The sequence below is a fragment of the Haemaphysalis longicornis genome, unplaced genomic scaffold (genome assembly GCF_048455015.1).
Source record: "Haemaphysalis longicornis isolate Haplotype H1 unplaced genomic scaffold, Haemaphysalis longicornis Haplotype H1 scaffold_10, whole genome shotgun sequence".
Lineage (NCBI taxonomy): Eukaryota > Metazoa > Arthropoda > Arachnida > Ixodida > Ixodidae > Haemaphysalis > Haemaphysalis longicornis.
This window is the reverse complement of record NW_027526204.1, coordinates 126184317-126253542: the sequence shown is the minus strand read 5'-3', so window position 1 is coordinate 126253542 and position 69226 is coordinate 126184317. Positions and strand designations below refer to the sequence as shown.

At 46.7% G+C, this 69226-nt stretch overlaps 2 protein-coding genes across 2 annotated transcripts; both read left to right on the top strand.

Moving 5' to 3' along the window:
• Window positions 1–9083: 9083 nt before the first annotated feature.
• On the top strand, window positions 9084–36632 carry LOC144159265 (solute carrier family 22 member 2-like). Its single transcript, XM_077690643.1, has 9 exons — window positions 9084–9317; window positions 18959–19390; window positions 20936–21039; window positions 25930–26084; window positions 27846–28014; window positions 28164–28394; window positions 29752–29966; window positions 33660–33841; window positions 35184–36632. Exons 2-9 carry the CDS (start codon window positions 19010–19012, stop codon window positions 35358–35360), a joined length of 1614 nt encoding a protein of 537 aa, XP_077546769.1. The 5' UTR covers window positions 9084–9317; window positions 18959–19009; the 3' UTR covers window positions 35361–36632.
• Window positions 36633–49880: 13248 nt separating this feature from the next.
• On the top strand, window positions 49881–65563 carry LOC144159264 (solute carrier family 22 member 4-like). Its single transcript, XM_077690642.1, has 8 exons — window positions 49881–50261; window positions 51478–51581; window positions 56057–56211; window positions 58483–58651; window positions 58801–59031; window positions 60291–60505; window positions 61998–62179; window positions 63484–65563. Exons 1-8 carry the CDS (start codon window positions 49881–49883, stop codon window positions 63637–63639), a joined length of 1593 nt encoding a protein of 530 aa, XP_077546768.1. The 3' UTR covers window positions 63640–65563.
• Window positions 65564–69226: the final 3663 nt, after the last annotated feature.

Below are 69226 nucleotides of genomic sequence, written 5' to 3'. Positions count from 1 at the left end.
CGACCCTAATAAAAAAAGTACATCTGAACGCCTGATCAATTCTGGAAACTGTCGATTTTGTAGCGTGAGCTACACTGGCCGAGGTTGAGCAGTTTCGCGTGGCTCCTGGAGAGCCGTGCTGCGCATGCGCGAGGAGCAGTGACTTCACACGGCGCATAGAACGTTGCTCGCTACCCGGCGTCTCTCGCACGCCCCACGCGCCCAGAGTCTTCGCCGACCTCCGTTCCGCATGAGGCGGCCTCGTCCACTAGATCATCATGCGAGGGGTGTCCTGGTGTGGAACCGATGGCTCGTGCATTGCAGCAACGGCGGCGTGCGCCTGTGGAACCAGCTTAGCTCTGTGGCGATTGGGGACACTGCGCCAGAGCCGCTTGATAAATATACATGTGTCACCTAATGCGTATACCGTGTGTGTGTGTGATTGAAGCAGCAGTAAGCATGATAATCAAGATAATCCTAGACAACCAGGAAAGCTAAGAGTAACCAGCGGAACCTTAGCTCACGCTACGTATATCCTGGCATAGCCGAGCTAAGCCACTGCTAAATTTTTTACATGTCGTTGTTAGTAACGTTCCGCTAAATTAAGAATGCTGTGATGGTTGTTCGCACATTGGAATTTGGCAAAAACAATGCCGATGGGCAGGGGAAGAATGGGTACACAAATGTGGATGCGTTAGGGGTTGCGTTTCCAAGCGTCAAACAACCATTCTCAGAAAAACAAGTTCGTTTGAATCCCAATAAAACGAGCGATGGCAAAACGTTGGCTTTGACAACAGTCTTTAAGTGTGCATTACTTCTGTCCTATTACACGACTACAATATGGCTCATACTTACTGGCAAGACAGATACTCTCAAAGTCCTCTGATACATGTTAAATTCGTCTGCGATAGGATCCCGGCGGAACAGACGATCCTGTAAAGGAATCTGTTGGTGGACTATTCTCGCGGAACCTTATCAAACATCCTCATTTACGCCATACACATAGAGGAGATAGTACCACGTCTGCAAATCTCCCCCGGGGATTCCTGCTCAAGTACTGGAGCTTAGTGTGACGTAAACATTCTGCGGGACATTTGCCCTCCCCGAAAGTGCGTCTGGCGAACCAGGACGAAGAGACTAATCACGTGACTTATGCGCATTTAGCGCGACGTTACTTGAAAGTGGTCCTGACTGCCCTCCACGAAAGGCTGCCGCTGGCGAACCGCAAAGCTGAGATTGATCACGTGACGCATGCATCTCTCCCTTCTTCGCGCGGCATATTCAAATCGACCACTTGGAGGGGAGCCACGTTGCATCAATGCGGTTAATTCTGAGCGGCGCTTGTCTCAATGTTGCATAGAAAACGAGCCCAAGTGATTCCAGGCTTAACCGAATGAAAACCTCGTATGCCTCGGCCTTCAGTCCTGCGCGGCATGGCCTTCGCCGCAATGATGCAGGTAATTAGATCCCGTTCCCTTTCCGTGCACGATTGCACTGGTTCAGTAACGCAGTCGACGCTCAAAAAGGACCCCAAAAGGATGTATGAATTTTTAACGAGTTGTCCGTTGGAAGTGATTACATGGCCCGGAGCGGCAGTGTTTCGACGTAGGCCGATCAGTAAATGCTTTTGTAGACGATAGAGGCAATTAGCTTGACGTGGGGGACTGTTTGTCTAGATGTCACTGCAACGTGAGAACAAAAGCGTTCATGCTCGTTCCAATCATTTCTTGGGACCACTGCGGTAACAAAATGCCCGAAAGAAAGCAGAAAACTGAGCTGTTCCGCGCCTCTTAACATTTGTCGCAATGTCAGTACCTGTTGTCTCTTGCTTTTCTTTTAGTTCATTCGGGTCCTTTACTACTTCTACCAAAGCATTCGTGGCTGCACCCGCCGATGGCGAATCCATATACCTTAATAATTGTGTCCCAATGGCAAATATTGAATTGATCAAGTAGCAAAGAGAACCCCCAATGCGCTAGAAATGGTTTTGTGTTTATTGGCTCCATGACGTATTTTCCAACGAGCCATTCATTCGCGACAAGCAATGGTGACAAAAGTAGAAAAATGAAGGACAAATTTATAGCAGGCGCAAGCAAGGTATTCATGACTGGGGTTGAATCATTTGTGGAACGCAGTTTACGGTTCGAGTAGCCTTTCGGTGGCGGCAATTACTCAAGAAGCTTGGAGGGATTTCTGCAACGGGATATTAGTGGTCTAGACAATACGGCCTGTCTGATCGATTGTCTAATGGACTGTGTAATCGACCGTAAGGACTGGGCGCAAAGCGTGATTTATCGGCGTGGCAACAGGGTTTCTGATCTCAGTAGAGAAAAAGGATCACCTCAGTAGTCACATCTAACGGTTCAGTAACAAAAAATCAGTGTGGAAGCACCATAAATGTATAACAGTTGTGCGTGCTGTATAGGAATTTAAATACGGTAATCACTACAAACATTCGTTGCTAGGTTGCAAAACAGTCACTATAGCTGAGCAATTTAAAGGGGCTCGGGCTGTCCGCGTTTCCTGTCACCGTCGTCGTCGTTTCATGTAGTCACGGTACTAAAAAAATTAGCAGTGGCTTAGCTCGGCTATGCCAGGATATACGTAGCGTGAGCTAAGGTTCAGCTTGTTATTCTTAGCTTTCCTGGTTGTCCAGGATTAGCTTGATTATCATGCTTACTGCTGCTTCAGTGACACACACAGGGTATACGCATTATGTGACACGTATATTTATCAAGCGGCTCTGGCGCAGCGTCCCCGATCGCCCCAGAGCTAAGCTGGTTCCACAGGCGCACGCCGGTGTTGCTGCGACGCACGAGCCATCGGTTGCACACCGGGCCACCCCGCGCATGATCATCAAATGGACCGGGCCGCTACGAGCTGAACGGAGGTCGGCGAAGACGCCGGGCGCGTGGGGTGTGTGAGAGACGCCGGGCAGCGAGCAACGTTCTGTGCGCCGTGTGACGTCACTGTTACTCGCGCTTGCGCAGCACGGCTCCCCAGGAGCCACGCGAAACTGCTCAACCTCGGCCAGTGTAGCTCACGCTACAAAACACCGGGACACTCGCTTTCCAACGCCTAGCGCTAGAACGGCTCGTGCTTCAAAGACAGGATACTTTTACAGAAAAGCTGTATACCTCTACTCCGAACGGTTTCATCTCCATGGGCAAAAACGCCAAGGCGCTCCTCCTCAGGTTTCACGTTAATGGAGATGACCCGGGATTTTTTAAAAGAGCTTGCCTAATGGTGACGTCTTCAATAAACGATATACGAATTCATTAAAAAATTTAAAATTTTGCGTAGCTGAAGTTGCGGGGCAGTGCCCGGTTCAAGGAGTTCCCAGTCTGACTTCGTGACAAAGTTGTACTGAACATCATAATTTATTCAAGTTTGTACGAGAGCTCGAACAAGCACGCAGATAATTTTGAATGCCATACCGCCGTTTTTTTTTTTTTTTTTTTTTTTTGAAATGCGGCAGAACATTTGCAGTGGTTGGGATGCGTTGTGTTTTTCAAAGCTAAGCCATGCGGGCGTAGGACCCGAGGCCGCAAAATCCAAGGTTTGCAGGATGCAGACTGTTAAGTTCGGGTACCACAATAGATTAAAATTGCCCAGCTGCGAGATATCGTTGTTAAGTATAGCGTGTTTACCTTTGTTTTGCTTGTTTTCCCGCCGGCCGAGCTGACTTGGGCGTGAGGAACGTAAGGAGAAACCGTGGAGGATTCCTTGTTATTCCCCACGCTTTTGTGTTCACCCAAGGAGCGGGCTCGGAGAGGACTTATACAAACGTGTCGGTCACCCCACAATAGTTAAGAGCTACATAAGCTTTTGAGGGAGGATTAGTTCGTTTGGGAAACCGGCGGAGGAGGACCGTTGATATTTTACCCCTTTGAGGGTCGAATTTTCCCGCCAAATGCGTCCCCCCAGGGTCGATTTTTTTTATTGCTGATTTAAATTCTATATCGAAAGAATCTATATCGAAAAACATAATCAAGAAGTTTTTTGGGTGACTGTAAAGTGACAAAAATCATTTGTGTTGTTACATACATGTGGTGTATTATGGCGTTACACAAGAAAAAATCTAAATAAAGATGAGGAAGTAACAAGCCGGCATTTTTTGAGTGAATTAAAATCAGATAGACATCAGTTTCGCGGGCGCAAAAAGCGGGAAGCGACCGGAGGACGACAACAAAACCAGCTGCTGCGCGCCCGCCGGCGCGCGCGGGCGCGCGCGGCCGGATGCGGAAGGGATAGACGGCGCACCGCTCATTAAATACAAAAAAAAAAAAACGAGAAAAGTGCCTCATCAGTTTCGTAGGCGACCTTGGTATCTGGCAGGCGCAAGAAGTGAGAGGCGCCCGGGTACTCGGTGGGCGTAGAGTTCCTGTATATCGCGTAGCGGAAGAGTTGCGCGTCTGATTGCTACATGCCGCCGGTTCCAGTTTGACAGAAAAGCCCGCTTTCAGTGCAGCGCACAAGACCCCGTATTCCGTACGTTCTGCTCAACTGAACATCGGCGGTTGTGGAAGCGGCGGCGGCTTCCGGATGCGGGAGCGATAGACGGCGCACCGCTCATTAAAAAAAAAAAAAAAAGTTTCGTAGGCGACCTTGGTATCTGGCAGGCGCAAGAAGTGAGAGGCGCCCGGGTACTCGGTGGGCGTAGAGTTCCTGTATATCGCGTAGCGGAAGAGTTGCGCGTCTGATTGCCACATGCCGCCGGTTCCAGTTCGACAGAAAAAAGGGCCCATCTCCCCGCGAGGGGGACTCGAGTAAATGCGTCGCATGGGGGGTGGGTGTATTGCGTTAACGTTTAGTGTTTGGGGAGTTGGTGGTAGTGAGTGCGTTGTATCAGCAGCTTCTTGACGTAGTTTGAATGAGTCAAGGATATAAGGTGCGATCGTAGCCTTTCATTCTGTGTCGGTTTTGTGGCGCAGTGGGAAGAGCACCATGTACCTCGCGTTCCGCCCATAGGTAGTGAATGCGTTGTGTCAGCAGCTTCTAGACGTAGTTTGAATGAGTCAGGGATATAAGGCGCGTTCGTAGCCTTCCATTCTGTGTCGGCTTTGTGGCGCAGTAGGTAGAGTACCATGTACCTTTCGTTCCGCCCGCAGGGTCGTGGGATCGAAACCAGGCGCCGGTAAGTATTATTTTTTTATATAGTGTAGGGGGAGGGGTGCGGACTGTTGTTGAGAGCGAGGAGGGTAGCGTGATGCGGTAAAGGAAGAGTGGGGGAGAGGGCGCACCTGGAACGGCTGTTGCGGACGCCGAGGCACGCCGACAACGCCGGGTGACATCGTGAGTTAAAGAAATGCTCTGCATTTAAAAGCCCGCTTTCAGCGCAGCGCACAAGACCCCGTATTCCGTAAGTTCTGCTCAACTGAGCATCGGCGGTTGTGGAAGCGGCGGCGGCTCAGATAAGCAGCCGAGAATCGTGCGCCAGTTTCTGTCCGGCCGCTCCTCGCCACTCCTCCTCACCGCTGCCGCTGGCGCGGCTGCCTACATGCGAGAAGGGTGGCTTTTCCTCACGACCTGGAACTCAAGATGGCGGATGGACGCTCAACTCTGCTCCCCTAGGGGAGCTCTACGTGGGCGATACGCAGTGCGCCCCCTCGATAGCAGATGCGCAAGCGATAGCCGGCGCGCCGCTGAAGTAAATCATAAAAAAAAGAAGAGCCATCGGCGCAAGAAAAAAATTTGACGTTTTTCCGAAGTGTGGCAGCACATGCCAAGCAGGAGAAGAGAAGTTGGCGAAAAAGGTGCGCTTTTTAAAGGAGTACTGACACTAAATTTATCGCTTTCAGGTTTTATGCTGCAAAGAACACCTATTGGCCCAGTAATTGCAAAAATCGAACCGAAAGCCGTCAGCCGCCAACGCAGAATTAATTATAGTACGTTTATTGCAACCAGTTTCAAATTCGGTCGCCGCGCGGGAAAATGGCCGTTCGAAGGCCAGCCTGCAAGCGGGCTAGTCTGACGTCATGGTCTCACCCGTGACGTCAGGGACGTTCGCCGCATCGTCTGCTACGATTGCACATGGTTCGCACTCGCCCGAGCAGTCGACATGTCGTCTGAATCGTCAGACTCGGATGAGTCACTGCCACCCGACAGACAGAGCAACTTTATTTGGACAGGCGATTAGGCCGGCGATGTCTTCGCCGTCGTCCGTTTTTTAATATCACTGCGGCTCGAACCGGCGCAGACCGTGATAGCAACAGCTTGTCGCCCCTCTTATAATCAATCTGATCGCTAAAAAGAAGCTCCACATGAGAGAAAGTAGATGTTAGTGTGGTGAAAAATTGTGCTAGGTGTTGTTATCAGCGCTGAATTTAAAAGCGGCGTTCGGATATTTGCCGCGATGGTAAGCCTACGCTGACCGGTAGCGGAGGTTCGGCGCTCCGACCCAGCACTCCGCGGTGCGGCGAGCGGCCGAAAGATGGCGCCACCTGCACGCTAGAATAAACAGGCCACGGCAGATGTCTTGGTCACCGATCGCTGAAACGGCAATTATCGCCAAAATAAAGCTCAGTATGCGAAAAAGGGGATGATAGTGAGGTGAAAAGTTGTGTAAGGAATGGTCATTCGCAGTTGTACAGATACTGGCGATCAAATATTCGCCACGATACTAAGCCTGAAGTTCCAAACACCCAAGCTGACCCGAGCAACGCCGAGTCCGCTGGCTTGGGCGACAGTTCTTGCGGCCGCCGCCGCGCACGAACTCCGTCCACGTTTAGCGCTGCATGTCGTCGCGTGGAAAATAATGCATCTTGACGTCGTCGTCGATTTGCTCGGACAGGCTTCCTCGAGGAGTATTTCGCATTCCGCGAGCTTGCCATAGCACAACTTGGGCGAGCTCGGTGACGCGCACCACCGCGTCGGCGCGGTGCGCGTCGGCGCGGTGCCGGCACCGCGCAGTTTTCGGCACCAGTGCAAGGGAACACCATGCGCCGGCCACGAACTGAAGAGCAAAGACGTCGAACACGCAAAGTGCGCAAAGTTTACAAACATTGCTCACACAGCTACACCCGTACGTCTCCTGCCCAAACGAATACCACCGACAACAGCAGCGCAGGGTAACGTTTCCGGTTCCGAAAGCAACTATATGACGTCACCCTGAACCGGCCAGACACGCCGGCCGATGTTTCGTCACGCCGAAAGCGATTTCGCTAGTGCTGCCGATTTGTGGAAGCTCGCGGCCGGGACAATCAAAATCGATTTTAGATGTAATTCCGGCCTCGGATCGCTGCAAAAACTTCTGTGAGGCATCTGTACAAACTAATGAAGCCAATTATATCATTTTTTAGGCGTCGAAATTTGGTGTCAGTACTCCTTTAAAGATACAAGCGATGCCGTACATGTACGTCATTGACCATTTTGAAATTGTTTACCGATGCCGTACATGTACGGCCGTGACCCTCAAAGGGTTAACGTCCGCGATTACCGCCGCGAGGATTCCCGAAGCGGACGGAAGCTGGAGGTCAGTCAACGGGTCAAATATAGGAAGATGGCGCCAGACGTTCTGTCTACGACAATTGTACTGCTCAAAGCTGCTTGGCGAAGGTTCCGTTCCTAGCTTGGAGTAGCTCATCGTTTGCCACGTGCCGTCGACCACGAGCCGTCGTGTCATCGGATCATCGCTTCGACCACCGATCATCGGGCAACCGATCCACCGAAACTTAATTCAGACTGTAAGGATAGGCGGACCGTAAAAAAATAAAGGTTTCTGTGGGACGCTTCCGTGCACCGAAGGCCTCATCATTGGCCATAGTAAGATATGCTGTTTTTCTACGGGGAAGCAGAGAAAGGCCGAGGTACGTGCAGCAACAATCTGTGTCTTAAACTGCCTATTGCAGGCTGGCAGCATGGAGGTTAAGGTCTACGTTTTAAACGTGGAGTAAAAAGGAAAGACGGGCGGGTTGGTAACAGGGCATGATGGATCAAAGTACTACAGAAATATACGGTATATATACGGTTCGCTACAGCTCGTGTGAGAATTCTATTCAGCTTACGGCAGGAGAGGACAAGGCATCCATTGTGCGATGTCATGATCACTTCGTCAATTTCTGAACAGGCCACAAAAGACAATGAAACTTTACGCTAAGATGAACACATATTTTATTTTCCTACTGAGTATAACTGCAATGCGTCGCCGCCGCGGCATATGTCGGAACGAAACCAGGCCTGCACGGAATAAATAATGCCGCAAAACATTGAATATTAAGAATGAATGTAGAAATAATACGCATAAAACACAAAAAATAAGAAGTCTAAAAATTGTTAAGACGCAAGCAAAAAACAGAAACTATCTTTGGGCTCCTTGACACATTTTATTCCCTGCACTGCAACCGCAACACCTCTCCGTCTTTACTTCTAATTTCACCCAGCCGAATCCGGTACAGACATGCTTCAGGGCGCCAGAACTTGTTTATGCGCGTGGAAGGAACGCCGGCACGATAAAGGCCTAACCACATGCAGCGTATGTTCGGCTTCGCGCGAGCGTCAGCGTCGTTCGGCGTCTACGCGCGGGCCCGCAGTAGAGGGCGAGTAACCACATGGGACCGGTGAAATCACGCGCCGGCGTGCGCGCTCGACGCTTCTTTTGGCGTCCAGCACGAGATTGAACAGTCGCCGGTATTTGCCGCGCAGGGACTTCCATTTTTTTCTGCACGGTTTCTGCGGCACAAACACATGAAAACAATGACGACTTGTTACAGTAACTATGCGCACAGGCTGCAGCGCAGGTGACAAGTGCCTTACCTCCGCCCGCAACACCAGGCGCCACGGCTGCTGCCACTTCATCCCACAACGTCTGTTTGCGGGGTTTGTTCTTGTTATCTTTGTGTTTAGCCTGCCATAGAGCGGGGCGGGCTGCGACTGCAGTTATTAATGCCTCAGCGTCGATGTTCGGCATGCCGGACACCATTAAAACAGCGAGACGGACTAGCGCAACCGGAAACTGGCACCAGCGCCGCTTCCGCCGCTCACGCCGATATCTGGCGAGCGTAGATATCGGCGTCGCCCGAGCGTAAGCCCGCGTCGTTATGCATTTCGGCGCGCGCGCTGACGCTCGTCGACGCCGAACGACGCTGACGCTCGCGCGACTCCGGAAATACGCTGCATGTGGTTGGGCCTCGAGGCCCAACCACATGAGCGTATTGGAGGCCCAACCACATGCAGTCCGCTTGCGCCATCGGTCACAGCGCCCAGGTGACGTCAGCAACTTAGCCAATGTGGTATTTCCTGTTCCGACCGCTTTTTATTCTCTACCCGTGAAAGAGCATCTCAGTTGCGGTCAGGGACGCTGGAACAAGCCAAATGGAATATACTCTTCACCCCTGACGGTATGTTGATACATCTTCCGCAACACTGGGCATTACGGAAACCGATTCCCGCTGTCTTGCTTTTCGTTTGTAAGCGTCAAAGCGGTCTCTACGGGTCGTTGAGTTTGCATATTAGAAAAAAAATGTGGAGGTTCTCGTACTCGTACCAATAAAGAATATCGCGATTACATCTATGCATGCGCGGACCATTGGCATTATGAACGGGTCTTGAGAATGAGAAAGATTACAATCTGTCGTGGCGTACATGCGAAAAAATTCTGGTTGTGCCGGGCATTCTGCGAGGAGGAGGAGGAGGAAAAACTTTAAAAAGAGTTAAAGGGAGGGAGAGGCGGTTAAGCCTCTCTAGCGTGGGTGGTATTCCTCAGTCCGGGATCCCATTGGTCGAGGCCGCCGCCCGTGCCCGCTAGACGAGAGCCTGCTGAGACTCCAGGTTCGAGCAGCCGGACAGGGCCGCCTCCCAACTCTCCCTCGTCGGCTTCACTTTGGCTTTTAACCCTGGATTACATTGGCAGGCCCGTACCATATGATACGTATCTGCCCACTGACCGCATAAGTTACACGAACCCGAGAAGGACGGGTTGATGTGTTTGAGCTTTGCGGGGCTGTAGAATGAGCCCGTCTGCAGCCGGCGAGGATGGCGCTCCTCAGCTCTATTCAGGTCTTTGGCGGGCACCGGGAACGCCTGCCTACCGAGGCGCAAGTGTGTTGTGACCTCAGAGAATGTGGTTAGCGGGTAAGGTGCGGGCGTACGGTCAGAGCCTGGGAAGTCAGAGGTACTCCAGGGGAGAGACGCTCGGGCGGCTGTGTGCGCAGCCTCGTTCCACTCCACTCCCTGGTGGCCAAGTACCTATACAAGTTGTTTTATGGTGTCGGATATTTCTGGATTAGTTTTCGTTAGAATTGTTCTAGCTAGGGGTGCTGCCCGACCCCTGATGAAATTTCGGCAAGCCTGTTGTGAGTCACACATTATGTGCGTTGCATCAGAGTGAGTGGCGGCGAGTGCTATAGCCGTCTCTTCAGCAAACTCAATTTTAGTCGTTTTCACCGATAGTCCATCTACCTGCGTTCCATCGTGCAGGACCGCAACCGTACAGATGCCCTCCGGTGCGGGTCCCGCTGCGTCTACATAATACACGCCTTCACGGGTGCCATATTGTTTTGTTATGGCTGTTTCTCGGGCTTGCCTTCTTCCTGAGTTTCGGTCAGGATGCATATTACGGGGCAGAGGTTTAACGATTAGTTTGCGGCGCCAAGCGGGAGGAATGTACGCTCTGTCTTCAGTGGTAGTGGGTAGAGCGATGCGGAGATCCTCAAGGAGCTGCCTGCCAGTATTTGTCACTGACAGTCGCATGATTTGGCTCATCTACTGAGCCTCTATGAGCTCAGTGATCGTATTGTGCACCCCGAGCTGTGTTAAACATTCGGTGGACGTTTTAGAAGGGAGTCCAAGGGCTCTCTTAACAAATGTCCTGATCATAATGTCAAGTTTCTTTAGATCACATGGTCGTAGCTTGAGATAGGGCCCCGCATATGTTATGCGGCTGATGACGAATGCCTGTACTAGGCGGAGTGTCTCGCATTCCTGGACACCCCCGTGTTTGCCTGATACTGGACCGATAATGTCGCTGATTTGTTCACACGTGGATTTAAGTTTATTAGGGGTAACGGCGTTATTGCCTTTTTTATTAATTTACAGGCCCAGCACGCGGATGGTCTCCACTTCGGATATCTGAGTGCCGCCCAAAGTAATGTGAAGTTTAGGTACTTCTACTTTGTCACGGTTTATGTGAAGCAGCTCGGATTTCGCCGGCGCACACTTGAGGCCGGATTCTTCAGCGTACGTGTGCACTAAGCTAGCTACTGCCTGGAGGGTTTCCTTGATTTCTCCGACGCTTCCGCTTGTGGTCCACAAAGTAATATCGTCCGCGTATATAGCGTGGCGGACCCCGTCTACCATTTTGAGCCCTAGTCCGGGAATCCATGCGTTGCCCTCGCCGTCGTGGCCTGTTTCACCAAGACAGTCGGGTCCTCCGGTTGACAGCTGGTCAACTGAGTCTCTCAGGAAGTTTCATCATGACCACGTTGAACAGAAGGGAGGAAAGCAGCGCACCTTGAGGTGTGCCACTAGTTCCAATCTGTACGGGCCTATGATTTTTGTGTGATCGATTTTTATGTATGCCTTCCTTCCCTGAAGAAAATCCTTAATATAACGAAATGTTTTGTGCCCGCAATTCGTGGAGTTTAGGTTACTAAGAATTTTGCTGTGCTTTACGTAGTCGAATGCACCTTTCAAGTATAGTGTTAGGACGGCCCTGTCCCCATGTTCTCCGTGAGGGGGGTCGATTACCTCCCGTTTAAGCTGGAGGACAACATCTTGGGTTGACAGGTGTGCACGAAAACCAAACATGGTTGGGGAGAAGAGACCCTGTTCTTAAATGTAAGCAGAGAGACGCGTGCAGACCATCTTTTCCACGAGTTTTCCAACACACGAAGTTAGAGAAATAGGCCGTAAGTTGTTCGTTTGGGAATGAAGTGCACGATTGTTATTTTCCACTCGTCCGAAATTGGGGCGCCATCCCAGATTGCGTTAATGAAGTCTGTAAGCTCCTGAATATATTTTTTGCTGAGGTTTGCTAGCATAGCGACCATGATGCGGTCTCCGCCCGGAGCCGCATCCCTCCTCAAAAGTGTAAGGAGCATCGAGAGCCTTATTAACCGTCCCTTCGTAAGTAAGAGATACCACGTCTTGATCGATGGCAGTGCAAAAAATATCTGTTTTTAGCGCCTGCGCTAGTTCTTGGTTAGTACCTTGAAAGAAATGAAAGGCGCGTCTGAGGTTTCGTGCACTTTCACCCCGTGTGCGGCCGGCGGCTCGATAAGGTATCGTAATATGCGCCAGGTTTTCCTCAAGCTGAGAGCTTCAGTGAGTAAGTTGCACTTAGCGATCCAATTATTTTGAGCAAGCACCGTGGCGTATTCTTCGGCTTGCTGTGTGAGTCGTGCTATTCTTAGCTTAAGTTTCCTGTTAAGCTTTTGCCGGCTCCAGCGTTTTGTGAGGGACCTACGGGATTCCCAAATATGCATGAGATGTGCGTCGATGATCGGTGTTTCCTGAGTCGTCTGTATAGTGGTGGTATGTTTATCTCTACTTTCTATGAGAGCAGCAGCCCACGCATGGTAGCCCGTTGCCTGATCAAGCGCCGGATGGTCTGATTCCCTAAATTTGGTCCAGGGGATAAGTTTCGTCTGCCGTATCGTGTGCCTAAATGTTTGCGCCTCTACGGTTACCATGAGGATGCTCGACGCCGCCGAAAAGTCCATGCCCCAGGCCTCCAGTGCGTCCCGCAACCCAAGGAGGCCCTGGTGGAACGAGGACTGTAGGCGGGCGCGAGAGGCCCAGAACAAGGCGTGGGGCGTCCTTCGCCGGTACCCCATGCCAGATAATCTCATTTCCTTTAAACGGGCAAAGGCTCTTGGGAAGCGTGTGCGTCGTGAGGCGAAAAGGGAGAGTTGGCGCACCTTCCTCACTTCCATCAACTCATACACCGACACTCACAAAGTCTGGACACGAATACGTAACCTTAAAGGAGGACAGACACACAGCCTGCCCCTGGTCAGTACAACAGGGGACACACTAGAAGACCAGGCTAACACACTTGCACAACACTTTCAACACGTTTCCAGCTCTGCACACTACACAAACACTTTCCTAAAACATAAAAATACTTGTGAAAAGAAGTCCCTACATGACACTAACAGGTCAAAATCTGGTTACAATTCTGAATTTACACTCTATGAGTTGAGTGTTGCCCTGAGCACATGTAAACCTTCAGCTCCAGGGGCAGATAAGATTACGTACACCATGATACAACACCTACACCCAGACACTTTTGAAACACTCCTACACCTATACAATAAAATATGGCTTTCGGGGCAGATTCCACACTCTTGGAGGGAGGCCATAGTAGTGGCGTTCCTGAAGGAAGGGAAGGACCCTTCCTCTCCCGCCAGTTATCATCCCATCGCCCTGACAAGCTGCCTGTGCAAGCTGCGCGAGAAGATGATAAATCGCAGGCTCGTGTACTTCCTTGAGTACAACGATCTTCTCGAGAGCTGCCAGCAGGCTTTAGGGTGGGGCGATCCACCAACGATCATCTTGTTGCGTTGGAATCCTTCATAAAAGATGCATTTGCTCATAAGCAGTTCTGCCTTACGGTATTCTTTGATCTTGAAAAGGCTTACGACACAGCCTGGCGATACGGCATCCTTAGTGACCTGAAGTCCTTTGGTGTGTCAGGTAACATGTTTAATACCATTTCTAGCTACATGTCCACGAGGACATTTCGTGTTAAGGTTGGGTCATCCCTGTCCGGGATACATGTGCAGGAAAATGGTGTGCCGCAAGGTGGAGTTTTAAGCTGCACATTGTTTATAGTTAAGATGAACTCCCTCCGAAAGGCATTGCCACCAACCATTTCCTGTTCCATCTATGTAGACGATGTTCAAATTTCTTTTAAATCCTGTAACCTGTCAATTTGCGAACGTCAAGTACAGCTCGGTGTTAAGAAGCTTGCTGGATGGGCGGACCTTAACGGTTTTAAACTGAACCCGGGCAAAAGTACTTGTGTTCTGTTCTCCCGCAAGCGCGGGCTTAGTGCGGACCCTGAGATTGCTCTTGGCCGTGCATCTATTCCTGTTAAAAGGGAGCACAAGTTTTTAGGTGTCATATTTGATAACAAGCTCACGTTCATACCCCACGTCAAAGCACTGAAACATAAATGCCTAAAAACACTAAACATTCTCAAGGTGCTCTCCCACCAATCCTATGGTGCAGACAAGGAGCTACTTCTCCGGGTCTTTACCGCCTTAGTCGGGTCCCGGTTAGACTACGGCAGCGTCGTGTATGGGTCGGCATCAAAAACCGCACTAAAAATGCTTGACCCAGTACTCCACTTGGGCCTCCGCCTTGCGTCGGGTGCGTTCCGCACTAGCCCGGCAAAGAGTCTATACGTTGAATGTAACAAATGGTGCCTTGAGGACCAACGAACGTACATGGACTTGCTCTACGCTTTCAAAATTTCATCGATGAATAACCATCCTTTTAAACCTGTTTTTAATGATGCATCCACATCACTAGTGTTTGTAAATCGACCGTCCGTTCCTGTGCCATTCTCACTTAGAGTGAGACAGGAAGCTTCGGATTTCAACATCTCCTTTTCAGACATTTTCACATCTTCCTTTACTGATGTTTTACCACCCTGGCAGCTTCAACCTGTGTGTTGTGACTTGTCTTTCATAAATATTGATAAAACCAGGGTACCACAAACAGCAATTTTGCAGCACTTCTTCTCCCTGCAGTACAAGTATCAATGTGCAGAGTTTTATAGTGACGCATCAAAAACTGGAACCATAGTGTCTTGCGCTGCTCATGGACCAAACTTTGATGCATGCAGAACCATGAGCACATACACCACAATTTATTCAGCTGAAGCATATGGCATCTTACTCATTGCACAACACATTCTTGAACACAAAATCTCAAAGTCCATCATATATACAGATTCCTTGAGCGTTGTGCGCGCATTGGCATCATACAAGCCATGCAAAAACAGAATTGTCCATATGGTTTTCAACACTATCATGTCTATATATGCCCAAAAACTTGTTCTGGTGTTGTGCTGGGTTCCAGGCCATGCTGGAATTGCTGGCAATGAGGTTGCGGATCAGAAGGCCGCATTTGCTGTACTCAGGAACACAGTAGATATAACCATACTACCACAGAGTGACCTTAAGCCACAAATTTGACAATACCTTCGTAGGAAATGGCAAACACACTGGGACGAACAGACAGACAACAAACTACATGTAATAAAGCCACACTTGGGACGGTACACATCTGACTCACACAACAGACACACGGAAGTCGCCTTGGGTAGGCTGCGGATAGGGCACACCCATGCGACGCACTCGTATCTGCTGACGGGGTCTTCTAGACCCCAGTGCAGCAGGTGCGGAGAGGCCCTATCCGTAGTGCACATACTAATCACATGCAATGCACTTCACACAACGCGACACAAACACTTCAGAGAACTCTACAGACAACATATTCCGCTACATCCATCGTTTTTTCTATGTGACGAAGCCATTGTTTCCGTGAAACGTGTGTTTGAGTATTTGTCAGAAGTCAAGTTTTTAAACCTCATTTCTTATCACGCATCATGAAATCTGGCCCTATACACCAGCCATGCTCATTGTCATTTTGTGATTTTACTTTTGTTTTTGATGATTTTACTTAGTGTTTAAGGTATCACCTCTCATATATGACTATTGTTTTGGCGCTCTTTGCCCCAGTTGGCCTTGCGCCATAAACATCAAACCATCATAATCACCATGAGGATGCGGTGATCGCTACCTAAGGTTTCTTCAGTGTTGATACATGCATAGCGTTTTGCATTGCGAACTAGGGAGAGATCAGGACATGTGTCCCTAGCCACACTATTGCCTATGCGGGTCGGATAAAAAGGGTCTGTAAGGAGGGTAAAGCCTATGTCTGCTTTGTTTACCGCTAATTTTCGCCCCTTGAAGTCTTCTTTATGATACCCCCATTGATAGCTGTAAGCGTTGAAATCTCCTACAACTACAAGTGGTGACCTTCCTGCAATTCGGATGGCTTTGTGGAAGATTTCTGCAAAAGTATCTTCCCGGTTTCTTGGGCGGCTATAGATGTTTAGCACGTAGACGCCGCCTTGGAGCCGTGTGGTGGGTAATATTTTGACGAACGTGTGTTCAACATCCCGGTCTAAGGCGAGGTCACTAGTGGCTGCCGTGCATTGTTTGTGCACAAGGATACAGGTGGATGGATCTAACTGGTGTGTGCTGTACGACCTGAATTTTACTGATATTCTGACGTCTTGCATCGCAATATCGTCTGGCATGTTCTAAAGTGTTTCCAAAAATTAATATAGGGCACTCTGCTTTTTGTTAAAACCCCTACAATTCCATTGTAAAATTTGCTTTCATCCCGCGTTTTTTGACAGTTTCGCTGTAAGCCCAATTATTTGCCTTCGGGTTTCGAGGTCCGCTGACGAACTGTGTATGGGACCGGGCGTTCGGCACTCTGCCCGAGTCGCCGATTAATTTTGACCACCCAAGCATTGAGCCGCGCATCTATGGGTTCCGTTGCAGGTTTCATCATATTTTGGAGGATGGCAGGAAGGATGTTCTGAATGGTGATCGGAATGTGTGATTCAAGGTCGGTTTTAATAGCCTCTACTTTTTGAAGCAGGACTTGTTCAAACTGTGTGTTTTATTCTCGAATAGAGTCCCTGACATCCTGTTTCGCCAGAGGTGTGTTCACTACCTGCTGCCTGCCTTCTGGATCTTCTGTAGGGATCATAGTCTCCTCACTGCCAGCATCCCCGTCCTATGGAGGTGCTGGTGTGACTAGGCTACGTTCGGCTTTGACGGTGCGAATTTCTTGGCGAAGCTGTTCCAGCTCCCGCTTTAGCTGAATATTTTCGGTTTTAAGCGCCTGTATTGCCAACGAAGGAGGGGGGAACTAGCGACCCGTGCCCAGCTGTTCACCTTGGTGTGATCCACTGCTGGCGGGTTCGTTGCTGGTTTGGCGTGCCTTCGGCCCTGGTTCCCTGGATCTTCTCCATCCCCTTTTTGTTGATGCTGTAGCTGTCATTCCGCACCTGAGGGCCGGTCGTTACCAGCGCCTCTCGGGTTGGTGCTTTTGTTGGAGCCGCGGTTGCGCACTGTCCCTGGTCTGCGATGTCTAAATTTGGTGGCACAGTCCGCTGATCCAGTGAGGTGACTGCCCCCACAGATGAGGGAGGTGGGCGTGCAGTTGTGTTCAAGTCCCGGCTGCGCTGTCCCGCACGCCTGGCACCATTGGGCGTTGGGCGTAGGGCACACGTCCGCGCGATGTCCGACCGCCCCGCACCGCGGGCAGGCCGGGGTGGGTTTTCGGTAAAGGCGAGCCGGGATGGCTTCGTTCCAGTAGAAAATGTGACGCGGCACTTTGCGTCCCTCAAAAGTCAGGACCGCCACGTTTGTTTGTCCGAGCTTGCGTATGTTGAGGATTTGGGCTTCGGACGAATATATGGCCCTTGAGATGTCTTGCTCCGTCACTGCCCGGTCTACGTTGATAACGCCCCGGCACGTATCTTCGGCTGGTTTGAGATGTGCCTGTACTGCACGCCATACGCTGTCTATGATGAGCTCTCTCACGGCAAGCACTTGTCTTATGCGCTCTGAATTATGCACTCCCACGATGATGGTCTTGGTCCCAGGCAGGCCAGATGGTCAATTCATGCAAGGCTAGAGGGATACCTGTAGCCGTGCTGATGGCAGCTCCGAGTTTGTTCGTGCCTTTGTACGCGGCAAGGTTTATCTTGTCTCTTGGCTTAATTACGACAACGGAGTCTTCTCTTCCCAGCTTCGGAATGAACGCTGGCTTCCAGCTGGCGCTGCGCGGTGTCTGTCGGCGCCGAAGTGCGTTCCCAGCACTCTACGTCCCAGTGGTCACACCGTCTTGGCGCAGTTGCTCCTGTTGTAGACGTTCCTGCTGGCGTACCGTTTTCCTTCTTGATCACGTATTCGGTGAATTCGTCAAATACTGGGTGATTTGCGGGCGAAGTCTGAATTTCGACGACTTGCATGGTGTCTGGATCATATCCCGTCGCAGTCGTCATGACGCCGATTACCCGGCGCTACCATCCCGCCTACGTAACTGGGTGGTTAGGCTTAGCGCGGCGTGTCGATGTTTGTGACTGAACTTCGGCCGTTGTGCAACAAATGGTGGGCCAACCTGGATATTGTTGGGGTCCACAGAATCCTGGAGGCTTCCCGAAAATGGTCCAGCTGATTTTCGGGCGGTAGGAAGTGAATTCAGGGCGGAGAACGAATTCATTCTGCGACATACGTTTCCCTCCCCTGCGATCACTGCTCGTGGCTCAGGCGTGCTGTGGCCTCAAGTGGAATGCCGGACTTCGTAAAGTAATCACATCAAACGAAAAACTCGTCTGATTCAAGCACTGGGGCAACCCGTGATCATAATTAGTCATTGCGAAATGGCTTGCTTTTGTGTACTTCGACATCTCATCTAGTGCACTGACCGATCTGCTGTTTGTGGACTGAAGCGCTAAAAGTTTGCGCTGTGACAACAGGCGAAAAGACAGCCTCACGGCTTCTCGTTTGTTTGTCCTACAGGAAAGAAACGCGACATGGCGGAACTTCGTTTATTTATAATATGGTATTGGTTTTTTAAATTAACTGGGCCACTTACCCCTTTTTTACCAGCATTTTTTTACGTTTTTACTTTTTTGCCACAATAATTACCACTATTAACGAAAGAAAAAATAGGCTGACAGGACAGAATATTTCAAATTGTTTGTTTTGCTACAAAATGACTGTCCCTTCACACAGTTGCATGACTGCATTTCTCCTTAAAGACCTATATTCATTATGACAGCTGCTGCATGATGTAATGCGTCTACAAGTGACGTTCTTACAAAAACTATTCCCTTAATTTTTATCTCCCTCATAGAATTGAATAACTGGTTTTCTCACAGAAAAGCAGCTTTTCAAGTAACCGCTATTTAGTGACTTTTCATTCTACTTTGATTTCTTTTCAGTCACTCCACAACGTTTGAACTTCATTGCTTTGTAACCAAACAATCTCAAATATGCAAGAAATAAGCGTTGTCATCGGGCCACCCCGTCTCTACCACTTTGCCGTCTTGGCGCTGATATTTGTGCGCGCGTATCCGTCGTCATGGACACAGTTTACGGCACTGTTCATCGCAACGGACGTGGAACACTGGTGTGCCAAACCGCACCTCTCGTCTCTCACAAACTGGACGGAAGAGCAGTGGAAGGAACACGCCATCCCGACAGTGAACAGCTCTTCGCTTTCGTCTGTATCCGTGTACCATTCCTGCAGGATGTTTCCTCTTGTGGGTTCTTCTGACAACGGTTCAGATGTGAGCTTCGACCGCTCCAGGACAGTGTCGTGCGAAGAATGGAGTTACAACGAGTCCTCGCCTGGATCATCAGCTGTGCCTGAGGTCAGACGCAGACTTGTTAACAATACAAAGTATATGTTCATTTTGCTTCACTTAACACTTGTATTCATGGAGAGATAGTCAGCGGCTGTCTAAGGTGAGTTACGTGCTCAGTTCTTGTAGTAGTAGTAGTAGTAGTAGTAGTAGTAGTAGCAGCAGCAGCAGCAGTAGTAGTAGTAGTCGTAGTAGTAGTAGTAGTAGTAGTAGTAATAGTAGTAGTAGTAGTAGTATTAGTAGCAGTAGCAGTAGTGGTAATGATAATAGTGTGAGCACCAGGTATGTGCATTGAGAATAATCCCCGTGAACCTGGCATTATCATCATATATTGTGGTCACCAATGGGTACGCTCCTCAATCACTCATAGCCAGCCTCCCACCGTCATTATTGTCTGTGGATGATCATCATCATCGTGCGCTGGGCCTCCTCGGAACGTTCGGAGTCAGCAAGCTAATAAACGCGGTCACCAGGAACAACCCGTCTCTCTCAATAGTAAGAGTAATAGTAATAGTAGTAATAGTAGGAGTAGCAGTAGCAGTAGCTGTAGGAGGAGGAGGAGGAGCACCAGCAGGAGCAGCAGTAGCAGTAGTAGTAATAGTAGTAGCATTAATGGTAGTGGTAGTGGTGGTAGCGCTAGCACTAGTAGTAGTAGTGGCAGTGGAGGTAGTGGTAGTAGTAGTAATAATATTAGTATTAGTGGTAGTGGCGGTAGTAGTAGGAGGAGGGGGGAGCAGGAGGAGGAGGAGGAGGAGGTTGGAGCAGCAGCAGCAGCAGTAATAGTAGTAGTAGTAGTAAAGCAGAAGTCGTTGTAGTAGTAGTAGTAGTAGTAGTAGTAGTAGTAGTAGTAGTAGTAGTAGTCGAGCAGAAGTCGTAGTAGTAGCAGTAGACGCAGCAGCAACACCAGAAGTTGTAACAGTAGTAGCAGCAGTAGCAGTAATAGTAGTAGTAGTAGTAGTAGTAGTAGTAGTAGTAGTAGTAGTAGTCGAGCAGAAGTCGTAGTAGTAGCAGTAGACGCAGCAGCAACACCAGAAGTTGTAACAGTAGTAGCAGCAGTAGCAGTAATAGTAGTAGTTTTAGTAGTATTAGTATTAGTATTAGCAGTAGTAGTAGTAGTAGTAGTAGTGGCAGTAGTGGTGTTAGTAGTAGTAGTACTAGTCGTGTGTTGGTGTTGACAGTGCAAGGACATCTGAGACAGAAGATCGCCAAAAATTTCTTAGGTGGTCCTTCAAGCGACTAATAATTGATTCCTAAAAAAAGCGAGTAAGCTCTTGGTGTGACTGGTCACAACAGAAATATTGTTTGAGCAATGTGGTCACGCAGAAGTCGGCGCAGTGATGTTGGCTGCAAAATACATTAAGTACGAAATGCGCTGACGAAAACTGTGTTTCATGCTTTACCTTTCTGCGAATTAACTCCGCCATGTTTTCGAAATACCCATCCTTCATTGGTAATTGCCATGCTCGACGTCTCCTTTAAGCATGCGGCGTTTCCAATTCGATGCTCCGGACTCTAATGGAATTTAAAGCTTCCTTTTAACTCTTCCTGTTTCAGTGGAATCTTGTGTGTCAACATGAGTGGCAGCGCTCGATGATGACAAGCGTTGTCTTCTTCGGTTCCTTGTTGGGGTCGCTCCTCATGGGTCACTTGTCTGACAGGTATGGTTGGTACGGACGTCTTTACAAGTGAAACATGGAATGCCGTGAAAACGCGAACATAGATATCAAAGCTTCAGTGGTTTGCTGCTATTCCAGTGCTAACGAATGAACACCAAATATGTGGTTTTAACACGTACATGCAAGGTTTGACACAAACGCATTTTATTATTTTTTCCAGGTACTGTTGGCCGATTGGGCCGTAACAACGATGGGGTAGATATCTGATCACAACCGTTCTTTTGAGCATAAAGAAGTAATGCATAAACGATACAAAGAACAATAAATCACCACACTACGTTCTACAACTTACATGCTACATCACATATATCACGAAATATACTTCACAATACTACATCCTACAACGTACGTGAGAAAAGTTATAGCAGATACCTCCAACATTACTATGGATAAAAAAAAACAGTCAGGCGTTCACGAGGGTTCACTTGAACATATTTGGTAACATTGTTTTCAAAATGTTCTGCAGTTATTGAATCAAGCATAGCATTCGGTAATTTCATTCGTCTGCTATTATTCTAGGGAAAAAATAGTAGGTGTACGTGTTCACATGACATTGAGGAACCAGATAGTTTCTGGGGTGGTCACTTCGTAGGCTCTGGGCTTGACGGGAAATTAGGCACTGCTCGGCACCAAGGTTAAATGCATTTTGGGAGAGCAAAAACAAGAATTTAAGTCTGATTGATTGATTGTAGGGTTTAATGCGCCGACGCAACGGAGGCAATGAGGTGCGCCGTAGTGGAGGGGTCCCGATTAATTTTGACCACCCGGGGATCTTTAACCTGCACCAAAACCTAGAATTTACCTCTCGCTATGTGAAGGCGTTCTAGGAGGGGTTGTACGTTTAGTCACAGTCTTGCGGCTACAACCAGGATGTTCTTATTCGGGGATTAGTCACAAAAGAAAAAAAAAACATCATGCGAGGTAACCACTTGTATTTCATAATAAGACGTCCTGTATTTAGGCGGAAAGGTTGCGTCTCTTAGTTTGTCTTTTTGGTACTTCGCCTTTGTTTCGTACGACTGTGCGATTAGACCGTTTAACCTTTGATAAAAGCCTGTTTTAGCAAATTATTGATACTAGAAGAAGCGATCGACACGCCAAAACGTTAAATTAAACGACTATATGCCCGTCTTCCGGGCGAAATTGCTTTGCAGCTGCGGGTGCGCTGAAGGCACCTACCCTGGTGATACAAAACATTCAAATTCGTAATTCAAAACGAGACTTACGTAAGCATCATACACTGCACACACACAAGGTGCCCAGACTCACGGATGTTTGGGTGGGTGTAAAAACTATTTTTTGCACCTTGCACTGAATTACTAAGTTGGCCGAGTGGATAAGAACTAGAAAATGCCCTTACAAGGCAGGAAAGGCAGTTTGTTCTGGAAGTTTCATACTGGAAACATTAGGAAAAACCGAGAGAAGGTAGATTAGGAAAATAAGATCGAATTCTCGTGAAATGAAGGTTCTATCATAGCAGGCGCTGCGGCAGGATCCTCTCTGATGTACCATTGTTATGCTATGCACACTGTAACGTGATAAATCACTGTACATGCAAAAAAAAATTCTTTTGATAACTATGTTGGCGTTCAGGGCCACACATAATATTTAGGAACGTCGATAGATAGGAATAATTTTACTCAGTTCTCTTAAATAAAGGTAAGCAACTCAACTACCCAATTTGAACACTCACGTGCAACAACAACATAAACATTTCGGCGAGATGGTTTTTGTTCCTAGTGGTATGAAACATCACGGGGAAACGAAGGATTGAAAAATGTGCGCAGAACGGGGGCTCCTTCTTAACTGAAGGAGCAGGGTACATCGAGTACACTCGAGGAGAGAAGGAGCAAAAAAAAAAAATCGTATTCGGGTTAAGTACCATAAAGAAAAACAAAAGTACTCGGACCCCAATCTGAAGTTTAAGGAGGGTCATGATTGTTGTCGTTTAAGTCCGTGCTCGTGTTAGCCGCTAGAGAATCACGGATAATCCCATTAAAACACGTAAAAGAACGACACAGATAAGAACACACTCCGATCTGCCTTTATGAAATCATGTGTGCATCAGTTTGGGGACTATTTTAAATTCCGGGTACCTAGTCGCGAAGCAGCCGGTTACTTCTCTATTGCGCAATTTTGCGAAAGGCTTCTGAAGAAATCCAAAAATAATAAAGCTGACACTAAAACGAAAGGATAAGAATGAGCGTCTAGCCATTCCTTGCGTGCATTGCGTTTGCCTCGCCCTTAGGAAGGCAGAGAATACATACGGTGTGAACGTTGCCTCTACAGCACCCCTCAAGCTCGGTCGTGTGTGTCCGACCATGCAGAGAAAGATTGATACCTTCCTAGATAAATCAAAACGAGGTTGCAGTACTAACCGCTCTGCCAACTACAGTAGAATCGCAATAATTCAAACTCGGATAATTCAATCTTTCGCTTAATTCAAACAAATTTTAAAAGTTTTGTTGGCCCGCTATGTTTTCAATGTATTCTAATCCCGCGGAATTCAATCTGCTTCGTAGCATAAATTCGGTAAATTCGTACTTTTTGCTCTACCATGCCGGGAAATATCGGCTACATTTGCCAATTCTATAGCTGCACATTTGCACCCTTGTATCACAATCAGTAACAAGCAAAGCCGGTTACCTACGCGTTTCAGAGGAATGAACTGGCTGTCCTTGCTGGCATCGAAAACTGTTTCGAATGCTCATGCAAAGACAAGGCAGTCATCCATTCGTAACCTTTTTCAAAGTGTGCATATCACTGCAGTACTTTGTGGGAGTTTGCTATTAATAAATATGTGAGTGCTTCATTACAAAACAAGTTGGTGTGTTGCCCCGAGTCGTATTTATGAAAAGTTCTGATAATTCATACTTCTCATTATTCATACAAAACACTGGGGTCTCTTCGAATTGGAATTATTGCGAGTCAACTGTATATTCTTCACCGCACAGGCGTTTTCCACTGTGTTCCCTTCTGTCTCCTCCCTCGCGGGAAAATGTGGATTGGCCGATCGCGTCGTTGTGCCTACACCTGGGGCCCAATTCTCTAAAACGACGGGGCGTCGCTTTGAAACGACGGGGTAGCGCCATGCAAATGCATGTGTTCTGGGGTAGGGGCCGTCGCTTTAACAAAGCTGTGCAAGCAGCGGAAGCTGCAGAAAAGCACAGTGGCAAGGGTGCGAAGCGACAAGTGAAACGATGGGGGGCAGTGGGTGTCGCTTCGCGCCCTTGCCACTGTGCTTTTCTGCAGCTCCCGCTGCTTGCACAGCTTTGTTAAAGCGACGGCCCCTACCCCAGAACACATGCATTTGCATGGCCCTACCCCGTCGTTTCAAAGCGACGCCCCGTCGTTTTCGAGAATTGATCCCCAGGTTACCAGGACTTCGAAGCGGTCGTTGTGCTCTGAAATTCGCCCCTACTTCATAATGTGAACGTGGTTGGATAGCAAAGCTGAACGGTTGATCGCCCAAAACAAAGAACGACATTGACCGAGGTGCGGTACAAAGGAGTGCCCGAAACCCCACAAGCTTCTGTAAAGCTTGGTGTTGGGCTAGTTGGTATCTAGACATAATGGAACAAACAGCGCTGAGCTTAACACGACGACGACAGCATAAATGAAAAAAAAAACGACAAACGAAACGGAAGATGCGCATCTTCCGTTCCGTGTGTCATTTTTTTCCAGTTATGCTGTCATCGTCGTGTTAAGCTCAGTGCTATTTGTTCCATTATGCCCACAAGCTTGGTAACTGTCAATGCAGCATACTCCCAATTTATTAGCTCAATAAAACTTAGGGGAAGAGTTTCAGCCTAGTATACAGACACGGGGCTGCCCTTTCGTTGCATTAGCAGCATACGGCAATTTGACAATATTTATAACTTCAGTGCCACCTTCCAAGTTATGAAAACCCATTATGGGTGAGCACTGCCGGAGACATCGTTAATTTCAGTATCATAGTTTATTTGCGTAGTTGCGGTGCTAGTAATCGTGGTTATATGCGTCGAAGAGGTCGTCGTCTTCTTCGCGGCGAGTGGTGGATGCAGTCATCCTTAGCATTGCAGGCTTCTTCCAACTCAGCTGGTGGAGCTTGCACCAACTATCGCAAGGCTTGAACCATAGCGAAGCTGCAGGATAAAATATCATTCGATATAGTCCAGAGTCGATAAAGTATGGCGTGACGACAGTCTTCTTAGCCGCTAATTGTTCTATAATGTTTTTCGTTTGGGTGGAACTCTCGTTTAAGTGAAACGAGAGTTATGGCCGTTTTCTGCCGAGCACTCGCGTAAAACTGGCTTTGCCGCGAAGAGCTTCTGTCCCTGATACACACATAAACCGCGCAGGACAGCCGCCGGGGAACGAACGCAGCGAATGCATACACGCAAGCGGTACACAGCTTTGCTGTAAAAGTAACGTACCTTCTTCCTTATCTGCACACTATCGCGCATGTGGCTACCTGCCTGGTTATGTTGTCTGCGATGTTGTATTTACACAGGGTTTAGGAGACACGCAAAGCTTTGGAGTCTTATCATATCTACTACACTGTGGGCGCCTTCTCATGTCAGTTTTCTCCAACGTGGTTTGAAGCGGCAAAAGCTTTTCTTGGTGCTTCCTCGCAATGTGCACAATTAGTTCGCCTTCTTAAAATCTGCAACTTTTTAATGCTGATTTTTTTATTTCTACTCTACCCTAGTGTCTGTGTCGGATATATAATCCTTCAAATAAAATTTCACTTGTGAGCATATGCTCATCCTGCGCACTTTGTTATCGGTTGTAAGTCGCTGTTCCGTACTACAATCAAAAGAAGCTGTGAACGCAGTAAACCCCGCGAATATTGTTTTCGTATGCCTTCTCATGTTTCAACGTTTCTCGCAGGATCGGTCGTCGCACGGCGTTTTTCGGCTCCGTGTTCTGCGTCGCGCTTTTCGGTGCTCTCAGCGCCTTGTCCTCCTCAGTTCATTGGTACAACGCCCTGCGGTTCTTCACGTGCATAGGCATTGCAGGAACACAGACAAGTTCGGTGGCATTGAGTAAGTCTCCATTGCTTCCTAACTGACCGAAATTCGAAACAGCGCAAAAAGACGGGACAAGAAATGACGGCACACGGCGCTGAACAGCAACTGTTTGGTTTATTCAGCGGCGGGCGAAATATACCCGAGGAAGGAAGGCGAGAAGGAATCATGATAAAAAGGAAGTGCATCCAACAGTACAGACGAAACACAAGATCTATACACGTGCATTGACCAAAAAGTTAGCAATGCTTAAACAGCGCAGCGACATAAGACGTGGCAGGAGGCGCGAGGGGCCGCGGCGGCCGCTTTTCTGATGGAGGCGAAAAGCAAAACGCCCGTGTGTAAGAGATTTCGGCGCATGTTAAAGATCCTCAGGTATTCAAAATTAACCCGGAGCCCTCCACTACAGCGCGCCTCATCGCCTACGTTGCGTGGGCGCGTTAAACCCTACAATCAATCAATCAATCAATCAATCAATCAATCAATCAATCAATCAATCAATCAATCAATCAATCAATCAATCAATCAATCAATCAATCAATCAATCAATCAATCAATCAAGCGATCAATCAATCAATCTATCAATCAATCAGAGGTGTGAGGCAAGGAAAGGCTATCCTTGGGCGGTGTTCGCGAAACTGTCCCTTTTGAAAACGTCCCTTCTGCGTCCCTTTCACCGTGACGTACTTCCGGTTAAACAGTAAACGTTCGCATTAGGTTTGCCGCGCTTGCGTTACGTCACTTCTGGTTGTTTGCTTTTAGCCAATCAGGGCTCGCCAAAAAGGACACTTTTGAAGGGGACGCAAAAGGGACAAAACTCGAGAATACCGTCCCTGGACAGTGCAGCTTGGTTTTTTTACGAATCCAGATAGCGCATTTTTTACCTAGTTATTCAACAGACAGGTTACTAACCGAATCGCCGCCTGCCTTGTGAATGAGGTAAGCTTCATATATTTCATGCTCGTTCTGACCCTTATACGTCCGTGCAACACGCGTATCGTGGAATCTGGGCGAGCACGCGCGAGCGTGAAATCTATGAAGCTTGCCTCATTCACGAGGCAGGCGGCGATTGGGTTAATAAGCCGTCTGTTGAATTACTAGGTGAAAAAATGCGCTATCTGGATTCATAAAAAACCAAGCTGCACTGTCCAGGATGGCCTTAACTTGCCTCGCGCATCTGATTGATTGATTGATTGATTGATTGATTGATTGATTGTAGTAATTAACGCGCCTACGCAACGCAGGCGATGAGGCGCGTCGTAGTGGAGGGCTCCGGATTAATTTTGACCACCTGGTGATCTTTAACGTGCGGCGAAATCTCGTACTTACGGGTGTTTTTGCTTTTCGCCTGCATCAGAAAAGCGGCCGCCGCGGCCCCTCGCGCCTCTTGCCACGTCTTAGGTCGCTGCGCTGTATAACCATTGCTAACATTTTGGTCAATGCACGTGTATAGATCTTGTGTTTTGTCTGTACTGCTGGATGCACTTCCTTTCTATCGTAATTCCTTCTCGCCTTCCTTCCTCGGGTATATTTCGCAACCCGCGGAATAAACCGACCAGTCTCAGTCATCTTAGTATCCGAGATGACGCTCTGATAATCGACAATTGTTTGAGGTCTACGTTTTTTCCTTTACTTGGACAAAACAGCGGGTCTTGGAAACGACACTCTGTCGATCTCAAACCACAGAAGCTAAGAGATACTTTAAGCTTTCCTCTCACAGTTTACTCTTACAAACTATACTCTAAGAACACGGTAACAAAAGTACGCTCTTTGACGCAGTTGCCGAGATCCTCGACCCCCGCTACCGGACGATCCTCAACCTGGGATACACAGCAGGATTTGCAATACCGACCCTGCTTTTGCCCGGCGTTGCCTACGTCCTGGGCAACTGGAAACTCTTGCAGCTGGTCTCGGCACTCAGCGTATTAGCCTGCCTGCCATTCATGCTGTGAGCTTGCTTAAAGTTTTTGTGGAAAAAGGTTTTAGGGAATGACGGGGCGATTGATTGGAAAACACGCCGGTAAGATAGAATGTCGTGTCCTGACATCAAAGCGCCTTAGATATTCAATGAATTTCAGAGGCAACTTGTTTCCCCAGTGTGATTCAAGAATCCCCACGCTGGCTCATCACCACAAACCAAGAAGAGAAGGCGGAGCGCGCCATCTATAAGATACTCAAGATGAATCGGCGTCTGGTACCCGACTTGACGTCCGTCGTTCACGGTCTTGTGGTGGAGGTTCGAGGGTCCTCGACTCGGGCCGTTGGTTCTCTCGAGATATTCAAGCACCCAATAATTAGGAGAAACACGCTGCTTCTTTTTGTCCTCTGGTAAGTCCATGTGTCCACACATGATGTCCATTTCTATTTCATGAGCGGGGTATTCGAAGTCAAGTTAACTGTAATACCGGACGCGCAAGTAAACTCCAGGAACTTTCAAAAACTGTAAGGCAGGCAGTCAAAAAAGTGTTATAATTAGTCGAAATGAGTAATATGAGGGCCCATAAACTTCTTTTCTTGTGCTAACACTGCAATGTGTTACTTGATGTCACACTGGCAATATTTTATTTAAGCTATATATATATATATATATATATATATATATATATATATATATATATATATATATATATATATATATATATATATATATATATATATGTATATATATATCCTGATTTTAATAAAAATAACTCTCCATTTTAAGAAGCAATTAAAAAAAATCGCCAAAACGTGAAGTTTGCAAGCATCATTTTATACCTACGTAAAGTATATTAGAACGATAAAAAAAACCAGCTTGAGGTTTGATAGTTTGTTTACGCTTGTTTTCGAGCCTAATAATACAATTTGTACATGCATCGTTGCATATACATATTTGTTATGCATATTTGTTTGTGCATTCGTTTGACAATGACCTCAAAAAGCTTTTTGTTATACGGTTAGTATTAATATTGACGCGATCTTCTAATTGATCAATTATTCAACTCCTCATGTTGTTATGATGAAAATGTCAATAGATCTGTAATTGTTTCAAGAAGCCAGAACGCAACCGTTTCTTCATCAATGGGAGCATGGCTGCGGATCACGCTTTCTCTTCGAGCTGTCCGTACAGAGATATCGACTGTACTAAAATTTTAGTTGACCTTTTTTCCCGAAAAAAAGCTATCGATAGCATACCACGCCGACATGCTCCGCCTTACTAAGCCGGCTAACAAGCAAGTAAGACAGCGTGCTATCAAACATGCATGAATACAAGCGTTGCTAGCATAGTGTGCGAAGTCCATATCAATTCTCGGCCAATAAAAATAAAGCGACTGAGGGTTTGAGTGGGATTATTGCTGGACCAGCTTTTTACACCAAACGAACGTGCACAGTTATGAACCAACCATCTGTACCCTAGCCGTTTCTGGTGGTGAATATTTCTTCATCCTTGACTGTGTAATTACGTAAGGCGAGCTTATTGAACTTATTGAACGCAGATCGCTTATTCTTATAAGGGGACTTGTTCTGGCCGAGTGGCTATGTGAACCCCGCCTCAGAACCCGTAAGGCCTGTGCTTGATCCTCAGTCCCGACAAGAAGTGTCGCAATTGGAGAAACGTACTTCTCAAGTTACCTGGTTGGGGGCAAAGCAACGGCTCAAGTGGAACATCGATGGCATCTCCACGTGGCCTTGTGGACATCCGCAGGTTCTGCGACAGCTTCATCATGCTCGCCGTCATTTTGGGCGCGGCTGACATCAAGGGCAGCAGTTACGTCAACTTCGCCGTCTCAACGGCCGCGGAGATACCCGCGGCGTTTGTGGGCCTCGGGGTGGTCTACTATTGCCGCCGGAGACCTTCCAAGGTTGTCGCCCTTCTCCTCGCCACAACAGCAGCAGTCGCTGCTCAATTCTCCTACAGCGGTGAGTATTTAGAGAGGTTGTCTTACGTAGGTATCTCAGAGCTTGTCGCGTTACGGGGACTTTTTTTAGCATGGTGACTTGGACTTGTTCGAACTTCGCCTTCTTAGTAGACCGTCTGGCGAGCTGAGAAGTAGCTGTCCAGAAGAAGAAATAGAAGGTAGCAGGTAGCATGGTGACCTGCAAGGAGAACTAAGTTGACAAAACCACGAGACAACACCGGGGGGGGGGAGATATGATCGATATATCTGGAAAATGTTTAAAAAAGCCCGGTTAGTTGAGTGTCAGGTGCTAATTTTAAAGCGTTTTTAGTTCATGGACCCCCTGACCGCAGCTGCATCTCCGCAGCCTCTACACAAGATCTTGCTGAGTCTCCTGGATCGGGTGATCTCGCTTATGCTCGTATCGTAGGAAGAGGCGATCTTGGGAGGGACATCTGGCATTTGTTGGTACTCCCGCACTCTAAAATAAATTGGGGGAGTATTTGAAGAGTCCAACAGTCATTGTACTCTTGTAAGCGTTGGCGCAATTCCTTCGAACGCGGGAGGGAGTTGGATGCAATGTTCGCTCCCCATGAGGAGGAAGAGCAAAACTGACCGCGTACTCTTCTCGTGTGGGGCGGAGTGCAGCGCCAGTTCCGCTCCTCCACAAGTGAATAGTAAACCTGCACATCGTTTTCCTCTCTCCAGGAGGAGGAGTAAAATTGCAATTTCATTCTTGTTCAGTGAGGGCGTAAGCATGGAGATGAACACCTGCCATTTACGCACACCAATTCATTAGCGATGTTTTTTTTTTCATACGTAAATATTGTATAATGCAGTTGTGTAAAAAGCACCCAATTACTTCCGCCGCGCATTCTAAACGTGCAAGCATATGAATTCGTGTAACGATTGCACGCAGCGTTCAGTGACATGAGTGGACTAAGCTTGACAAAACTAAAAAAACGCGTCTCGATTTTTTAGATGCAACGCATCTCTTTAACTCGCCTTGTCCCGCGTTGTCGCGGCGTAGTCCGCATCTCTCCCCCATTCACCTCGCCGCGGCAGCTGCGCGCTCCGCCGCTCTCACCGCTGCGCCATCTGTGCGTCAGCGCGGTGAGCGCGCAACTTGCGCTCGCTCCCGTCGCCGTACCAGCTGTGCGTTAGCGCGCAGCTTGCGCTCGGTTAAAATTTACACCATCTTCCCGCGAGGGGAACCATGGGGTAGATGCGACGCATCGGGGGTGAACATGCTGCGTAAATAGGATACACAACAACAGCAATCCACACGCTGACATCACTAACATAACGGAAACGCAACGGCAACCCCCGATGCGTCGCATCTACCCCATGGTTCCCCTCGCGGGAAGATGGTGTAAATTTTTGTTTTGTTTTCCCTCTGCCATGGGTTCGTTATCGACAATAAAAAAGTTGACTGACCATGCATCATAAAAGGTGCGCACCGGTTTCAGCGGAGCTGCCGGCAATTTCGACTCAAGTTGCGCGCGGCATCGTACATGCCAAACATGCATGCGTGCGCAAGACGTCGGCGGCGATCGGGGTGATCTCTCGCGTCTACGGAGAAAACCGACACAGGCGGTGTACAGTCGCGTGCGATTTGAAGGTAATCGTGCGAGCGTCGACCCACTACGACGATAACGCCCCCGCGCGGCTTGTTTTACCCCGCCAGGTTCCAAGCGTACGCATTCTTCTCTCCCGCGGTCGCTGTTTATTCAAGCAGCCATCACTCCCGGGGCTAAACCAGTAACGTCTTCGTATTTTTTATCGCGCACGCAGCGACGACGTACAACTTGTCGTATCTTACAGCAGTTATCGAAAAGAAGCGCACAAAGACATGGGGAAATGCTGGGCATTTATAACAATCGGTGGTATCGCCACTCACGATAACCAGGAAGAAAGCGCACACGTGATTACAACCACACAAAATCACCATAAAGTGGAAACGGAGGTTTTCTAGCCGCGGGAGTGGTGGCTGCTTGAAGGAACAGCGACCGAAGGAGAGGAGAATGCATAAACTAGGTCCCAGGCGCGCTGAAAAATGCCGCGAGGGGGCGTTATCACCTTTATCGGTTGAAGCTTGCGCGATTACATAAAAATCGCACACGACTGTACGCACCAAGACTGGGTGACTGATCACACGGGTCCGTGATGTCCCACCAACGCGGAACACGGGGCTACGCTTTGTAAACAATGTGCTACGCAAGGGGTAGAATTTCAAAGAGTCGCTTCATGCAACATGGGAAGTTGGAGCTGCCCTTATCGTCATACTTGCTTGAACACAGTACGACGCGTGCTCGCTAACTGCTTGCATGCCTGTGCACCAGCGTTAGATCACGAACACGCGCGAAAGCCGCAGGTTCGTGTCTGCGTACGTGGAACTAGGTTTTCTTTCGGACGAACATCACAGCCGCGGCGGCGCGGATACCGATATCGACACTACGTGCACTGTGTAGCGATGCGCGCGCAATCGGCAGGAGTTCATTTGCGGTCTTCGTGCGTTATACTTGGGATCTTTCGCTACTATGACGACTTTGGATTTATCTACCGGATGAAGAAAAAACGTTCAACTAGAGGTAAGCCAGTAGTTAACCTCGTCTTCTTGAATCATGCATTTAAAGAAGCAGAGTTGCTAGTGGCTAGAGTTGCTAGGGCACTGCAATACCTAAAAGAGCTAAGCCTACACTGTTAAATTGTTTACATTCTTAAGGACGCAAATAGGTCTTTATAACTAACCCCTTTACACCCCAACAAAAAAACGAAGGAAAACACCCTTTAGGATGTTTTAACACGAAAGTGTTTTATTCCCGGATACAAAAACACTTGAGGGATGTCATATTCATCACGGAAGTGACGCCAGTACAACGAAGCAAGCAGCGTGTAAAGGGTGCACCCCTGCACACAGGGTCTTCTTGCGCGGAAGCAACCTTTAGAACTAAAGAGAACGTTATAGTAAGGGTTGTTCGTTTTCTGGTTTTATATTTTAAAACGAAAGTGTTTTATGCCGGGATACACCAAGATTTTATTGACGTCATATCCATCACGGAAATGGCGCCAGTACACTTTTGCCGAAGCGACCCGCCAGCAGGACAGTCGCTCGCCAAGCACACCCACAAGGCAGCCGCCGACCCGCAAATCATGCTCAGCTGCAGATTTCGCAGCACATTTCACTTTACTGATTCCTATGACAGAGGAATCAACCCCAGTTTTTTTGTGTATAACAACCTTACAACCGAGCGAGAACACAAGAATACACCTTCTTAGAGGGCGTTATATCGTTAATCACACCCTGTCAAAGAGTGCTTTGTTCTTTGATAGGGTGTAAGTTACAGAAAAAAGGGTGCAAATCAATTTACAGTGCACTGTAGTAACGTTTTCTCGTTAAAATGTCCCTCCTGTGCACCTTACGGGGATCGCGATACTCCACTACACAGGTACCATTCGTGTGTCATTATCGTACTAGCGAACATTAACACAGAGACAAAAGTAAAGAGGAAGCGGAACACTCGCTTCTAGCGTGTGTTTCGTCTCTTCTTTACCTCTGTGATTATGTTAATGTTCGCCAGCACGATGAATTGCCCTCTTAGTAAGCAACTCGCCAAACTTAGCGCGTTAGTGTGTCATCAATAACTCCCAAAGGCGCGGAGCGAATGGTGTCTTGGGAAGAGCAGTTAGGCCTGAAATTACTTGTCGTGTGCAGGCATCCCCTACCTGAGCTTATCCATGTCCATGGCGGGTCGTTTCTTTCTCGTCCTGTCTGGCTCGGTGAGGTGGGTGTGGACCACGGAGCTTTTCCCCACGGCCGTTCGCGGGTTCGGCTTTGCTGCGTGTTTCACCGTGGGCCGCATTGGTGGCATATTGGCTCCATTCATTAGCCACTTGGTGAGTAAAAGCGCAGTAATGGCCTCTCGGAGGCCCACATGCTTGGATTTTCACTGGTAGGGCTGAGGTCACTTCTGCCGACGCATCTTGAATTTACCGCACTTGAGAGCAGGGTTGCCAGGTCTGGCGGTTTGTCGTCATACTGGCGACTTTTCGAGAGTCATGTCGACGAAAATGTGTCTATTGCGATTTGGCTACTTTGTAGATCCTTTGAGCATTGGTGATTTTCTATATTTACAGGCCCTTCGGAGGCCGCACTTTCCAAAGAGGTGCCTATTCTGACCTTTCAGTGCATTTCAGCCGTAGAGACAAACTTAAAAAAAAAAAAACATAACAGAACAAAGTTCAGAAGAACTCGTTGTTGGGCGAGTCGGTGAACCTTGATGAATAAACATGGGCTTTGCGTGAAAATGACAACACATACGGGCAGGACGGGACAAGCCCGTGTTTATTCACCAAGAACAGAACAAACATTTAGACATAAGACGTTTATGTGGCAAAGTACACAACAGGAACCAACAAATCAGTCACTGAAACATACCACCGCACAGCGCTACTTGCCGGAAAAAACGGAAATTTTCCTTGGTCATTTTAATATCCTGCGCCTGATATCGTATGAATAACGTTCAACCCGTCAAGCGACGCCATCGGTTGAAAGTGTAATGCTTCGGTAGTTTACAAGAGCTTGAGATGTCATGTAGAGGGGTTGGAAAAGTATGTAAACAGGCAGTAAAAGCGGTAAAACATGTTGTGCAGCAAACACTCATTCCAAGTCATTGAATTCTTTGAATGCTTCACCTAAACCTGCTTATTTTACCTTTTTTTTTTGCAGACAGTAATCAACCGCTGTCGCTTTCTCGCACCACAGAAAACTAATAAATTTGTAATATGGTATTCTACTTCTTGAAATTTCTAAATTTTTTCCGCCAATGTAATAAAAAAAGACTTACTAGCATCGCCTTGCTGAAAATAGCGACTTTTTGGCCCCCTTTTAAACATTCACTTTATAGTGGCAACTTTCTGGCTACTTTCGACAATTTTCCTGCAACGTTTTCCTCTAAGAACCTGGCAACCCTGCTTAAGAATAACCTTCAGATAATTCTTGTGACAGTGGGGCCTTATCAAAAGGTGTACAATATGGAGCCGCGAAGAAAGAGTTTTACACATTTCTTCTCTGCTAATGTGTGCGCCAGGTATATTTCGCATTCCCTGTCAGAATTAAGACAACATCCGAATATTTTTTTTCTACTTATAGGAGAATGGAAAGAAGCTTGTTTCATCTAAGGCTTAACTCGAAACAACGCGTGTTAACTCACGAATACTTTTTCTTCACGCCCTCCAGAACAAGCACGCACCCCTGACAGTTTCCTCTGCCCTGCTTGCACTGGCTGGCATTGCGGGTGCAGCGACGGCCGCGGTGTTGCCGGAGACTCGTGGTGTTGAACTGCCGGACACGTTCCGGGAGGCTGAAGACATCGCATTGAAGCGGAAGGATCGAAGATCTTTGAACACATGCTGACTTGGGTTCATATGGTATCATCCGAAGTGATGTGATCCCTGTTGGTCTCTATATCTGCTTCTGCAGGGCTGTATCTCTCCTGCATTATTTCAAGTGCCGGCTGTTGATGTGCAAAGAAGCGCCTTCTGCTCAATTGCATCTATACGGGAGGAATGGGCTTTGTCAATCTGCGATCTGTAGGCCGACCATTTTTGTCTGTCTGCTGAAGGTCGTCCGTCACGCAGGGGTAGAAGCAGGTCCCCAGACACACCAGCGGCCTCTATCGGTGGGTTTGGAAATCGCCATTCAGAAGCGGTTCCCCAGACCCACAGATAAAGGGCGTGGTAGTATCGCAGAGCGAGTTCCTTCCCTTCCCGCTAGGGGAAGGAGAGGGGAGGGAGCCTTCTGCTGCTTACGTATAGCTGCATATTTTCTTGCGCCAATCATAGAATTTGCGAGGTGACTGCGCTGCCGTTCTCGGGAGAGCCCTCGTTGACGTTCTAGTTGGCACAAGAAAGCCGCAGCTCCGCTCTTTCAGCAGAGTTCACACTGGGTGGAACTTGGTTTTATTTTTTCGTGTACCCTGTCTTTCTAAAAGAGAAGTCTTTTATGGCCCATTGTGCGAAGATCCGGTGACCGACGTGCCTGAGGCAGCACCCAAAGAGGAAACGGTTCGGTGAAATAGATGATTCATCCGGCTTGCATACAAAGAACGGCTGTGTTTTGAATATTCTTACACCCAGCTGCTTCCTATGGAAGACGTATTGCTTTTCCAAACATACGCTGGAACAATGCTAGATTGTTTTGTAACGCAAATAAAAATTTTGTTTTGTAACGCAAATACAAATTTCAGCCGCTCAGTGTTTCGAATACCCGCAAGTTCGCAACGCGCATTTCCGTGTAAGCCCCACATGAATTCGAATAGGCGAATTTGTATCAGGTTTCCATGTTGTAGAATGCATATTTATGCAAAGCGAGGCAATGCAGAAGCCTCGGTTTTCTTTAGTGAAAGGGTCTATAATTAAGCAGACGATTAATCGATGCAAGAGTATCCGGAAGCCATCCGGTGTGGGTTTGTGGCTGAGACTTTATGCTGCTTAGCACAAGTACGCAGGTTCAAGCCTTGTTTCGGCGGCTATTTCTTTCGATGGCGGCGAAAAATAAAAACAACCATGTTTGAAGATTTCAGAACGGGTTAAGTATTCCCAGTTAGCATGAATTCAGGCGTAACCATCAACTACGGCGCGCCTCACCCGTAGCTTCGCATGTAAACACCCGAAATAACGTTGAAATTAGCGCGAAATAAAAAGAAGGCGTAGTGCCCAAAACTACCCCGTAGTTCAGTGCGTGTCTTTGTCGTTAAAGGCAATTTTTTTATAATAAAAGCATGCCAATGTGCTCGAGTGCCTACGGTTACGTATTCTGCGGATGAAGACAGCGTCGTACGTAACCAACTAACGTGATAATATATATGAAAGCAGAGCGCCAAAACAGTCACGCAGAAAAAGGGAGACATAAGAGACCAGTAGTTGTTGCCCTCAAATATTTGTTCTGTGTTATTTCGCCATATATCTTCAGGGATGTTTTTATAATGGACCCAGGTGCGTCATGATGTTATATTGGACTTGAGAACCAAGCAGTAGAGATTAGGAAAACTAGAGCCCGAAAAACGTTCGGACAGCATTCGTGCTTGTGTTACTACAAAGTTTGAGCGCGAACAGAGCGGCGGTTCGCTCATGGAATTTTTTTAAAAAGTGCTGCTGTTATCGTCACACCACCCTGTATAATGGGGCAAGCGGGAGCAGGAAGCAATTAAGGTATTCATGGAATTTTACTCAGAACTTCTAACAAGTATGGCTGACCCAGCAAGCCCATAATAAAACCTAAAAAGCGGGTTATTGCTCGAGGTAATGCATATATATTGATAGATTCGTAGAAGACCGACTTACTGTGGTTCTTCGCAGTAATAAAAAAATTCAACTTTCAAAAGTAAAAGCAGTTTTTAAACATAACAGCAACTGTTCAAGAAGCATAGGGGTTCAATTAAAATACGCGGATCTACTGGCAAGGCATGTATCGCCTGCTCCAGCAAGATGAAATCATTAGGGTCTGGTGTTTATTAAAACAGCCCTAAGGGATTTGCAAACAAGACCAGCCTACCCACAGGAAACGCTATTGAAAGCGTGTGAAGTTCTGTTGCCTCCGGCACTAAAGCAGTCGCCCTTGCGTGTAACCCAGGCACAGGTCTTTCTGACGCGCTCTCACGCACTTGGTATATTTCACAAGCTGCGTTTTTTCCCCTCTGGGTGCATTTTTAAAAATTACCTCTGAAGAGTGTTTTACAGCAGCGCTTTCCTCATGAACCCTCTAATCGTTGCTGTTTAACGTTCACTCATTCTGTTTCCTATAGCCCTGGCGCCCTTTGCTCATCGATACCCTTGCGCCGATAAACACGAACATACTACAGTCTATGTCCCCCTTTCCCATTGTTTTTGTTCCTGTTATGCGGGACAAACCCAGAGAGTCAAAGCGTTCTGCACTTATTTGCCGAAACTGCCAACCATTCTGGCTTTCCTTTCGACAAATTTTTTTCATGGTTGATAATGAAGCGCCTCCGCCGGCCTCCACGGCGTTTTTACGTCCGCACAAAACGGTGAGGTAACACCGTTGTTCTGTCACACGCGCCCTTTGGGCTGAGATAAGAGCGGGGCGCGTACGTCAGAACCACGGCATGACGTCACTGTTTCGATACTTTGATATTTAAACATCGTTTCAATATTTCAACAAACTTGACGTTCGAAAATCAGACCCGTGTCGTTTCGAGCACCAGGACTCACCATTTTGAAACTACTCTAGCGCGGCCGTTGTGTTTTCCCCCATTTTTCTACGGAAACGCCATTGGCCTCCAGTTTTAGATCCTGAAAGGCCTGGTGCTGGCAAAACACAAAAGAAATAGATGGCCTGTAAACCTCGCTGCATGTCAGCATGCTTTGCTAAGGCGCCTCTCAGCGGACCTTCGTCTTTACTTTAGAAAACAACGCTCAGTTCGTGATATATCCAGAACCTAAAAGATTCCACCCCAGAAACACGCGAACAGGGCTAGGCTTCCGGAATTTCCGTTACAATACTTCTCCCGGTACTTTGTGCTTGTAGGTGAAAGCTCACACAGAAATTGGGGCGCCGTGCACATAATGGTCGCCAAAGAGGACGGGTTGCGAATGACCTTTTAGCCTTTTATTTGCGCTTTTTGGCGAGAAGCCGGAAGGATTCACTAGAGCATCCACAAAAGCAACTAAAAAACGAAATCGACTGACGCAAAATTGACAACGAACGACAACAAATTGTGAGTAAGTTGTTTACTTTTTTAAACTCGACGCATACGCGATGAGGAGTTCCAGGGGCCGAAAAGGAGAAAATGCTGAAGCATAGGAGGGAACAGGTAAGTAGTCAGGATGGAGCTAACGGCAAGATGCCAATGTGTCACCCTAATTGACGCCTTGACAAGACTGGGGCGCTTCTAACCTATGGTGGGAAAAAACAGAGACGGAATGTTCAAAATATTTGGTATAAAAATGTTGGGAAAAATCGAATAAAGGAGGCTAGGCACCATGGGCGGACCTTATATATAAAAATGGCTGCTCTACGTTTATGCATTCAGAACAACCGAAAAACAATCCTTTTGTAGGTTTACTTAAAGGGGCCATGACGACAAAACACAAGTTTGGTTCATTCGAAGGACTGCCGCATTAGAATCATAATGACACCACTTTCAACGTAAACTACGCTCAAATAAGCTATATAATAAGGAAAAAATGGAATGGCCATGCGACCCACTAGCTCATTTCCCGCAACAGAACTTATGCCGTCACACCAGCCAGGTCTGCGATGGGAGGAGGCCGGCAAAAGAAAACGCAAATTAGGCAAGGCTTATAAGCTTTCCGAACGAGTTATTTGCGCGTTAATGTAGGGCACATTCTTTTTATAGCAGTAAGAATGGTGAGGTAAACAGTGGAGGTTAGGAAAGTACACGTAAACATAGAAGTACCGATGCGTACAGCAGTACGCATCGCATGGTACTGCGCGCACTTTGCTCGTTTTAGCTGCGCAGCACTTCGGCGCTTTGGGGTTGTCTCAGACGACACTGGCCGATTGGCCTAAGTGACGGTATCTTACGTGACCATATTTTTCGAGCGAGCCCCATGTTTCACGAAACGATTATTTTTTACCCTAACAAAAACGAGTCAGACAGAGATACGGTCAAAGACAAAGCAAAGGCAGAAAACGGCCCGCCGCGGTATGGTGGCGCCATCTAGGTTGACTAGCGGTGAACAAGGCTCCGCAGAAGCTTGAAAACATGTTCTTGTGATGTCATTGCAGACGTCATGAAAACACGCAATTTGGCGGAAGAATCAAAATTTCAACTTACATTCATTAATTTCTCATGTGAATGAAGCATCGTTTGCATTCGGACAAGTGGTGAGGGCACTAAAAACACGAAATCTTTTCGAATAAAATAAAGTTATATTTTGTCTGCATGGCCCCTTTAAGGAAACAATTTCTATTCAGACTCGCGTCAAGCAGCGGTAAATATCCCAAAATACTTTTTAAAATTTGTGCTTTCATGATTAAAGAAGCAGTACAGTGCGATGCAACGGGCGTCAAAAATTGGCTACAAGTCTTTATGCTTCGTTGCACCAGAGTCCTTCAAGTCTTCTTTGAAGGACCCTGGTTGCACTGATGAATGTGAAGGTGACGGTTCTACCAACCAAAGCCGGCGCCACCACGCCATGCAAGAGTATATAAACGCGGACGGAACAAAACAGCTGCTCCGTATTAGGGAGGCGTGGACTTCAGATAATGGTGGTGCAGTAACCTACAGAATGAATTTTGTCTCTATGTGCTACAGTGTGAGAATTTCACAAAAAGCGAACGCCGAAAAATCGCGAAAAGCACGCACCTGGAAGATTCACTAGGGGCGTGAAGCTTATATTACGGTGATCGCATTAACATTTCTCGCCTCGGGAGTTAAAGCACGACTACATTCGTAAGAAAGATGTCTACATAGCACAACAAGCATCAATTTGCTTCAGTGCATTTTGCGGGCCCTAGTTCTTTTACGTGGACATATTTAGAAAACACTTGTGCTCGCTCTGAAAAAAAAAAAAAAAACGCCGTCCTAAAAGCGCTCTAGAAGCGAGTTTTAAAGGGGATGCATACAGCCAGCACTACAAGTATCATTAAGAAATGTGCTCACCATTGCCGTTTTACAATTAGAAGGGCGGAGAATATTGCGGAGTGCTTCACAGTCGCGCGGTGAGTTGAAGTTACACTCATGCTGCCTATAACATAGAAGTATACGGCATTCTCTACCCTGATTTTTCCGAGACACTTGTAAACACTTTCTTCACTCTGATGTAGCAGTACACGTCTTCAAAGTGGGGCACCGAAATGCCAACAAAGACACGTTAAGTGAGCATCAGTACAGCCATTGCCAACCTGCGCAATACAGGGTAGAAGCTGATCAAAGTAATCGGCATGGAGTAGTTTTCGTGACCTAAACATCTGTCAAGCGAAGTGGGTATTTTTGATTACCAGAACAGAGACGTAGATATTGCATAAAACGTTCCCAAGGGCGTCTAGTGTTACGAACTGTGGACATACTGAGCCGTGGAACGCACTTTAGTATTTAGATGGCCTCTATGCATATATATATATACTGTGTTCCTATGTGAAGTCCTGTTGCTGAGGGTCTTATAGCGACTATTCAGTCTCTATGAGCTGAAATCGTCATCAACAAAGCAGTGCCACCGAAGCGAAAGCTAAAAATGCAAGCGTAGTTTTCGCTGCTGAGTGATTCATTTGCAGTGCGTCTTAACAGGCTGCATAGGAAGAACACTGGACGTTACGTTTGCAACGAAACTTCTTACTAACATTGCAACTCCGCTGCTGCGGATTTTGCAAACACTGAAGTTCACGCAAAAATATCCGGTGATGTTAAGCTGGATGATTAATGTTTTAAGAAAATAACCCCCAGCTTTGCTTGTTTTTAGCAGCACACCGGTGAGCAAGATGTTTCAGAGGCTTACCTCAGAAGACGCCTCCATACTGCACGGCAATTACAGACAGACATTTATTTATTCATTTATTTTACAGCACCTCACAGGCTCCGAAGAGCACTGCGTGAGGGGGGAACAAAATAAAACAAAAACACACAGTGCAGCACGTTGAAATTCCATTGGGGTAAAGAGTGAAAACAACAACGAAGCATCAGGAACTTGGTAATGCAGGGTATTATGAACATATTGGTATCAGGAGGAAACATGGTTATGTGACAACATCATTTCACAATTTTGAGGAAGTGTTATAGACTACAATATTAATCTTAAACAAACAAAAGAAAAAAGAAAATTTGTCAATATGACAACAAGATTAAGATCTGCGAATAAGCTTTCCAGCAAACTGGCTGATGGGCCGCTCATGAAGTGCATCACGGTTCGATAGGCAGGCGATGGCGTTTGGAAGATCATTCCACAATGAAATGGCCCGGGGCAGGGCAGATAAGTTGAATGAACGTGTTTTACGGAATATTCGCTTGAAAATGAATTGATTATGAAGGCGTGCTGACGTGCGTACAGGTGCTTCCAGAATAATGTGCTGGCTAAAAAACTGCACCAGGAATTTACGAGTATGTCTCAACTTCAGGCGTTGGCAGAGGAAAAAGGAGACTGCCAAGTCAAGGGCAGACAAGGTGCCTACCCCAAAAGCTAATCAGCTGATTGGACGTGTCCACGCAGCAAAGGAAATAGTCTGGATGGGGGCCTCTTTTAGAAGGTACATGTTGTATGGGGAGACGCCAGGCCAAAAGTTCAGACAGCGAAGTGGGCGCTATTGGGAATACAATGTTGCTTCTGCGGGAAAAGTAGTTATGTCCCCTTTTCGAAAATACAGAGATTATTTTTTCTTCTTTCACTCAGTGAGAGCAAGTAAAGTCCAGTAATTTGCCATGTCACGCGGCTGGCTACGCCTGATTCCCCTGGTTTTGCTATTTGCTCTGTACCTTTTTTCGCTCCTTCATATTAAGTTACCGGCCTTCAACATCCGTCCTAATCGCATTAGGTTTTCGCCTTCTAAACAGGGACATTGCAGGGGTAACGCAGCAGTCCAAGTTAAATCTGCCTGAGAGTATAGGCCTCCACGGTATTCCGAAATATAGTATAATGGCCGCGGGGAGGGAAAAATGTCTTTGTTAGTGTCCATATTAAGTACAGAATTCCCGAAATTGTTCAAAGAACACGGCGAGCTCTAGAGTGACTTTCTGTGTTATCTGTTATTTCCATGCTGTCAGAAGACAACGATCGGCTATTAATAACGGAAAGCATTAAATGGCCTCGTGAGCAAAAAGTCGCACTCAGCGTTGTCCCGTACTGGAGGTTTATAGCGGCTAGTAACGCCTCATTGGCTGTGACACATTCCATTACGCGTGTGTCAGAAAAAAAAAAACGTTGCGAAAGAGAGCACGCCTATTGTATACGAACACATGTTCGCGCCGGCCTGACGTGCCCTTTGGCTGTGGCGGCTGGCGCAGTTGCTCAATCAACGCAAAACAACAACAACAACAACAACAAAAACCAAAGCAAGAAGAAGTTCGACAACCAATTGGATCTTCAGTGGTGCGGAATTTACACCCGCCCGACGTTAGGCCTAACGTTGCACTTCTACATAGTTCCAACGTTGTCAACCTGCGCCTGCAGTTTTATGTACAAGGACTTTTTCGCTTCTCGGCAGGTCGCTCGCCTTTGCATTGTACCCGCGGAGCATTATTCTTAAATACAGGCACTTTTTCTATAAAGCCCTCGATGTTTTGTTCTTGCAAAGCACAACCTTATTCACTTTTTACTAAAGGATAAACTGCAGCCTCTTTTGGGCCAGATGACCGCTTTAACGCCTGCTTGCCTGGCTGCTTGTCGGCCTGTGTGGTTGTCTACCTGTCAGCTAAAAGAGTCAGAAAAAATACTGATGGGTCTGTAGGATACTGGGGCACAAATTTACTAGCCATCAGCGGCGCTCGGGGTACCCGTCAGCGGCGAATAATTAGTGACGTACAACCTTGGGTCAACCTTGGAGGTCGAACTTGAGCCGCCGGGAGGGTAGGGGGCGCTGGTCAGCGATTAGTGACCCGTTGCCCACAAATGTTCAGTTCTCCACCCGTTTCCCACTATAAGGCCCTATTTATGGGTCACCAGTTGGTCACGTGATGGGGAGCGATCTGGAGATATATGGAGGCACGGATGAATGGAGCAGAGTCGGTGAAAATGTGACTGGAAGGAGATGTAGGGAAGCGAGATAGGATGGAGAGAAAGGAAGAAGCGGAGGAGGGAGAGAGGGAGACGATACCTGAAAATGATTGAATAAAACCTATCGTCCTTTGACCTCGCTTGCAATAAAATGAGCGAACATGCAGCCAACCTTGCTATAATAACATATCGCTTTTCGCAACACATCCACGGCCTTTCACGACGACTGTCAATATCTTGCTATAGTACTCCCCACGTTCATTTATAAACGAAAAATCTCGCCTCTTTTGCGCTAAGACGCGCACTGCCGGTCTTTAATTAGTTTAACTCATTCCTTATGCTTACTCAAGCCCAGAACACTCCTTATTGGTTTACGTACATGGATCCACCATCGGACGGTGCCACGCGAAACCTTTTTCTTCTGTCGTTCAGCTAGAACTGAAGCAATGGAAACGGCGACAGCCTTTTTGCAGGAGACGTATGTATTTCGTGCACGTCAAATAGCAACAATACAGTCGGGGAATAGTTCCTCTTTCGAGGCGCCAGAAAACACCCGGAGATGGAAAATATATTGCACGCTTTTCGCGGGTAATTTATTACCGCAGTCGTCGCTATGAACAACCCGAACATCGTCGACGTCACAATAAAATAAGCGCTCATCCGTGTTTTTTCGCCTCTTATCGATCGAGGTGTTCTCCTGAAACATTGCGTCTTGCTGACGGTTCGCCGTAGTAATAAACTCTTGCACATTCCGTATTCTAACACTGCGAGGACTGCTAAATTCTTGCTAAAACTTGAAGAAAGACGTCAGTAGCGGTAATATTGCTTCTGTGGCACGACATAAGAATACAAATATTCCCTAGGTTCGAGGAAAACGCGAAACAGAAAAAATATTTTGAACGAGTTTCTAAACTAGCTGGTGTGTGTAGAGGGGTAATACTTTTCTTAGATATGGTGCGACCGCTGTGCGATGACTGAGAGAGAGAAGCTCTTTATTAAAAAGGAAATGCGGAGAGGTTTGCCGACATGTGTACGTCGAGATGCTACTCTGCAGGAAAGAGAATGGGGAAAGGATAGATGAGCAGCAAAAACAGGAGTAGTAGAGGAAAGGAGAAAAAAAGAGATGGGGTCATATAGAGGGACACGGAATGTAGCGAGGACTGTCTGCATAAGCAGGGGGTGCATAACGGGGGCTATAAAGTCGCAGTGCCGCCAATATCATCAATATGGCCAAATAACGCTTCCAAGACTTTCCGCTGAGACGATGGAGAATGCCATGGTCAAAGTAGCAGGCTCGGCGTAATTGGTCCAAAGTGAAGACATATCATCTTCGTCTGTAACTGGCTCCTTGCGGGTGTGTAGGCCGAGCACTCTTCGAGGGCATGCTGGACGGTTTCGGGGGAGCCACAGTTGTCGCAATATGGGCTTGCACTCTGGCCTATGCGATGTAAGTAGGCATTAGTAAGCGCCACATTAGGTCGCAGTCTGCGAAATAACGTTTCCAGCCGGCGAGGTAGTCGTTCTGGCAGCCTCAATCGCATCTGTGGGTCACTTCAGAATAGAAAATCATGATGTTCTTCCGGAAGGGACCACAAGCGGTTACTTTCTGCTAGAGCTAGGGCCTTGGCCATAGTTGAGGCATCATTTCTTGTAAAGAAAATCTTTATTTTGTTTTTCCTTTCTAGGCCCATGCGTGCAGCCTCATCCTCTCACTGATTTCCTAGGACACCACAGTGTCCAGGGAGCCACTGAAGGGTTACGCAATGGCCAGCAGCGCACGCGAGATGGTGAAGGTTATTCACTTCGCTCTGAATGTGTTCGTGGATCCTGAAGCAGCTAGCACTCCACAGGGTTTGTAGAGCGGCTTTCAAATCTGTGAATATGGTCCATTGTGTCGGTGGCTGACGAAGTATGTACCGGATAGCTTCTTTGCATGATTCCACAAAGCTCAGCTACCGTAGACGATGTCACTCGCTCAGGCCGGTATGTTAGTGATTTGCTAGCTGACGGAATAAAAACTCCCAAAGAACTGCGCTCAGATGTTGCAGATCCATCTTTAAAAATATCCGTCGTTGCTGAGCAAAATTTGTGAATACGCGCATATGTAACCTCAAGTAGACCATTTTGGGATACAGTAGAATCTCGATAAACGGAAATCGCTCAAACGGAATTGCCGCTTAAACAGAACAGTAGCATGTAAGTTCATTGGGTTTTGTATTCAGATAACGTAAAAAAACTATCACTAATCGGCACTAAAATGTGCAGGTCTCCGTGTGAGCGGTACCGAAAATGAAATTTCTTGTCAGACCCACTGCCATGAGCATTAGCTTTTTCCGGTTCCGACTTTTTAGTTTTTTTTAGCCTTTTTGACATCGTAAAGCTCGTCTTGTTAGTAGTCAGCCGTGTTAGCGCGACGAATGCAGCATCGCAGTTCTTGTTCTCGTCGGTCGGTCTCCAATTAGGTCGCTGCGGTTACAGGCTTAGCTCCTGACGCTTGGTTTGTGCCATCTTGGTGCTATTCGTGCTCCATTACCACGTTTTCGTCTTCTAAATTCGGTGGGCATTCAGCAGTCGAGAAGTTAAGGTCGCTAGCCTCCGTTTTTTCAATGGCGGCACATAAGCGTGCACACCATGCGCTTACGTTAGAAAAGAAGATGGACATAATTCTTGACTTGGAAAGCGTATCTAACCCTAATACGGCGCTGGCGACGAAGCACAGTGTCCTGAAAAGCAGCTTAATGAGCATCCCGCACGACAAGGAGGAGTTACGGGAGGCCATCGAAACTTCGCGATTCTGGCCCCAAAGGAAGCGTTTTCGATGAAGAGGTGGACGAGGAGAGTGAGAAAGAGATGAATGTGAAGGGGTAGCTACCGTAGAACATACCGCACCTCACGGAGGGCAGTCGGTTGTGCTGTATCTAAGAGATCCTTTTTTTTTCAGAAGGAACGAGGATACGAAATGTGAGAAAGTTATACTGAGCGTGATAATTCATTCAAGGCTGAAGAAGTGCTCAAACAAGCATGCGGATCCTTTTCGATGCTGCACCGCCGTTTTTTTTTTTCGTTTTTTTGTTTTTTGAAAATGCGGTGGAACGGATGCAGTGACGGGGATGTATCGGGTTTTTCAAAGCGAAGCCATGCGGACGTAGGACTAGAAGCCGCAAAATTCAAGCCCAAAATCTGTAGAATTGATTGTAAGGATAGGCAAACCTTAACAAAATTAAAAGGACACTGGAACACTTTTGTCAATTTTTTTTGGATATCTTAAATGCCTGCGGAACGTAGTCACCCAGCACGCCCAGTACTTAAATTAGGGGGTCGCAAAGTACCTCAGCCCAAAATTACTGCTCTATGCTCATCAAACAACTCGGAAACTCGCTCAAACACTTTTTCTCTCTTTCCCGGTCTTGATGTTCTTTGACGGCCCGAATTACGTCATTGAGGCCATGTAGCGGCTGTTGACCGGTTTTCCTTCAGTAGCAGCAATGAACGCTTTCCGATAGCAACTATAAAAATTAAGCCACAAAAACAAAGCAGAAATGGAAGACGTATCTGGTGCAACGGAAGGCGTATCAACGGAAGAAACGGAAGGCGTATCTGGAGCAAATCACGCAGTGCCGCTGGGTGCTGGCGATAACTGTAGCTTTCGCAGTTCTCCTAGACGCGAAGGAAAGAGTGACAGCGTTTATCGAAAGTGTTACAGGGTCCCTTTAATGACACTGTGTCCCGCTTTCGAGCGTCGAAGGCCCCATCATTGGTCATAGCGAGATATGCTGTTTTTCTACGGGGAAGCAGAGAGAGGCTGAGGTACCTGCAGCAACAATGTGTCTTAAACTGCCTATTGCAAGCTGGAGGCATGGAGGTTTAGGTCCACGTTTTAAGCGTGCAGTAAAAAGGAAAGACGGGCGGGTTAATAACAGGGCATGATGAATCAAAGTACTACAGAAATACACGGGAACGTGCAGTAACGAATAAGAGAGGACGGTTTGCTTTCGCAAAGGCAACGTGTGGGTAGGACTGCAGAGTACAGAATATGGGGTACAGGGTGAGCGTTGACACATCAAACGTTATCACGGAGTGTATTTCAGTACAAAATATTACTTTTGAACTACCTAAATACACGCTGTGGCGTTTGCCCTACCTTAGGCAGCGTTTTTAAGCAACTTATTGTGGTTGGTGTTTTTTTCCTAGGTCGAGTAAGTCATTCCTAATCCACGGATTGGCTTATTAAAAAAACCGTTTTAAGTGGTACCAAGCTTTCGTACATCCCACATCAAGTTAGCCCTGTCTAAATCTTGACAAGGTTACCGCTGATCAGCGCAGTCCTTGTCGTCGTGTCTCCGTCCCTATCTTTCTTTTGTTCTGTTAACTGTATATTCTTGCCTGAGGAGGCGTGACCGCGCGCGTAGCATTTATTGCTTTCCATTTTGATCTCCTTCGCGTACATCCTTAGCGCTTACCTAGCTAAACTGGTTCGCTACAGTTCGTGCGAGAATCCTGTTCACCTTACTGTAGGAGAGGACAAGACATCCATTGTGTGATGTCATGATCACTTCGTCAAATTATGAACAGGCGTCAAAAAAACACAACATAAAATTCACGCCAAGCTGAACACCATTTTTTTCTACCTAGTGTAGCTGCAATGCGTCGCGCTGCGGCATCGGTCACCGCTTGCTCAACCGAAGTAAAATATATCGAAACGAAACCAGGCCTGCACAGAATAAATGATGAAGCAAACCGTTGAATAGTAAAAGTGAGTTTAGAAAGAATACGTATAAACAAAAAATAAGAAGTCTAAAACTTGTAAATACACGAGCAAACAACGGAAACTATCTTTGGGCACCTTGACACGTTTTATTCTGTGCACTACAGCCGAAATATCTCTGCGTCTTTCGTTCCAACTTTACCCAGTCGAACCCGGTACAGACATTCTTTAGGGCGCCATAACTCGTTTATGCGTGTAGGAGGAACGGCGGCACGATAAGTCGCCAGGCCGCTTGCGCCTTCTGTCACAGTGTCCAGGCGACAGCAGCAACTTAGCCAAGGTCTTCTTCCCTGTTCCGACCGCTTTTTATTCTGTCGCACACAACTGGCTAGCTTCCAACCGCTGTACCTGTGACAGAGCATCTCGGTTGCGGTCAGGGAAGCTGGAACGAGCAAACTCAGACAGACTCTTCACCTCTAACGGTAAGATGTTGATACTTCCTCTACAACAGTGTACATTCCGGCGACCAATTCCCGACGTCTTTCCTTCGTTTGCAAGCGTCAAAGCGGTCTCTACGGGTCGCTGAGAATGCATATTAGAAAGAGTGGGGGGGGGGGTCACGTACCGCTAAAGAGAATCGCGATTCCACCTATGCATGCGCGGGTCACTGACATTATGAGCGGGTCTTGAGGATGAAAACGATTACAATTTGTGGTGGCGTACATGCGAAAAAATTCTAGTTGTAGCCGGGCATTCGGCGACAGACGTTTCCCTCCCTCAGACATAGCTCAGGCGTGCTGTGGCCTCAAGTGGAATGCCAGATTTTATAAAGTAACCGCATAAAATGGAAAACGCGTCTGGTTCAAGTGAAGGGGCAAGCCGTGATTGATGATAACTTGTCATTAAAAATGGCTTGCTTTTGTGTACTTCGACATCTCATGTATTGCGCTGTCCGATCCGCTTTTAATGGACTGTAGCGCTAAAAGTTTGCGCTGCTACAACAGGCGAAAAGACAGAGCTGTATGGTCGCCTCACGTCTTCTCTTCTGTTTTTCGCAGAGAAGAAATGCAGCATGGTGCAACTTTGTTTATCTCGTACTATGGCATAGGTTTTGTTTAACTGGGCCACTTACCACTTTTCACTTTTTTACCACCATTCTTTTACTTTTTTACTTTTTTTACCACAATAATTACCACTATTACCTAAAGAAAAAATAGGCTGAGAGCACAGCATATTTCAAAGTGTTTGTTTTGTTACAAAGTAGCTGTCCCTTCACACAGTTGCTTGACTGCATTTCTTCTTAATGAAACATATTCATTATGAAAGCTGCTGCATAATGTAATGCGTCTACAAGTGTACGCTGTTACAATAACCATTCCCATAATCTTAATCTCCCGCAACCGAATTGAATCGCTTGTTTTCTCAGAGGAAGGCAGTTTTTCAAGTAACCGCTTTTTAGTGACTATTCATTCTACTTTGATTTCTTTTCAGTCACTCCACAGCGTGCGAACATCATTGCTTTGTAAGCGCACATTACCAAACATGCAAGAAATAAGCGACGTCCTTGGGCCACCCCGTCTCTACCATTTTGCCGTCTTGGCGCTGATATTTGTGCGCGCGTTTCCGTCGTCATGGACACAGTTTACGGCAGTCTTCATCGCAACGGACGTGGAACACTGGTGTTCCAAACCGCACCACTCGTCTCTCACGAACTGGACGGAAGAGCAGTGGAAGGAACATGCCATCCCAACAGTTAACAACTCTTCGCTTTCGTCTGTACCCGTGTTCCATTCCTGCAGGATGTTTCCTCTCGTGGAGTCTTCTGACAACGGTTCAGATGTGACCTTTGACCACTCCAGGACAGTGCCGTGTGAAGAGTGGAGTTACAACGAGTCCTCGTCTGAATCATCAGCTGTGCCTGAGGTCAGACATAAACTTGTTAACAATACAAACTATACGTTCATTTTGCTTTGCTTTTGCTTAGGGAGTAAAACACTTCTATTCATGGAGAGATGGTTAGCGGCTGTCTTGAGTTAGTGGCGTGCTCAGTTCTTGTAGTAGTAGTAGTAGTAGTAGTAGTAGTAGTAGTAGTAGTAGTAGTAGTAGTAGTAGTAGTAGTAGTAGTAGTAGTAGTAGTAGTAGTAGTAGTAGTAGTAGCCGCACCAGCAGCAGCAGCAGCAGCATCAGCATCAGCAGCAGCCGTAGTGGCAGTAGCAGTCGCAGTAGAGTCGTATGTCGGTGTTACAGTGCAATGGTATCTGAGACAAAAGATCGCCAAAACTTTGTTAGGTGGTGCTTTAAGCGACTAATAATTGATACCTAAAGCGAGTAAGCTCTTAGTGTGGCTGGTCAGAGCAGCATTAAGGCATGCTACACGCAATATTGGTTAAGCAATGCAGTCACGCAGAAGTCGGAGCAGTCATGTTGTCTGCAAAGTGCGAAATGCGCTGACGTAAAGTGTGTTTCATGATTTACCTTTCTGTGAAGTAACTCCGCCATGTTTCTGAACGACCCATTCTTCGATGGTAATTGCCGTGTCGACGTATCCTTTAAAGGAGCCATGAAGACAAAATACAAGTTGGGTTTCTTATAAAGACTGCTCTGTCCTGATAATAATGATACCGATTTCCTTGCAAACTTCGAAAAAATAACGGAGATATTAAAGAAAACGTGTGGAGCAGTGGCGACTCGCTAGCCAGTTTCCGGCAACTTTTCTATGACGTCTCAGAATCTTGTTTGGGCGATTGACGGCGGCCGTACTAATCAATCGGCTCGACACATGGATGGACGATTGTAGTGGGGCTGCTAGTTCCGTTTGATCGAATCACATGAATGCTAACTTGCAGTTAACACACTTAAAATAATGTTTTTTTTACTGGTCCATATGACGTCACTTGCGCCAATAACACGTTACTGTGGCGCGAAATTTGAAAGTTCTTAAGTATTTCTTGCGTTTTCATAGGTTAAAAACGTCTTTCGTGGCCGGAATGGAGCTGAGTGAGGTAGTGAAGCCTAGCAATTTAAAGTTAAACGAAGTTGTATTTTGTCTTCATGGACCGTTTAAGCATGCAGCGTTCCCCATTCGATGCTCCAGACTCTAACGGAATGCAAAGCCTCCTTTTAACTCTTCCTGTTTCAGTGGGATCTCGTGTGTCAACATGAGTGGCAGCGCTCGATGATGACAAGCGTTGTCTTCTTCGGCTCCTTGGTGGGAGCGCTCCTCATGGGGCATCTGTCTGACAGGTATGGCTGGTACGGACGTCTTAACGAGTGAAACATGGAGGGCTGTCTAAACGCGAACATAGGTGTCAAAGCTTCAGTGGTTAGCTGCTATTCCAATGCTAACACCCGCCGCAGTGGCTCAGTGGCTAAGGCGTTGCGCTGCTGAGCACGAGGTCGCGGGTTCGATTCCCGGCCGCGGTGGCCGCTTTTCTGATGGAGGCGAAAAGCAAAAACGCCCGTGTGTACGAGATTTCGGCGCACGTTAAAGATCCCCAGGTGGTCAAAATTAATCCGGAGCCCTCCACTACGGCGCGCCTCATCGCCTGCGTTGCGTCGGCGCGTTAAACCCCACAATCAATCAATATTCCAATGCTAACGAATAAACACCAAAGATGTAGTTTTAAAGGGACCCTGCAACACTTCCGATAAGCGCTTTCACGCTTTACTTCGCGTCTGGAACCACAAGGAAAGCTATAGTTATCGCAAGCACGGAGCGGCACTGCGTGATTCGCTCGTCGCACTAGATACGCCTTCCATTTCTGCTTTGTTTTTGTGGCTTTTTTTAAAGTTGCTATTGAAAAGCATTCATTGCTGCAACTAAAGGAAAACCGGCCAACAGTTGCTACATGGCCTTAGTGACGTAATTCGAGCGTCGAAGAACGTCCAGACCGGGAAAGCGAGAAAAATCTTTTGAGCGAGTTTACAAGTTATCTGATGGTCATAGAGCAGTAATTTTTGGCTGAGGCGCTTTGCCACCCCCTAATCTAAGTACTGGATGTGTTGGGTGACTGCGTTCTGCAAGCACTTAGGATTAAAAAAAAAAAGTTGAAAAAGCGTTGCAGGGTCCCTTTAACAGGTATACGCAAGGTGTGACACAAACGCGTTGTAGGTAGTCACATTCAAGTGTCTACAATTAGGATGTTTTTATTCGGTGATTAGTCACAAAAGAAAATACATCATGCGTAGTAACCCCTTGTATTTCATATTAAAACAACCTGTATTTAGGTAAAAAATTCCGTCTTTTATTGTCTTTTTGGTACTTCGCCTTTGTTTCGCACGACTGTGCGATTACAAAATTTACCCTTTGATAAAAGTTGCCGGTTTTAACGAATTATTGGTACTAGACGAAGCGGTCGACACGCCAAAGTGTTAAATTAGACAACTTCGTGTCGAAATTCTCCTCAAGGGGAAATTGTTTTGCAGCTGCGGGTACGCTGAAGGCAGCTACACTGGTGATACAAAACATGCAAATGCGTAATTCAAAACGAGGCGTACGTAAGCATCGTACACTGCCCACGCACAAGCTGTCCAGGCTTACAGATGTTTGGATGGGTGTAAGAACTATTTTTTTGCATCTCGCATTAATTACTAAGTTGGCCGAGTGGATAAGAACACAAAATGCACTTACAAGGCAGGAAAGGCAGTTTGTTTTGGAAGTTTCATACTGCAAACATTAGGAAAAATCGAGAGAAGGTAGATTAGGCAAATGAGATCAAATCCTCGTGAAATGAAGGTTCTATCACGACAGGCGCTGCGGCAGGGTCCTCCCTGATGTACCATTATTAGGCTATACACAATGTAATGTAATAAATCACTGCAGATGCAACCAAACGTTTTTTGATCGCTTTGTTGGCCTTCAGACCCACAGATAACATTTACGAAGGTCGATAGATGGGAATAATTTTACTCAGTTCTTTTAAATAAAGGTTAGCAAGTCAACTACCCAATTTTAACCCTCACAACAACATAAACATTTCGGCGAGGTGAATTTTGTTCATAGTGGTATGAAACACCATGGACAAACGAAGGATTGAAAAATGTGCGCAGAACGGGCGCTCACTCTCAACTGAAATATATTAAAAGGACCAGGGTACACTCGAGTACACTCCTAGAAAGAAGGATAAAAAAATCAAAATAGATTAAGCTGGTGACCTTAACCTCGAAAATTGCTCTTCGCTTTCCCCTTCGTTACCGACGACCTGTTTTATCCCTACTTTACGATAAGTTGAATCAGAATATAAATAGGTGCGTTAATGAAGCTCACGATAAACAGGCCTTTCGAACGAACTGCGGTAATACTGCTGAAGGGCTTCTAGGGCTCCTGAGTTTTCACATGTGTTCCGGAGAGACCGAAAAACCTGCACATTCAGAAATTAGTGTTTGCATTGGATCTTGTGCCGCGCTTGTCATAGAATATTGTCCGAGTTACGTGGATAGAATTGCAAACATTTTGGCGGGACCGAACACTGCTACTTCTCAGTGTTAAGACGACTCCTTAATTTTCTGAAATGGAGTTTAGTTCGGCTGGTACGTGACAAAAATTATTGAAGCCTTCAAAAAGAACAAATTCGGGCTAAGTACCATAAAGAACAAAAGCCTTGGACCTCAATCTGAAGTTTAAGGAGGGTCAAGCCCGTTGTCTCTTAAGTCCGTGGTCATCGTAACCACGTGAGAATCAGGGATAAGCCCATCAAAACTCGTAAAGGAACAATACAGATATGAACACACTCCAATCTGCCTTAACGAAATCACGTGTGGATCAGTTTGGGGACAATTTAAAGTCCGGGTACCTAGTCGCAAAGCAGCCGGTTACTTCAATATTGGCCAGTTGTACGAAATGCTTGGAAATAAGTCCAAAAATAATCGAGCTGACACTGTTATAGAAAAGGCTAAGAATAAGCGTACAGCCATTCCTTGTGTGCATTGCATTTCCCACGTCCTGAGGAAGGTAGCAAAAACATACGGTGAGAATGCTCCTTTACAGCTCGGTCGTGTGTGTCCTGTCATACAGAGAAAGACTGATACCACCCTAGAGAAATCAAAGCCAGGTTGCCGTACTAACCGCTCTTCCAACTACAGTAGACTCGCGATAATTCAAACTCTGATAATTCTAACTTTCGGTTAATTCAACAAGTTTTGAAATTTTGGTTAACCCGCTATGTTTTCAATGTATTCTAATCCCGCTGAATTCAAACTGCTTCATAGCATAAATTTGGTAAATTCGTACTTTTTGCTCTACCATGCCGGAAAATATCTACTACATTTGCCGCTTATATTGCTGCACATTTGCAACACGTGTCAGAGGAATGAACTGGCTGCCGTTGCTGGCATCGAAAACTGTTCCGAACTCTTATGCAAAGACAAAGGAGCCATGCATTCGTAATCTTTTTCAAAGTGTGCATATCACTTCAGTACTGTGTGGGAGCTTGCTATTAATAAATATGTGAGGGTTTCATTACAAAACAAGTTGGTGTGTTGCCCCGAGTCGTATTTATGAAAACTTCTGATAATTCAAACTTCTGATTATTCAAGCAAAACACTGGGGTCCCTTCGAGTTGGAATTATCGCGAGTATACTGTATATTCCTTACCGCACAGGCGTTTTGTACCGTGTTCCGGATCCTCCATCGAGGGAAAATGTACATTGGCCGATCGGGTCGTTGTGCCTACACCTGCTTATCAGGATTTACAAGCTGTCGTTGTGCGCTAAAATTCGCCCCTATTCCATAATGTGAACGTGGTTAGATAGCAAAGCTGAACAATTGCCCACAACGCAGCACGACATTGACCGAGGTGCGGTACAAAGTAGTGCCCGAAACCCCACACCCTTGGTAACTGTCGATGGAGCATACTCCTTATTTATTAGCCTAATGAAACTCACGAGAAGAGTTTCAGTCGAGCATACAGTCACGGGGCTGCCCTTTCGTTACCGTAGAAGCATACATATTGGCAGCACATGACAATATGACAATGTTTACAACTTCACTGTCACCTGCCTAGTTATTAACACTAAATAAACTATGGCGTGACGACAGTCTTCTTAGCGGCTAATTCTCATATTATGCTTTTCTAGAACGTTTTATGAAACGAGAGTTGCAGCCGTTTTGTGCAGAGCATTCATGATAAAACTGGCTTTTCCGCAAGGAGTTTTTGTCCCTGATACACAAGTAAGCCACCCAGGATGTCCCCCGGGGAACGCGAGCGGCGGATGCATACACGATAAGAGGTAAACAGCTTCGCCGTAAAAGTAATGTACCTTTCTCCTTATCTGCCCACTGTCGCGCATGTGGCTACCTGCCTGGTTTTGTTGCCTGCGATGTTTTATTTACACAGGGTTTAGCAGACACGCAAAGATGTTTAGTCTTATCACATCTACTACACTGTAGGCGCCTTCTCATGGCCGCTTTCTACAACGTTGTTCGAAGCGGAAAAAGCTTTTCTTGGTGCTTCCTGGCAATGTGTACAATTAGTTCGCCTTTTCAACATATTATTTTTTATCCTGACATTTTTGTTTCGCCTCCACCCTAGCGTCTGTGTAGGATATATAATCCTTCCAATAAAATTTCACTTGTGAGCATATGCTCATCCTGCGCACTTTGTTATCAGTTGCAAGTCGGCCTGTGCTGTTCCGTACTGCGATAAACAGAAGCTGTGAATGCAGTAAGCCCCGAAAAGAGTGTTTTCGCATGCCTTCTCATGTTTCAACGTCTCTCGCAGGTTCGGTCGTCGCGCGGTGTTTTTCGGCTCCGTGTTCTGCGTTGCACTTTTCGGTGCTGTGAGTGCATTGTCCGCCTCAGTTCATTTGTACAACGCCCTGCGGTTCTTCACGTGCATAGGCATTGCAGGAACACAGACAAGTTCGGTGGCCTTGAGTAAGTGTTAAACGCGTCTCCACTTCTTCCTAACTCAACGCACACGGCACAGGTACAGTTCAGCCGCCTTCATAAATGTCACTTGTTTACTGTCCTCAAATGATTCATTGCCTATATGAGGGAGTGAGTAAAACGCTTACTGGAGCCGAGGAAAAATAATTAAAGAAAATCCCGGGCCATCTCCACTAACGTGAAGCCTAGGGATGGGTGACGCATGCAGCGTATAAGTGTATTCTTGGCGCATTGGCACTTTTGAACACGCGGATGAAAAAGTTGGGGGTAGAAGTATACAGCTTTGCCGTAAAGGTCTCTTGTCCTTGAAGCACATAGTTCTCTAGTGGGAGGCGTAAACGAGTGTCCCGGTGTTTTAGTACCGTGATTACATGAGATGACGATTACGACGACGACAAGAGACGCCAAAACGACCAGCCCCTAAGTGGCGTCGCCGCAAAAAAACAGAAGTGTGGATGGCCTCTTCTTAATCCCAAAAGCTGCGAGCTGTCGCCGCTGCTCAGGCCCGTCAGATCAAGTGTTCTTAAAATTCAGGTCCTGAAATGGCCCGATCGCAATCCCACTGATCTGGAGACAGGGAAGGAAGGGGGGCGTTGGGTGCTGGGGGAGTTCTACAGAAGGTGGTGCGGATGGGAAATATGATGAACTAGATAGATACAAAGAAAAGTTGCCAAATCAACAAGAAATAAATGAAATTTCATGTAGTATACAGTAATGATTAGACAACACAGCCACGCTTTGGGCGTTCACTGACTACACCTTTATTAGAGTTTAGGGAACTTTTTGGCTGCCATTCTGGCCAAAAGGGAGAAAGGGAATCTTTATTAGATGGAGGGAATTTAAGAGTCGTGGAATAAAAAGGAAAATGAATGTAAGCACACCAAACCTCGCATCATTTATCACATTTTTTAAAGTTCTCTAAACACTTCCTCGGATTTGTGTTCAAATATCCGAAGTAATGTTCCTGCAAGCCTAAAGCGCCCAAGACAGCTTCCAATCCTGTTCATGAAGCAAGAGGGAGAGTATAGAAAAGGGTGTTCAATGCGAAAGAGTTAGTAAAGCGTGAAGTGGCAGAGGCTGAAGGGCTGAAGCCTGTTCGCTTGTATTCCTGTGCAATATACAAAAAAGTTATTCGGGTGCGCCTTAGTCCGCGTGCTGTCAACAAGGGATGGCGCCAGCAGTCCTGGGCTAAGCTAAAATTACCCAAATTGCCCAATAATGTCTCGTTATTCTTCATGCGCGAAGTTTGAACTTACAGCTTTAAAATGCAAAATAAATGCTCTTTAAAACAAAACAAGAAATTTATAGTCAAGTGTTGCGGAGCGGTAGTCGTAAAATTTATTCCCTGCTGAAACTCTGATTCTCAGAACGGCCTCTGCGCCTGGAAGGAAAGCTACCTCAAGAAGACATAACTGGCGCTAGGTAATGCCCAACACCGGGCAGTAATCCACGTAGAGGTCCATGGGCTGCAAAAAGAGAATGCAGGAAAATTTGCAGGGAATTCTTGAGAAACCTTCGGTGGAAAGTTGATAACATTAGGAAATTTCTGAACCTAGAAATTGGAATTTTTCAACCGAGTACGGAACATCAGTGATTAAAATAATGCAACAATCCGAGGTCCCTAGTATATCATAACCTCCTATGCGTAGCGAGAAGCTACCGTTTAGAGTGAGGTATGGGTGCGGTATAGCAGGTGAAAACTGGTGGGTTGGGATATAAAATGTGGGAGAGTGTCCCGGACTGTTTTTGCTAAATTCAGTGGGTATTTTTAGAATGTTGAAGTCTACAATGTCAAAAGTCCACTTATTCTCCTTGATTTTACGTCGTCCTATTTGTAGCAGCCTCGCTAAACATTCTCCTTTAAAGGCGCCCCCAATGAAACGAAGAGCTCCAGTCTTGTTTTGTATCTTATGGTTTCATCTTTTCTTCAAGCTAGAGTGAATCATCTCTAAAACACTAAGATTAAAACAATTGAAAGAGTAAACAGCAAATGCAAAATAAATGTATAATTATATAACGTTTTTTTCCATCGTTGTTAGTTAGGACGTCAGTATTCGAGAAGACGCTCTGATAATCGACAATTGTTTGATGTCTATGTTTTTTTCCTTTACTTGAACAAAACACCGGATCGTGGAGAAGACACTCCGTCAATCTCAAACCACAGAAGCTAGGATATATTTTAAGCTTTTCTCATACAGTTTCTTTTTTTAAAATATACTCCCAGAGAACGCGGTAACAAATGTACGCTATTGCGCGCAGTTGCCGAGATCCTCGACCCCCGCTACCGGACGTTCCTCAACCTGGGCTACACAGCAGGATTTGCAATACCGACCCTGCTTTTGCCCGGAGTTGCCTACGTCCTGGGCAACTGGAAGCTCCTGCAGCTGGTCTCGGCACTCAGCGTATTAGCCTGCCTGCCATTCATGCTGTGAGCTTGCCTAAAGTTTTTGTGGAAAAAGGTTTTAGGGAGTGACGGGGCGATTGATTGGAAAACACGCCGGTGAGATAGAATATTGTGTCGTGACATCAAAGCGCCTTAGATATTCAATGAATTTCAGAAACAACCTATTTCCCCAGTGTGATTCAAGAATCCCCACGCTGGCTCATCACCACAAACCAAGAAGAGAAGGCGGAGCGTGCCATCTATAAGATACTCAAGATGAATCGGCGCGTAGTACCCGACTTGAAGTCCGTCGTTCATGGTCTTGTGGTGGAAGTTCGAGAGTCCTCTACTCTGGCCGTTGGTCCTCTCGAGATATTCAAGCACCGAATAATTAGGAGGAACATGGTACTTCTTTTTGTCGTCTGGTAAGTCAATATGTCCACACATGATGCCGATTTCTATTTCATTCGAAGTTTAGTAAACTGTAGTACCGGATGTGCAAGTAAACATCAGCGAACTTTAAGAAACTGCAAGGTAGGCAGTCGGGAAAGTATCATAATTAGTCGAAATGATTGAAATGGGGGTCCGTAAACTTTATTTTTGTGCTTACACTGCAACGTTATACCTACTGTCACACTGGCAATCTCTTACTTATGCTATATGTATATTTTTGGTTTAATAAAAATTATTCTCCCCATTTGAAGAAGCAAATTGAAAAAAAAAAAATTCGCCAGAACGTGAAGTTTGCAAGCATTATTTTATACCTGCAACAAGCATATTGAAGTGATAAGAAATGAAACCAGCTTGAGGTTTGATAGTTTGTTTATGCTTGTTTTCAGCCTAATACTAATAATATTTGTGCATTTATTGTTGTATATACACATTTCTTATGCATATTTGTTTGAGCATTCATTTGACAATGAACTTAAAACAGCTTTTTGTTGTACACTTAGAATTAGATTGACGGGATCTTCGAATTGATCAATTATTCAACTCCTCATGTGGTTATAATGAAAATGTCAATAGATCTGTAATTGTTTCAAGAAGCTAGAACGCAACTGCTTCTTTATCAAAGGGAGCATGGCTGCGGACCACGATTACTTTACGGGCTGTCCTTACAATGACATCGACTGTGGTAAAACTACAGTTGACCTTTTTACCGAAAAAGCTATCTACAGCATACCATGCTGAAATGCTCCGCCTTACTAAGCAAGCTACCAAGCAGGTAAGCCAGCGTGGTATCAAACAGGCATGAAAAAAAGCATTGCTAGCATAGTGTGCGTATTTTATATTAATTCTTGACCAATCAAGCCAAAAATAGTGTGGGTCTTTAAGTGGGATTATACCTGGACCGCTTTTTACACCAAACGAACATGCAGAGTTACGGAGCAACCGCCTGTACCCAAGCCGTTTCTGGTGGTGAATCTTTCCTCATCCTTGACTGTATAATTATTTAAGGCGAGTTTATTGAACTCATATCGTTTATTCTTATAAGGGGACTAGTTCTGGCCAAGTGGGTATCTGAGCCCCGCCTTAGAACCCGTAAGGCCTGTGCTTGATCCTCAGTCCTGACAAGAAGTGTCGCAATTGGGGAAACGTACTTGGGGTTACCTGGTTGTGCGAAAAGCAACGGCTTAAGTGGAGCATCGATGGCATCCACACGTTGCCTTGTGTACATGCGCAGGTTCTGCGACAACTTTATCATGTTCGCCGTCGTTTTGGGCTCTGCCGACATCAAGGGCAGCAGTTACGTCAACTTCGCCGTCTCAACGGCCGCGGAGATACCCGCTGCATTTGTGGGCCTCGGGTTGGTCTACTACTGCCGCCGGAGACCTTCCCAGGTGGCCGCCCTTCTCCTCGCCGCAACAGCAGCAGTCGCAGCTCAATTCTCCTACAGCGGTGAGCATTTAGAGAGGTTTTCTTACTTGTGTATGTTAGCGCTTGTCACGTTACGTTGACTTTTTAGCATGATGACGTGGACTTGTTTGAACTTAGCCTTCTAAGTAGACCGTCTGACTCAGAAGAAATAGAGAGTAGCAGGACATGATTACTTGCAAGTAGAACTAAGCCCACTAAACCGTGAGGTAACCCGGGGGGGGGGGGTGTAGAATCGATCTAACTGGTATAGATAAAATAAGTGCTTGATAGTTTATTTTCATGTGCTGATTTTGAAGCGTTCTTAGTTCCGGGACCAATGGCAGCAGCTTCATCTCCGCACCGTCTACACAAGATCTTGCTGAGTCTTGTAAACGAGGTCATCAGGCCACTACTCGTAGGAAGAGGCGATCTTTGTATGGCACAAGGTGCTGCGTAAAGGGCAAAAATTACAGGTAGATGGAAATAGGATGGGATAGTGCTAAGAAATAAGGCCCAAAGAAATCTGACCGCTTTTTCGAAGGGTTTTCGCCACCGATGAGAGGTATGTCCTGGTTAAACTATTCTTTGGATATCGGGTCGACCCGATGTTTTGGGTATCTCTTTGTAATGGGCAGCTCTTTGTTTTATAGTGACCATGCCGTAATGAATTATTTTCTTAGCTGAACGCTTCTACACTTTTCTGGCCAGCCGGCGAATGGGCGAAGAGGTTGCTTTACGTTACTGGAAGGTTTTATCGTAATTTGCAAATCATGTAGTTCTGTGTCCATACTACGTCGAATAAGGCAGCGTTAGGCAAGCAGGTTCAGTTTAAAGCGACCATAAAGACAACCTACAGCTTAATTGTATTGAAAGGATTGCTTCGTCGGAACGACCCTCATACCAACTCCAACGCGAACTTCAATTAAACCCTTATAAGGACACAAAGAGATGTGTTACTGTTTTCGCCTTCTGTTGCTCTTGCTCTAAAGCTACTTGCGGCTGCTGGCGACGTTTCCATTTAGCTGTGATCACGTAATTTCGGGTCACGCTTCGCAGGCATGGTCAGCGATGGCACTGTAATACTTAACATAAAAAAGCCTACACTGTAAGATGATTTACCCCTTAAGGGTCAAATCACTCTTATAAATAAAACCTTTATGCCCTATCAAGAAAAAGAAAGGAAAACAGCCTTTATGATGTTTTTTCGGTTATAACACCGTTACAACCGAGCAAAAACACAAGAATCCACCTTTCTAAAGGGCGTGTTATCGCTACTTACACCCTGTCAAAGGGTGTATTTATTTGCTTTTTGATGGGGTGTAAGGGTGTTGGTTACAGATAGGAAGGGTGTAAATCGATTTACAGTGCAGGGAAGTAACGCTTTCCGTTAAAATGTTCCTCCTGTGTACCTTACGAGGATCGCGATACTTCACTACAAAAGTACCATTTGAGTGCCATCAACAACCGCCTACTGCATGGAGCGGATGGCATTTAGGAAAGAGTTACTAAGCCTGGAGTTGCTTGTTGTGTGCAGGCATCCCCTACCTGAGTTTATCCATGTCCATGGCGGGCCGTTTCTTCCTCGTCCTGTCTGGCTCGGTGAAGTGGGTGTGGACCACAGAGCTGTTCCCCACGGCCGCTCGCGGGTTTGGTTTTGCCGCATGTTTCACCATGGGCCGCATTGGTGGCATACTGGCTCCATTCATTAGCCACTTGGTGAGTAAAAGCGCAGTAATGGCCTCTCGGAGGCCCACACGCCTGGATTTTTACTGGTAGGGCTGAGATCACTTCTGCCAACGCATCTTGAATTTACCGCACTTGCGAGCAGGGTTGCCAGGTCTGGCGATTTGTCGTCATACTAGGGACTTTGCCGGACTCGTGGCGACGAAAATGTCTCTGTTGCGATTCGGTTACTCCCTAGCTGCTTTGAGCGTTGATAATTTTCTATATTTTCGGGCTCTTCCGATGCCCAACTTTCCAAAGAGCGGCTTTTTATGATCTTTCAGTGCATTTAGGCCGTAGAGACAAACCAAACAAAGATAACAGAACAAAGTTAAGAAGAACTTGTTGTTGGGCGACTTGGTGCATCTTGGTGAAAAAACACGGGCTTTGCGCGAAACTGACAACGCATACAGGCATTACGGGGTGAGCCCTTGTTTACTTACCAAGACCAGAAGAAACCTTTAATCATAAAACGTTTATGTGTGAAAGTCCACAATAGGAACCAACAAATCAGTCACTGAAACATACCACAGTAAAGCGCTACTTGCCGGAACCAACGGAAATTCGCCTTGCTCATTTTAATATGCTTCACTTGCTATCGTATGAACAGCGTTCAACCCGTAAAGCAACGCTATCGTTTGAAAGTGTAATGCTTCGGTAGCTTACAAGAGCTTGAGATGTCATGTAGATGGGTCGGAAGTGTACGTAAACAGGCAGTGAAAGCGGTAAAACATATTCTGCAGCAAACACCCATTCCAAGTTATTCAATTCTTTGAATGCTTCACCTAAACCGGCATATTTTACCTTTTTTTGCAGACAGTAATCAACCACTGTCGCGTTCTCGCACCACAGAAAACGAATAAATTTTTAATATGGTTTCGCCAATGTAATCAAAAAGTACTTACTAGCATCGCTTTGCTGAAAATGGCGACGTTGTCTGACCCCTTTTCAAACATTCAGTTTAAGGTGGCGACTTTTTTGGCTACTTTCGGCAATTTCCCGGCAACGTTTCCTTCTGAGTACCTAGCAACCCTGCTTGAGAGTGACTTTCAGATAACTTTTGTGACAGTGACGCCTTATCAGAGAGCTGTAAAATATTGAACAGGGAAGAAAGAATTCGACAACCTCTTCACTGCTAATGTGTGCGCCACGTAGATTTCACGTTCCCTGTCACAATTAAGAGAAAATCGGAACACCTTGTTTTAAAATTTTAGGAGAATGATAAGAAGCGTGCTTCATCGAAGGCTTAACTCGGAACAACGCGTATTAACTCATGAATATTTTTTCACGTCCTCCAGAACAAGCACGCCCCCCTGACAGTTTCCTCTGCACTGCTTGCACTGGCTGGCATTGCGGGTGCAGCGACGGCCGCGATGTTACCGGAGACTCGAGGTGTTGAACTGCCGGACACGTTCATGGAAGCTGAAAGCATCGCATTGAAGCGAACGAAGTGAAGATCTTTGAACACATGCTGACTTGGGTTTATATGGTATCATCCGAAGTGATGTGATCCCTGTTGGTCTCTTCATTCGCGTCTGCAGGGCTGTATCTCTGCTGCATTATTACATGTGCCGGCTGTTGATGTGTACAGAAGCGCCTGTTGCTCAATCGTATAAATACGGGAGGAATGGACTTTATCAATCGGAGATCTGTAGGTCGAGCATTTTTGTCTGTCTGGTGGAGGTCGTGCGTCCCGCAGGGATAGGAACAAATGTTGATGACGGTGATGATTAGAGGTCCTCCCTTTGTATTGGGATGTCAGTTGTCACCAACCGACTCGCCTGTGTTATTCTACTTAGTTGCACTTCCCTTAACTTACCTAATTTGTTAGCCCCCTCCCCCCACTTTTAAACTCCCATCGCTCTCCTCCTTCCTGCCCTTGCGCACCTGTTTACCTCCCCTCTTCTGTTAAAAATTCTAATTCATTATATTACCCTTCCTACGTCCCACTCTCTTCCCTACTTTTGTTCCACCTACACTCCAGCCGCCTTTTCGCCATATCTAAGCCCTGAAGGTCTCCAGACACACCTGCGGCCTCTATCGGTGGGTCTGAGAACCGCCTCTCAGAAACGTTTTGCCAGACCCACAGATAAAGGGTACAGTGCTCTCGCAGAGCGAGTTCCTCCCTTCCCGCTAGGGGAGGGAGAGGTAGGGGAGACAGCCTTCCGCTGATGTCGTTTAGGTGCAGATTTTTTTTGCCAATCATAATTTGTGAGGTGACTGCGCTGCCGTTCTCCGGCGAGCGCCCGTTGACGCTCGAGTTGGCAGAAGAGAACCACAGCTCCACTGTTTCAGCCAATTTCACAATGGGTAGAACATGGTTTCATTTTTGCGTGTACCCTTTCTAAAGTTGAAGTCTTTTATGGCCCATTGTGCGAAGATCCGGTGACCGACGCGCCTGAGGCAGCACCCAGAGAGGAAACAGTTCGGTGAAATAGATGATTCATGCGGCTAGCATAAAAGAGCGGCTCTGTTTTAAATATCCCTACACCAAGCTGCTTCCTATGTAAGACCTATTGCTTCTTCAAACATACGTTGGAACGATGGTAGATTACCTTTTGTTTTGTAATGTAAATACTACAAATTTCATCCGTTCGTTGTTCTGATACCTGCAACAACGCAATGCGCATTTCCATGTAAGCCATACATGACTACTTTTGGCGAATTCGTATCAGGTTTTCATGTTGTTGAATTCATATCTATGCAAAGCGAGGCAATGTACAAGCACCGCTTCTCTATTGCAAAAGGGTCTATTATTAAGCGAACTATTAATCGATGCAAGATTACCGGGAAGCCATCCGATGAGGGTGTGCGGCTAAGACCTTATGCTGCTCAGCACAAGTACGCAGGCTCAATCCCTGCTTCAGTGGCCATGTCTTTTGATGACGGCGAAAAAATAAAAAAATTCTGTGGTTGATTTCCCTTTCATAGGAATAGGTAAAACACCAAAGTGAAATGTGCAGCGAAATCTGTAGCTGAGCATGATTTGCGGTTCGGCGGCTGTCTTGTGGGTGAGCTTGGCGAGCGACGTCCTGCTGGCGGGTTGCTTTGGCAAAGGTATACTTGCGTCATTTCCATGACGGAAATGACTTCAGTGAAATCTTGGTGCACCCCGGCATAAAACACTTTCATGTTAAAATATAAGCCCCGAAAACTTACAACCGTAAGTATAACGTACTGATGATGATGATTGCTATTGGTTTCCACTTTGTAGCGGGGTGATGACATGTCATCTTACCAAAAGAGACTAATATACCCACGTTGTACTCTTTAGTACTAAGGTTGCTTTCCCGCAAGAAGCCTCTGTGCAGGGAAGCACCCTTGACAGGCCGCTTGCTTCGTTCTACTAGCGTCACTTCTGTGACGGATATGACGTATGTGAAATCTTCGTGAATCCCGGAATAAAGCACTTTCGTGTTAAAAGAACCGTGTTTGAAGATTTTGGGGCGCGTTTAGTATTCCCAGCTAGCATGAATTCAGGCATAACCATCTACTACGGCACGCCTGAATAAACCCCGAAATAAAGTTCAAATGCGCGCGGTGTAAAAAAAATGCGCAGTTACCAAAACTACCCAGTAGTTCAGTGCCGATATTCCTCGTTATATGCAATTTTCTGGACAATCAAAGCCTGCCAACGTGCTCGAGTGCCAGCGGTTCTACATCCGGTTGATGAACGCAGCATAGTAGGTAATGAAAGTAACGTAATAATAAGGATAAAAGTAGAGGGTCGAAGCGTCACCCAGAAAAAGGGAAACATGGTAGACCAGTAGTTCTTGCCGTCAAATATTTCTTTTGTGTCATTTTGACATATACCTTCAGGGATGTTTTAATAATGGACCCAAGTTCGTCATGATGTTATATCGGACTGGCGAACCAAGCAGTACAGATTAAAAAAATCTAGAGCCCGGAAAACTTTCGGGCAGCATTGCGTGCGTGTGGTTGGACAGGCCAAACACTAGTATGATCTAGAGCCGCGAGTTTCAATGTGTAGCGTAGATGTTAAAGCATGGGCCAAAAGAATGATTCCGCGGATATTAAAACATCACGAGCACCTTTTTAAAACGCAAGCGATTCGTAATGATGTGAATATCGTGGAACAACTGAATGACCATAGGGATTGATGTAGCCCTTGTATAACGAACCGTTGGTCAACCACAATCGGTCTTAAACTTTGAAGCAAAAACGAATACAGTTGAACACGGATACATCCAACACGGATATATCGAATTATTGTATATATCGAACAGTGCAAACATCCCCTCGAAAATCCCATGCAAAAGTATAGGGCTGTTGTGCGCGTGTATCGAACTCCTGATCACGGGCAAATTCGATATATCGAATTCCGCGCCGAATGTGCCCCTGAAAGTTTGCTTCCTCTGATGGGGTGGAGTTGATGATAATGTTGACTCATCACAGGAGCTGCCTGACTTGGTGAGACAGAGGCGGCGTCCGCGGCATTATGTCGCTTCGATGGCCTTCAACAGCTGTTTTCACGCTAGCACGAGGGGCAGCTCCATGATAGTTAGAACGCGGATAGTCGTTGGGGCGAAAGGACATAAAGGAGCAAAAGAAATTGACCCGGGGCATTATTTTTCTGTGGTTGAGCTGTTTGGTGGCTCGTGCTGGGGGACCGCTGCGGCGTTGTATGTTTGTTTTGTCCAAGGCATTCATTTCGGAGCAACGAAGGTGGGAATTCGTCGGGTGCAGGCTGCTGAAAAGGTGTTGGTTGAAAAGGCGTTCGGAATTCCTCGCAGTAGTTTTGAGGGCGATGCACGCATCAACGCTGACGTAAAGGCGAATGCAGCACAACCCGCCCCTGCTATTCCGGAGCGTGTCGGGTGCAAAGCGACTTCCTTGCACGCCTCCAGATGGGGGAGCTGTTCGGTTCGGATACTGAAGATAACGGCACTCAATGCCTGACAACGTTCCCAACCGCCTACTGCAGCCGAGGTGACGTCAACGTTATTCGCCGCTGTTGTGGCACAGTGTACAGCGTTGATTTTTTTATTTGTGCGTGTTTGTAATCTTGAAGACAATTTGGCGAACTTTACGACGCAGAAGAAAAAACAAGCGAAGCTCAAAGACATTTCAATGATAAATAAAGTGTGTTGGTCATCATGCTGCGATTCGGATTTTCCGTGCTTTGAGGGTCAAAACGGTAAACTACCGTTTTCCACGACTTCAGAAAACTCTCAGTGATGTGCGGAGTTGTCAGATAATCTTTAGATAGGCGTATTTTATATATCGAATTATCGATATATCGAATTCTTTCGCGATCCCCTTGGAGTTCGATATATCCGTGTTCGACTGTACTGCAGTAAAGTCAAATAAGGTAAGTTTGAAGTGTTGTTTTGGAAATGCCCATATACAGAGCTCTGAACTCCCTATAATTTGTAAGAAAAGCAGTGTTGTCTTTTAATGAGTGTAGTCTTATCGTCGGGGAGCAGTCATGTCCTGGCCCGGACTTCATACCTGAAGTCTGGGCCAGGACTTTCATACCTGAAAAAATAAAAAGGCTAACTGCAGTGGTCCAGCTATTCAAGTTTCTTGCCGGAAAGACGTAGGGTGTCTCCGTGCACTCAATGTTACGCCTATACGATGCCCTGTTTCTCGGTGTTTTGCGTTACAGCCTGCACCTTCATACCTGAAAAAAAGGCTAACTGCAGTGGTCCAGCTATTGAAGTTTCTGGCCGGAAAGACGTGGGGTGTCTCCGTGCACTCAATGTTACGCCTATACGATGCCCTGTTTCTCGGTGTTTTGCGTTACAGCCTGCCTGTATTAACCAACACATGTAAAACAACCTACAGGCAATTCGGGCCATACAGGCCCAGGGTCTTCGTACGTGTCTCGGTCTCCCGCGTTGCGCCTCAACTGTGGCCACAATTTGCGTTGCAAGGGATCACCCGATCACAACCCACATGACAGTGGAGCGACTGAGGGCACCCATTAGGCCACTCACCCGGTTGCCCCATCACCACCTTGCATCCCTGCCTTCAACACGACCGCAGGCATCTTTTTGTAAGGTGGTTGCCGCTCACAGTGGGAGCTTGCCATCGAGCTGCGCACCTCCGTCTCGGCCCTCGTCGCCACTTTGGTGCCTGTCACAGCCACAACTGCACTTAAACATCCCGGGAATAAAAAAGAAAGCGGACCTTCCACCTAGCGCTCTTCAACAGCTATCCCTACTCTTTCTACATGAGGCATACACAGACAAGGTCCATGTCTACACGGATGGGTCGGTCACCACGTCCAGTTCTGCCGGCGCTGTTATGATAACACAAAAGTCGACCGAAATTCATTTTAAGCTTTCCAACTTGACGACGTCAACCGCTTCTGAAGTGGCAGCTATTCAGGAGGCCCTTCTATTCATCCAGCGGGAATCGCCAGAAAAATGGGTTGTGCTATGCGACTCGAGGTCCGCTCTTCAGTGCATCCAGTCTGCCCTCCGCCGCGGCCCATACGAACAACTTGTGGCTGAAATCCGGTGCTTATATGACGCATTAGTGAGGCATAGACATGATATGGTTTTCCAGTGGCTCTCAAGCCACTGCGGCATTACTGGGAACGAACAGGCGGATAGAGCGGCTCATGGCGCCCACACAAGTGCAAGATTGACCGGCATCCCTCTATCACGCACTGATGCAGCAAGGTCGCTGCGGTCCATTGCCCGGGAAGTCACTCTCGCTAAGTGGAATACACCTGAGTTCTCCAACGCTCGTCTTTACGCGCTCGACCCAGTAAACGAGGCTTCGCAGCACTGAAAAACCTGTTCGTGTGATCTCATTGCAGACGTCATGAAAACATAAGATTGGACGGAATAATCAAAATTTCAACTTAAGTTGCTTAATTTCTCAGCGAATAAAGCATCATTTGCTTCCGTACAAGCGCTGGGGGCACTATAAAACAAAATATTTTTGACTAAAATACACTTCTATTTTCTCTGCATTGCCCCTTCACGGAAACAATTTCTACTGTCACTCGCGTCAAGCAGCGGTAGATAGCTCGAAATACTTATTAAACTTTGTGTATTCAAAATTAAC

Coding starts and splice junctions, on each gene's coding strand:
- LOC144159265 (XM_077690643.1), top strand. CDS start 19,010: ATGCAAGAAATAAGCGTTGTCATCGGGCCACCCCGTCTCTACCACTTT. Junction 21,040..25,929: donor ATGGGTCACTTGTCTGACAG/GTATGGTTGGTA, acceptor CGTTTCTCGCAG/GATCGGTCGTCGCACGGCGT. Junction 28,395..29,751: donor CTGCTTCTTTTTGTCCTCTG/GTAAGTCCATGT, acceptor GGACATCCGCAG/GTTCTGCGACAGCTTCATCA.
- LOC144159264 (XM_077690642.1), top strand. CDS start 49,881: ATGCAAGAAATAAGCGACGTCCTTGGGCCACCCCGTCTCTACCATTTT. Junction 56,212..58,482: donor GACAAGTTCGGTGGCCTTGA/GTAAGTGTTAAA, acceptor TATTGCGCGCAG/TTGCCGAGATCCTCGACCCC. Junction 58,652..58,800: donor GCCTGCCTGCCATTCATGCT/GTGAGCTTGCCT, acceptor CTATTTCCCCAG/TGTGATTCAAGAATCCCCAC.